The 72,089-nt window shown below is 33.5% G+C and overlaps 1 pseudogene; it reads right to left on the bottom strand.

The window, feature by feature from the left end:
• Window positions 1-22,946: 22,946 nt before the first annotated feature.
• On the bottom strand, window positions 22,947-23,898 carry LOC141507791 (large ribosomal subunit protein uL10 pseudogene; annotated as a pseudogene).
• Between the last annotated feature and the right edge of the window lie 48,191 nt (window positions 23,899-72,089).

Consider the following 72,089-nt stretch of genomic DNA (forward strand, 5'->3'; position numbering starts at 1 on the left):
TCTCTCTCCCTCATTTGATTTTCAAAATCTTTTTTGAGCTCTGCCATACCCTGAACCCAATTTCTGTTTTTCTTGCAGTCTTTAGATGTAGGAGTTTGGACTTCCTCATCTTCAGACTCAAGATTTTGAGCCTTTATGCTATCATAGTCAAAGTATTTCTCAATTGTTTTCCTCTTTTTTCCTCTGTTTACTCATTTCCCCAACGTATGCTTGGTTTTGGGGTGCTTCCTGAGATTTTGAGTATTATTGGGACACCCCCCACAAGGGTCTCAATGTGTGAAACTGTGTCTTCCCCCTGACTGTGAATGACCACAAGTGTACCCCTTTGTCACAGGACTGAAGTTGGGTGGCCCTGATGTTCTATGAGGGACCTAGACTGTGATCAAGATCTGAATGTGGTCAGAGCCCCAGATTCCTGTTCCAAGTACAGAGGACAGTCCTCAGAAGTCTGTCTCCACTCTTCTACCTGGGCTGAGTACTCCATGCTCAGTTGCCTGTGGTTCCTGCTTAAGGGCTCAGCCTGCTTCCATTTCCTGGATCTGGGCTGTCATGGCCATGCTGCTGGCTGAGTGCCCTGAGGGCTGAGATTTATGTACTTGCTCTGCCTGACAGAGCCCCCCCCCCTTCCCCCAGATGATCTTCCAAGTTGTGCCCAGTGCTCCCTGGGGTATAGGAAACTGCCCCCGCTGCTGTGAGCCATGGCTCCCAGGTACCCTAGGGCTGTCTTCAGGAAACTGAAGTTCCTTCACTCTGGCAGGCTACCCCTCCAACCCCATGGAGCAGAGCCTTTCCACTATTTTCCAGTTTATCTTGGGCTGGAGAATAGCCTCACTGGATCCCTCTGTGGGTTCTATCTCTCAAAAATTTAGTTAGAATCCTTATTTTATGAGTTTTGAGAGAGAGCTCCTAAGAGGGGCTCTCTTCTGTTGCCATCTTGGCTCTGTCCCTCAATCCTTTGATATTTGTTTAAACTTTTTCTTTAAATACAGATGGTATTCTCCCATCTCATATAACCTAAACTTGTCCCTAAATGTTGCAATGATGAAATGAGCAAGTTCATTAAATTTGATCATCACCCCATGTTGCTGTTAGAGTATACAAGTTCTTTTGGTTCTCCTTATCTTGCTCAGCATCAGTTCATGTAAGGCCTTCCACGCTTCTCTGAATTCTCATCCCTCCTGGCTTCTAATAGAACAGTAGTGTTCCATAACATACATATGCCACAATTTGTTCAGCCATTCACCAATTGATGGACATTTACTCAGTTTTCAATTATTTGCCACCACAAACAGGACTGCTATGAGTAATTTTGTACAAGTGATGTCTTTACCCTTTTTCATGCCCTCTTCAGAGTATAGATCCAGTTTCATTATGCTATTTTAGAGATGTTTTTAAATCTCCTATGTTGGAGTTGGGTTATTTAGTCAATCTTGTTTGGTTCTCTCATTGGAATGAGAGAATTATATCTCCCACATATATACATGGGTGGAGGTCAGGGGCTTATTATTATTGTTATCATATATAATTTTATTGTATATATATTTATATATACACTATATATATTGTATATGATGGCAGATTATTTCAATATGTTATTGATTTTACTGATTTTTCATATTTTTCCCTGAAAAGAAACAATCTTTGATAAATGGAATAGCCCTCCAGGAGGACAAGAGAAGTGAAGCAGGGAAAAATATACGCAATGTAAACAGAATATATCAATAAAAATTCAAAGAAATGATTTGTTGCCATACTAATATAAAAATACATTAATGTATTAATTGCTAACACATTTTCTGAGTACTTACTGAGTTAGTATAATTCTGAATAAACTTGAGGAAAAAATAGAAAAGTTTCTTAGACAGCTTTTATTTTCTTGTGGAGCTTATAGTCTAGTAGGGAGAAAGGATAACAATATAGGTTAAATGGAATGCAGACTCTACTGTATTAGGATTATATATTTTTATAGTCCAAAGTGAATATAAACAACAACAAAATATATTACTATTAATACTCATCGTCATTTGAGGCTCTAAAAAAAGAATAAATGCCTAATTTCCACCAAGCTAGCCTGGAGTTGAAAATTGTGTTCAAGAATGGGCACATTCCACATTAAACAAATTGAAAACTTAACTATGAACAGATCACAACTCTCCATGAGACAAGCAACTCGGACTAAGTTACAAGTGAAACTCTGATCAATTGAGGGGATTTTCACAAAGAAACCACAAATCTGCATCAAAAAATACCCACATTTGTCATAGATATTTAATAAAAGCTTGCTATGCTCTTTCTCTCTCTCTCTCTCTCTCTCTCTCTCTCTCTCTCTCTCTTCAGTTTTAGTGTTTAATTCATATTTCAAAGAATGTCTTTAATACTTTTTAAAAAAACGTGTGATACTTTTTTTAGATACACTCATACAATATAATATTATAAGCCCTTAAAAACACAAAGTAATCCCAAAACCCATTGTCTTTTTTTTATAAAGCTTAATAATTATGCTTGTGACTCATACAAATCAACCTTTCAAATATCTTGTCATAAAATAAAGGTCAAGTCACAGGATGCCTTAACACAAAGTTAGTAATGTGGATAATGTTGTACCTTTCATTCGGATTAACTTGAAGATATTCCAAACTTATCATTAAAGCTAATTTCTGCTACCATTTTTCCAGCTACAGCTACAAATGGATTTTTAGCTCAGAGTTCGTGTTAAGTACCGAACATCCTTTATAGCACGTATAAACCGTTTATGGTGCAGTAGTAATTTTAGGCTCAATGTTCACTCAACAATCAGAAAGGTACTCACTGGTGGTTTTATACAAGGCTATTTAATTACCTTGGCATATAGTTTCAGGCAAGACATATCCCTGTGCTAGGAAAAATGACATGATCCTGAAAGGAATGAAACACAATGTAACTTTAATAATCTGTTCATCACCAATTAGCTTTGTGAATAAATTACCCTATTAACTGAGAAATTATAGACAGTCATATATAGCTGCACTAAACTTGACACTAGAAATCTTTTACAATTAACTGACAAAAATCTATTTAATTTTAGGAACTACTGAAAAATTATATATATAATATATTCATATACACATATACTGTAAAGTGTATAATGTAACATGTACATAAATGCACGTGTAGAATAATTTAAAGAATTATAAAGTCAAAAGATAATGAAAATGCTTCGTACAAAACTTTGCATTTTTATCACTAAAAACAACAGAGGCACCTTCAAATTTCATATGAATTGTAAATTCATATGCTCTCTAGTACATTGTGCATTAAGAAAAATTAATAAACATTTGTAATGAATCTATATGTAATAGTCACTGTGATAGGTTCTTGGATTTAAAATACAAATCTGGAAGGTTTCCTGCCTTCAAGGAAATTGAAATGTAGCCAAGAAAAACAAAATGTATCTCCTTATGCATATTATGATCTAAATACATCGTAATTTGAATGCTTGATTTTCCCAGCTGCTGTAAAATCAAAAATGACTTCAAATTAAGGTAAAGCTTGTAAGGAAACTTGGTAGAAAGCAGATATTCTAAGAATGGGGAAGAATGCATTTAAATTATAGTGATATGTTTCCCAAGAAAACAGAGACAGAAGATGCAATTCCTTGGAAGAGGAACTGTAAGGTCAATTGAGTGATCTATAGTTTTTTTTTTAATCTCTGAAAAAGACTTTAAAAAATCTATACATATAACATTTAGACTTACTTTTGCTTATTTTTTCCAAGTTTTCAGACAAGCACTTCCTTACAAATTCCTTAAGTACAAGTTTCACATATTTTCTATATATCTATATAAATTAAAGCATTTTATCCTGTTACAGATATCCAATATCATTTTTTTGTGGTCATGGCTATGGAATTAGCTTACTTGACCAACACCTATTATTTTAGCATACTTAGGTATGGTGTGGTATCATATGTCAGATGAACAATGTAGTGTAGTACAACATAAATAGTGTCAATTTCTACTATTTTCAATAATAAGATTCCCTTAGTGTAACAAAGTTTGAATCTCTAAGAATCTCTCTTTTCCATCATAACTAATGTCACTCAATCACTTAATTGCTCTGGCCACTAGTTACCCAAAGATACTGCTAAGGCAAAGAGGATTGACTCAATGCACAACAGTGAACAAACCTTGACAGCATACTCTCTGATGGAAGCTTGAAACTCTTACCTGTACACTTAAATGATAAAATCCAATGTTATTTAATAACCTGACTCAACTTTAATCCTTAAGCTATCCATGTATAGGATAGTCTCACTCTCATAAAATGATCTATTAAAATGCAACAAATTTCTTTTTCTTTTTTTTTCTGGGTTTTTATTTTCAATCTGACCCAGACAGGCCTTGTCTTTGTGACTGACGTTTATTTTTTAATTGATATTTTATTTTGCCAAATACATCTTATGAAAAATTTTCAACATTTTTCCATTTGTTTATGTATATTATTAAATTACAAAATTTATTTCCACCCTCCCTTCCCACCCCCATCTCTTCAATGGCAAACAGTCAGGTTATTATTGCACATACACACTTATGTTAAAAATGTCTACAGATTAGTCATTTTCAGTATAAGGGAAAAAAAAACACATAAGAGATATAATTTTAAAAGTGAATGCAGGGGCAGCTAGATGCTGTGTAGTGGATAGCACTGACCTTGGAGTTGGGAGTACCTAGATTCAAATCCGGTCTCAGGCACTTAATAATTACCTAGCTGTGTGGCCTTGGGCAAGCCACTTAACACCATTTGCCTTGGAAAAACCTAAAAAGAAAAGTGAATGCAGTGTTCAGCAGATTCTGAAGGATTTTGTTTTGTTTTGTTTTTCTTCGGGATAGCATTGTCCATAGTGAGTCTAAGAGGATTGTTTTAGCAGTCTGAACTGCTGAGAGAAGCTTCATCCATCAGGGTTGATTATCTGAAAACGTGTTGACGTGTACAATGTTCTCTTGGTTCTTGTCCCTTCACTCAGCATCAGATCCTGTAAGTCATCCCATGCTTCTATAGATACTGACCTTTTATGGTCTCTTATAGAACAATAGTATTACATAATATTCATGTACATAACTTGTTCAATTGATGAGTATCAATTGCCCAAATGATGAGTATCCCCTCAATTTTCAATTCTTAGCCAGCACAAAAAAGTTATTATTAATATATTAGAACATTTAGGATTTTTCATATTTTTTTATGATTTCTTTTGAATATAGACCTAGAATTGGAATTTCTGGATGAAAGGGCATGAAGAGTTTTATTGATATTTGGGGGCAGTTCCATATTGCTCTCCAGAATGGTTGGATCAGTTCACAACTCCACTGGCAATTCATTAATCCCCAGTACTCCTACAGCTCACCAGTAATTATAATTTTCCCTTTTTGTCATCTTTGTCAGTTTGATAGGTATGATGAGATACCTCACAATTGTTTTAATTTCTCTAATCAGTAATGATTTAGAGTATTTTTTCATATGATTCCATATAACTTTAATTTCTTCATTTGAAAACTGTCTGTTTATATCCCTTGGCCATTTATCAATTGGGGAATGACTTGTAACCTTATAAATTTGATGCTATTCTCAAATTATTTTAGAAATGAGACCTTTATCAGGACTCCTGGTTGTGAAGATTGTTTCTCACCTCTCTGTTTTCCTTCTAATAGCATTGATTTAATATGGTGAAAAACCTTTTTAATTTAATATGGTCAAAATCATTCATTTGGCAGTTTATAATGTTCTCCAAGTATAGGATTAAGACATAAAGGGTGCCACCATAGATTAATTAATAGACTAAGTTATACTCTACCAGATCTGTGGAAAGGAGACAAAATTGTGTATAAAATTGCAACAAATTTCTTTTAGCCAGTAATTCTCTTTATACAAAACTATCCTTACAGTTCCCAGACTGTAGGGCAAAACTTGACTTCATATAAGCAAAAACTTATACTTGCAATGAACAATTTTCCAAATACATAAAAATGTTGTTCATCATTGAACACAGTAAGAACAACATGTTGTGATGATCTGCTATGACAGACTTAGATGCTCTCAGCATTTAAGTGAACAACAAAAATCTAAAAAACTTTTGAATGGAAAATTATACCCCCATCCAAAGAAAGAATTCTTAATTCATATGAAAGTATACAATTTTGACTTTTTTAAATTTGTTGTGTTTTTTATTTTTATTATTTCTTGTGATTTTCGCCCTTTTTCAGATTTTTCTTTCACAGCACAATTAATATGGAAATATGTTTAACAGAACTGTTCATGTATAACCTCTAACAGATTGTTATCTGTATGGAGGGATGGAGAGAAATTTGAAACTCAAATTTTACATAAATGAATGTTGAAAACTATCTTTACACATAATTGAACAATATATTAAGTGAAAAAACAAATAAAGTCTAAATTTTTAAATGAATTTTTTCTCAATTCTGAAAAATTTCTGTAAACAAAAAGATTCTACATATCTAATTGGCAGTATTAATAAGATCAGACTGATTTTTCACTAATCTTTCATTTTTATTCCCAATGGCATATATCTAAGTAATATCAATTGAGCATCTATAGATTATTCACAAAATTTCCATAAGCACCCAAACTGAGGTGAAAAAAAAAAACTTTTGTCTATTTTCTCCAGATGAATTTTCTTTCTTCATTGACATGGTGACCCATATACTTTATTGTACCTTTTCAGAACAGGTAGTTGTCTACTGAAAACTTCAGGCCAGATGAAATTAAACATTTTCCTACAATTTATAAGGATTTTGTCTCCCAAAGGAAATTATGCTATTCAGTAACATCAATGATTCCAGATGCCTCGTCATTTTGTGATAAATCAGCATCCATATTATTAAATAAAAGACAGAGAATTTGCCAAAATTCAAGTTCACATCACTTCTTACCTGCTTTTGCATGAACTAAAAGGAAAAAGGTTCTTTTTTTTCAATAATTCTAGGATATACTGATCATCTTCCTTGTCTAAAAATTATCTTTCTCTTTATCTACAACTCCTGGACCTCTGGTTTCATTCAAGTTCCAGGTAAAAACATACAACCTATAAGAAGCTCTTCTCAGTTTTTAATATTAACACTATCTTGGGGCAGCTAGGTAGTGAAGTGGATAGAGAACCAACCCTAGAGTCATGAGGTACTGAGTTCAAATTTGGCCTCAGACACTTAACAGTTACCTAGTTGTGTGATCTTGGGCAAGTCACTTAACCCCATTGCCTTGCACAAAGTAAAAAATAAAAAATAAAAGCCAACCCAATATCTTTCAGTGTATTGTTTCAATTTATTCTGTACTTATTAAATGTTTGTTGAGTAACTTATGATGCCAATCATATAATTACATATCCAAGTTACACCTGAATAACACTGCCATCAATAAGATCAGATTTTGAGTGCCAGTTTAATTTCAACTCTCATTATATAAAGGATTAAATTCTTTCTCCCAATTATATCTGTTTCCTCATCCAAGAAAGGAAGGGTTTATCTAATTTACCATATTTTCCCATGTACAAGATGATCCCATGTATAAGATGCACCTCAATTTGGGATCCAAAATTTGAAAAAAATTATATTACATAAAGTTATTGAATTCAATTTTATTCATCATGAAATTCAAGGAACCTTTGCTCATAGCTCTCAGGTATCCTTTGGGCAACTCAGGTACATGTTTGCATGCTTAGTACATTCTGTTTCATGAATCTGAAGGAACAATTGTGTCCTCCTTTGAAATTAATTACTTCTTTTTCATCAGCAATTCTTGCCTTGTGCTGACTTATCTTTGTGGACACAGGAATACCACTTCCCATTGCTCTTCAATCCATCTCTTCAATTCTCTCTCTAAATCAGGCCATTTGGCTGACTTTTATCTCCTGATCTTCTGCTGTGTTGTTTTCAACAGGGTTTCTTCTTCCTATAGTCATTTGGAGGAGGACCAAACTTACATTCAGCAGCATGATTTCAATTTACTTTCACAAACTGGATCACTTTGAACTTGAATTTATAATTGAAGAAAAAGCTTTTCTGAGCCATTTCTGGGCAGAAAGTGGAAAAATGTAAGCCTAATATACAGGTAACAAATGCAAAACAGTGAATGCAAAGACAACAAGCATGTAAAAGTGAGAGATGCATGTAAAAATCTTCAACCACTAAATAAGATGATCCCAGTTTTTAGGCCCTAAAATTTTTCATAAAAGGCACCACCTTATAAGTGGGGAAATATGGTATTTTTAAGTTTTCTCTTAACATATTTAAAATATGCAATCAGTGTTGTTGCAGCTGTGAACTCATCCAGCCTTTCAGGAGAGCAATTTGGAATTATGCCCAAAGGGTGAAAAAATGTACATACCTTTTGATCCAACAATACCACTACTATGTCTATACCTGGAAGAGATCATGAAAAAGGGCAAAAACATCACTTGTAGAAAACCATTCAGAGCTCTGTTTGTGATGGCTAAGAATTGGAAATGGAGTGAATGTTCATTAATTGGGGAATGGGTGAACAAATTGTGGTATATGTATGCTATGGAACACTACTGTTCTATTAGAAACCAGGAGGGATGGGAATTCAGAGAGGCTTGGAAGGATTTGCATGAATTGAAACTGAGCAAGATGAGCAAAACCAAAAAAACATTGTGCACGCTAACAGTAACATGGGATTGATGATCAACCTTAATGGACTTGCTCATTCCATCATTGCAACAATCTGGGACAGTTTTAGGATATCTGCAATGGAGAACACCATCTATATCCAAAGAAAGAATTTCAGAGTTTAAGCAAAGACCAAAGACTATTAACTTTAATTTAAAAAAAGATATATTATGCAATTTTGCTATCTCTTATATTTTATTTTTTAATGATATGATTTCTTTCTCAGCACGTTCAATTTTGATCACTGTATAGCATGGAAACAACATAAAAACTATCAGACTGCCTACTGTGGGGGGTGGAGGATGAAAAATGAGATGGGGAAATGGTAAAATTCAAAAAGCAATTAAAAATAGAAAAATCTTTTAAAAATATGTGATCAGATACAGTTAAGGAACAATCATGGGCTTCTAGTCAGAAACACTGGGCTCAAATTTTACTTCTAACAGCTTTTGATAAGGCACTATGCTTTATATCAACTTCAAAGAACTTATTTGCTATATTACATTGTAGACATTCCTTCTTCCTGAAAATAATCGCAATCAAATCCATCAACTTTGCCCTACTGAGAAAACACCAGTGACTCTGCCATCACTCAGAGTTCCAATCCATTAAATAAGTTATGACAAAGGTTTCCCTACAACTGGTATAAATTTCCATTTCAAAATTATTTCCATTTATTTCCCCATTAAGGACTCCCCTGAAATCCAACTTATCTAAGATGTCCTTCCCTATTTCTAATTGATATGTGGTCACTGGAGGAGATGAGTCTGGAGATTGATGACCAAACAGCAAACTCTCACTGGAATTCGATTTATTTACTTGTCAAGACATCACCTCCCTGATGTAATTTTTTTATTTTTTCAAGAATGAAGGATAAGCATCATCATCCCTCAATATATTTTGCATGTCTTTTTTCATTATTTCTCACAATACAATGTTCTTTCATCTTTTGATGCACTTCTCTACTCAAGTTCTCTCCACTCTCACCCACATGGAGCACTGTATCAAAGAAATGACACCAAACTCACAAAGATCATGTCAATAGTGTTATACATGGTCAGGAAAGACTTCTAATAAGATTTGATGGCAGACTATGAATGTGTGCAACACTTATTTGACTACAAGCAGAGAAAGCTGTCACTAGAGTTCTGACTATTAGGCAATGAATTCCCTGTTTTGTTTGACTACAGCATATGATAAAGGATTACTAGAACAAAATTCAATTTATTGCACAAGTTTTCTTCCAGCAAAACACTTTCCTATGACTCTTCCTGATTATTGGTTGACATGGCCATAATTTCTAGACATTTGAACTATGTCAACATTAAAATATGTCTTCATCCTTATTTAACTTCTGCCAAATATTGGTAAGGTTTTGTCTCCAAAACTAGTGAGGAGTCCATAGATTTTTGTAACAGAAAAGGACCTGTGCATATGAAAAAATTGAACCTCAATTTACAGAAAAGATAGAATGAAAAAAATGGGATATCTAATTTCTTTTTCAAAGGAGTTTTGGTGGAATATGTGGTCACATACATATAACTTGGCTTAAGAGAGCTATTTATATTATAATTGCTAAGTCTTGGGGAAATTTCTTTTGTGTTGATCTTTAGGAATATATTTAGAAATTATCATGTGCCTTTGCTTATTCTTTTGTAGTTGTCTTGTAGGATTATAGTTAAGAATCATTTCCTCAATTTAGAGGTTCAATGTTTAATAGATTTGTACATTTTAACTCAGCTAAAAATTTCTCTAGATATCCATGTGCTTTTAAAAAATTCATTACATTCCTCTTCTCTCTAGATAAAATTTGTTTGTTTATTATGTAGTATTTTAGCTTAATATTGCATCTTGTTGACATCTAAAAGTTATCCAGATTTTGTAACAGGGAAAGAGAAGCCAGTTATACGCTCAAATCACTTCCTAAATCAGTAAGAGATCTGGTGAGAAATACAAGCCAATAGCTAGAAGAGCTTATTGGTAAATGATTACTATTTTTTCTGAGAACATTCATGAATACTATGGTTAATTATCTTGGATGATATGATATAATAAAAAGAATACAGGCAATGGAAATGAAGACATGAGTTTGAATTCCAATTGAGAAACTTAATCCTGCTGTGTTTTAGTGAAATCATGACTCTAAGTCTCATTTTCTTCACCTGCAGAAGGGAAATTGGCTAAACTATTTCATAGATCTGCTTTTATGAATCATAATTTTAATTCCATAAGAACTCTATAAATATGAACTACTTTTTATGATCTTTGAGTTGGATAATTTTCATATGTTACAAATTTCTCTTCCTACAATATGTAATCTATTCAAACTCTTTATTAGTTTTTGCTTAGTCTATAGCAATAGGTTCCTAACAGTTGAAGCTTGCCTTCCTTCTTTCCTGCCATGGTTAAATCCTACACAATCTTTCAAAATCCCTCTGCTTGAAAATTTTGGAAGGCTTTCCATTGAATCCCAAATGTAACGTAGACTTCTTAACCTGACTTTTGAAGCTCTCTTAAAGTATGCAGCACCCTAACTTTCCACTCTTATTCAGTACACCTTTTCCCCCTTCCAATATATGCTGAATGGTCTAAACAAATGTGAATTCCTTGCAGACTTCCCATATATACATTATGTGTTTTCACATTTTCATTGTTTTGTACATGTTCCCCTATACATGAAACACATTTTTATCCATTAACAACTATATTATAATTGGAATGAAAAAACATCAAATTAGCAATTTCTATGAACCTGGAACTGAAAAAGTTAACAAAACCAAAAGACCTTTGCCTAGTTCTCCTGGTTCATACTTTCTTAAATTAGAAAGTATCTCTCTCTCTCTCTCTCTCTCTCTCTCTCTCTCTCTCTCTCTCTCTGTCTGTCTCTCTGTGGAAAAACAGGGAAAAGGAAATTAGCTATAAAGAAATTTAAAGCTGTGTCCTGGAAGCAATGTTAGGTTTTGGCAGGTTTTTGTTGTTATTTTACCTTTTTTTCCAATTACATGCAAAGATAATTTTCCACATTCTTCTTTTTGAGAGCTTCTGAGTTCCACATTCCACTTCCCTCTCTTTCCTCCCCAAGACAACAAATAATCTTAAAAAGTTATGCACGCAACTGTTTAACAATTATGTTCAACAATTTCCATATTAGTCAAAAAATAAGAATCAGAACAAGAGGGAAAATCAGAAAGAATAATATAAAACATGTTTTAAAAATGGAAAATGTTTGAGTATCATAAATAGCTGAGGAAATGGTGTGTTCCATTCAATCCTCACTCGATTTGCTCCTGAAGTCTATCATATCTAACTATTCACAAATTCTATTTAGCCCCTTACCTTCCTTCTTGGTATTTTTTTTTTGGTTAAATTTATCTAATTCTGAGAGAGGGAGGTTGAAGACCTCCACAAGTCTAGTTTTTCCTCTGTGTCTTTGTGTAACTCCTTTATCTTCTCCTCTAAGAATATGAATTATATATCAGTTGATATATGATATATATATATATATATATATATATATATTTAGGATTGATTTAGTTCATTTTCTATGATAACTGGTAGGTAGCTATACTTTCCTTCTTTATCCCTTTTAATAAGATCTATTTTGCTTTTGCTTTGTCTGAGATCAGGATAGATACACCTATTTTTATATTTTTGATTGTTTTAGTTTTTTGTTTTTTGTTTTTTGTTCTCAATTCAGCTGAAGTATAATATATTCTCTTTTTTTCCCATTATATAAATATTTCATTTGTTTTCCCATTATATGCAATGGTAATATATACCAATCATTTTTTGCAAAGTTTTTAGTTTTACAATTTTTTCTCCCTTCCCCCCCTCCCCAACAGAATACAATCTAATATAGGCTTTACATTTGCATCTAAGGTATACATAGATCAAAATTGAGTCTGTTGTGAGAGAAGAAACAGCTCCACAAGGAAAAAAAAGAGATGACACAATTATAAAATACACAAGACAACTTTAAAAATTGAAGATAATAAGTTTTAGTTTTCATTTAAATTCCATAGTTCCTTTTCTGGATACAAATGGTATTCTCCAACCCAGATCCCTAAAATTGTCCTTGATTCCTGCACTCACTGATGGAATGAGCAGGTCTATCCAAGTTGATCATCACCACATCTTGTTTATATATACAGTGTTTTGGTTCTGCTCATCTCAATCAGGATCAATTCATGCAAGTCTTTCCAGGTTTTTTCTGAAATCCCACCAAACATGATTTTTTTTTCATTTTTAATATTTATTTATTTTTTTCTTCCAAATGTATATTTGTAAGTTACAACATTTCCTTCCACCCTCCCTTACCATCGCCCTCCCCTCAGCAGGAAATAGTCAGGTTAGCATTGTATAAACATATTTTTGATAAATGTGTTTACAGCTTGGTCATTTTTGATTTGAGGAATTTGGATTAAGGAAAAGAGATACATAAGAAATAATTTTATAACATGTTCATCAGATTCTGAAGTGTTGCTTTTTATGTTTTGTTTTTCTTCATATATATAATCTATATCTATCTATCTATCTATCTATCTATCTATCTATCTATCTATCTATAGATATATGTATGTATTTACATATGCTATACCTTGATCACCCTTGTCCTTCCAACTGATGAGCATCCCTTCAATTTCTAATCGTTTTCCACTATGAATAGATATTTTTGTATATGTGGGATTTTTATCCTTTTTCATGATCTCTTTAGGCTACAGACCAGAACATAGAGTATGCTTATTTTGTTGCCCTTTGGGCATAATTCCTAATGGCTCTCTTAAAAGGTTGGATTAGTTCACAACTCCATTAACAATCCATTAGTGTCCGAGATTTCTCACATCCCCTCCAACATTGATCATTTTCCTTTCTGGTTATATTGGACAATCTGAGAGGTGTGGAGTAGTACCTCAGAGAAGACAATATATTCTACACCAGTCTATGATTTTTACTCTGTATATTTCTGTCTGCTACACATACATTGCTTGTGAACAACATATTGTAGATTTCTGGTTTTTAAGCCACTCTGCTGTCCAATTTTATGGGACAATTTATCCCTTTCACATTTATAGTTAAGATTAATATCTCTGTGTTAATTTCCTGCTATTTGTACTTTTTGCTCTTCTTTCACCCTGTCCATCCTTACCAGTGTTTTGTTTTTAACCATCACCTCCCTCAATCTGCTCTCCTTTCAATTAGCTCTCCAATTATTTTTTCCTTTGTTTTCCCAATTCTACCCTCCCCTCTGCCCTTCTGTCAGCCCCTCCTTCCCTTTTTACCCATCCTTTCCTCATTTCCTATTGAGATAAATTTCTAAACTCAACTAAGTGTGTGTTATCCCTTCTTTGCATCAAATTCAGTGAGACTGAGGCAAAAAGTTTCATCTTTCCCTTCTTTCCCTCTACTGTAAAAGCTCATTTGTGCCTCTTCATGTGATGTAATTTGTTTATTCCACCTCTTCCTTTCCTCTTTGCCCAGTACAATCCTTTCTTTTTAAAACTTTATTGAATTTTTTTTAGCATGACATCAAAATCAACACATTCCCCTCTGTCTGAGTATAATGCTTCTGATAAAGATATGGTTCTCAAGAGTTACAAGTATCAGTTTCCCATCTAGGAATGCAAACATTTAATCTTATCGAATATCATTTTTTTCACCTTCTGTTTACCATTTTATGAGCAACTAGGTGTTACAGAGTATGGGCCTTGTAATAAGGAATATAGGAGTTTGAATCCAGTCTCAGAAACATGACACTTACTTTCTGTGTGACCTTGGGTAAGTCACTTAACCCTGATTGCCTCATATCCAGGATCATCTACAGTCATCCCAATTCATATCTGACCATTGGACCCAGATGGTTCTGGAGGAGAAAGAGAAGCAGGTGACTTAGAACACCCACCCCCTTACTCAAATTCAATTTACATCCATGTCACAACATCACTTCCCTGATGTCATACTTTTCTTCCAGAATGAAGGCAAAACATCATCAAAAATATCCTGTTTCTTTCTATATAATACATTTCACATTACAGCTTCTAATATAAGTTATTTTTTTTTTACTGAGAATATTCTGTTCTTCATTTCTTATAGCAGAGTAGCATTTCATCATAATCACATCCTACAATTTCTTCAAACATTATCCATTTGATGGGCATCCCCTCAATCTCCAGTTCCTTGTCAACGAAGAGCTGCCATAAATATCCTTTGGTTAGTATGACAATGACTCAGTAATTTAATTTAGACAGAGTAAGCATTTTTATTATATTAACTTAGCAACCAATGAGTAATTGACAGTTTTTCCAATTCTTTATATCTGACTTTCAAAACTGTTTTGTAATTGTGTTCATATAGTTTCTGAGTTTGCTTTAGCAGTTAGACTGCAAAGTATTTTATGCTGATTACAGAACCTTTAAAAATAATTTCTTTTGTTTTTCTCCTGATGCTGGACTTTGTAGGTAATATATAGAGATGCTAATTGTTTATGTTGGTTTATTTAAATTCTGCAACTTTGCTAAAGTTGTAAATTGCTTCAAATTTTATTTTGTTTGATTTTCTAGACTTTTATAAATATAATATTGTATGATCTGCAAAGAGTGAGAATTTTGTTTCTTCTTTGTCTATTCTAATTTCTTCAATTTCTTTGTCTTCTCTTGTTTGTAAAACTTGCATTTCTGAAGGAATGTGAAGAGAGCCCCGCCAGATCCCTGGTTACTGTCTGCCTTCTTGGCTCTTGCCACTTACCCCACATTCCATTCTATCCCAAGACCATTTTTTGAAGTTTTCCATAAAACACACTATTGGAAAGACCTAGTCTGCCAATGTCATTAATTCTGAAATATAATGAAATTTTCTGGTACTTTCTGCTAGGTCTTTCTATTCCTCATACTTCTATGCTTTGCTTATGTTATTCCTTATAACCTTCTTGAATTCCTCTAAATTGTAGAGTTCATCTCCACATAAGGGTTTGAATTCTTTCTATTATGAAATTCAAAGGTGCTTTTAAGCTGTTTTGTGAGTCAGACACACAAATGTTGAAACAATCTATCTGGCCAGTCAGTGGAAAAAAAAATAGGTATTATAATATAAAGCTGTTTCTGAACTTCCACTCAAAGAAATGAGACTAATATTTGAATTTGGTTGAGTGCATTCCTTTCTATATTCATTTTTCTCATTGTTATTGAACCCAGAATTAAGAAAATCAATTCAAGACCTTCTCTTAGTAACCAAGATAGTGAAATTGATAACATTTCTAGCACTTCTTACCTGCATCCACTTCCTGTTGCAAGTTTCCTAAAATGAAAATTTAAGGGAAAAAAAGTAATATCATTTTCTGGGAGAGAGAAAATTAGAATACATTATTTAGTTCATCCCAACTTGTGTGACATTGAGAAAGTTATTTCTGCTTTAGTTTTTAATCATTTCTTAACATCTAATTTATAAATTAGAGGTTACATGTATATTTTAAGGTCCATTTCAGGTCTAAAATTTTATTATCTAAAGCTCTTTGTTATCTTCAAGAATTATACCTCTAATAATAATAAATCATATTTTATCAGGAGTTTAAGTTTCTGACAGATTTCACCTGAATCATTCCTTTACTTATAATCACCCCCATATAACAGATGAGGAAATGGAGTCTTAATGACTTTCTTGTTGGCAAATTGTTAGATTTTGGCTAATTGTTTGGTGAGAAAAGTTAGAATTTCTCCTTTTGAGTATGTCCCCTGAGGCAAGGTCACAAAGGACAGTTAACTTCAATTTGTTTCAGCAAAACTTTCTCATTCTTTGGTGGCTGCTTGATCTCTAACAAAGAGAAGAGGAACAAGATCTTACTCCACCACTGGTATTTCATTTCCTTCTACATTTTTCTTCAGAGGGAAGTTGCAAGAGACCTGACTTGTACTGAATTGTTACCTGCAAGAGAGAAAGATAACTACTTCCTGTTGTGTCAGCCTGCCTAATTTCCCTACCTGGCTCAATTTTTTTTTTCTCTCACCTCTTCAGTTTCTTCCTTCATAGCAGGGAATTTCAGGATATCTATACCTATATATAGATATAGATATACCACTGCACTAGACACAATCTCTTCTTTTTCTGATTTTGATTCCTTAGTTAACCAATTTAACTCTATATTTTCTTCCCTTTATTCCTAAACATCTTTATTATTTCACCAGTTATATTTTCTCAGGCTTATCTTTCAATCACTTCCAGCATTCCTTGCCTTTCCTACCATGCAAATGCTGATGAGTAAAGATGGAAAATATCATTGAAGTGCTCTAACTGGATCCACTACAAATTTATCACACAATATTAACTACACCCTTATTGCTGCTAAGAAATAATTCTATAGCATCTTTATTAATTTTCTATTCTACTTTCCATAGTGATTCTTCCAAACCATTCCAACCCTAATCAAGGCTCTCATGACTTTCTCTCCCAATCCTCTCATTTGAGAACTTTGCCTTATATTTTACAGAAAAAAAAATGCCATTCTTCCTTCTTCAGCATCTCACATCACTAACATGTCTTCTGTCACTATCTTCTCCATCTTTTCTGTTTCACATGAAGAAGTAGCATTACTCCTTACCAAGACAAACACTTTGCCAGCATAAGTAATTCTATTCCATCCAGTTTCCTCCAGGAGTTTATCCATTTCCCATTCTAAGTCATTAATTATCTTTAATTTTCCCTGTATATTGGTTCTTTCCTCTTTGCCTACACAAAAGATCCTGTTTCTCCTCCCCCCCAATCTCACAACCTCATTTTTTTAAATCATTCTATCCAAGGTACCTAGCATTCAATATGTCTTCTGTACTTTGGGGACAAACTTTCTGAGAAAGTGATCTAAAAAAGTTACCATGCTCCTATCAAGCTCTTTGTAACCATTTTTATTACAAATCCTGACCTCATCATTACAATGAAATTTTTCTCTCCAAAATTACCAATGATCTTTTTTCATCAATATTTCATTTACCCCAATTCCAGGTAAAATAATTTTAAACATTCATCACTTTTAAATTTTGAGGTACAAATTCTGTTTCTTCCTCTCCTTTCCCTTCCCTGAGATAGTAGACAATCTGATATATATTTTACTTACGTAATTATGTAAAATATATTTTAAAGTTTCCATATTAGTCATCTCGTAGAAGAAAATACATAAAAGAAAGATGGAAGGACAGAATGGAATGAAAAAAAGGAAGGAAGGAAGGAAGGAAGGAAGGAAGGAAGGAAGGAAGGAAGGAAGGAAGGAAGGAAGGATGGATGGAAGGAAGGAAGGAAGAAAGGAAGGAAGGAAGGAAGGAAGATAATATTGTGGTCAAAGAGATCTTTTGGGAGACAGATAATTTCCCAAGTACTTTGGGATTATTTGAGAACATTTTATTGTTGAGAATAATTAAATCTTTCTCAGCTATTCATCACTATTACTGTGTACAACATTCTCTGTTCTATTCACTTTAGTTAAATGATAAAACTAAGAGTTTCTAGAGCCACCTGTAGTCATTCTGACCCAGATAATTATGGAGAAGAGAATGAGGCTGGTGACTTTGCCCAGACCCTCAATTAAATTCAATTTAGTTACCTGTCACAGTACTACCTCTTTGATGTTAGGGCCTTCTTCAAAAATGAAGGGCAAAGAACATTAACAGCTAGTCATCAAGTTTTGAAAACAGAGAAGAAAGCTTTTTTTTGTTTTTTTTTTCTTGAAAAGTTGGAGTGACAAAATAAAGGTCTGAGAAGTCATGGATAAGCCATTTGTTTGGTGCAGAATCACTGATGCAAAGCACAAGAAATAAGGAAAAAAATCAATGGGCTACTTTCTTAAAGTATCAGTAAGTTAATAAAATGCCTCAGTTTTTTTTTTTTTTTTATTCAATGTTTTGAATTGCACAGATGCTGCATTCCAGACCCAAACTTTGCATGTCAAATTGAGTACAAAGTGAAATGCTTGGGCAGAATGGACTATTTTCAAATGGAAATTTGACAGAGGCTGATTTTTAGTTCTCATAATGTAATTTTCAGAAACTGAAGGTCAACAAATAAAGGAGTAGGGCTCTGTCCTGTCCAACATGGGGGTGCAGTCTTGTCAAAGTAGGTCAAGAGCTTCTGAGACTTAATCTGAGTGTCAGTTAAAAAGCAAAGAGTAACTGATTTGAAATGAGATTGAATCTAACCATTATTTGGCAGCAAGAAACAGTGACCCAGGTGGACCAAAGTATTCCCCTTTTGATGGGGGGCAAGGGAAGTAGAAGTTAAGGGAAAGTACTGGTCTTCACTGAGTATCTAAAAAAAGCAAAAAGTGAATTGTCTTTAAAACGTGAAGTAGGTCAAGTGTATTGAAACTTGCAGGAATATCAGTTTGCTTCCTAATGCAGCTCTCAATAATTTTTTCCCATTGCCTGCTGTATGGGCTCTAGGTTTCTCAGGCTGATTTTCCAGGTCTACACTAACTATTTAGTAGTTGTGTCTTTAAATACGTCACTTTAATCATCTTAATCACTATTTCGAAGAATGAACAAACACTGAATTTCTGACTTGGAAATGGGTATACTGGAGTCAGTTCACACAAATTTAAGAGAGCAGATTATTAAATATTTGGCTTTAATATTTATATCATGGATTTTGTCAAATCATTCAAAGCAGTTACTGATTTATTGCTTTATTGATTGTCTAGACTTAATAAAAACTGTTGGAGAAAATGTTAATAATATATATTAAATTGAAATATGAACAGCATTATTTTTTAAAGCTGGTAATTAAGGACAGCTAGTTGGCACTGTGGTTAGAGAACCAGCCCCGGAGTCAGGAGTTACTGAGTTCAAATTTGGCTTCAGTCTCTTAATTATGTGGCCTTGGGCAAGCCACTTAAACCCATAGCCTTGCAAAAAAAAAGCTAGTAGTTAAACATTTACTAGCACACCCCTGCATGGGAAAGACTCCCATCCATTAAATGTTTAACCTATAGTTAAGAAAGAATCTCTACTTCAATATAACCAATAGGAGCAATTTCTGCTCAACTCCCTCCAAATACAGGAAATCCTGAACTTCAAGAAATATTCCATCCCATTTTGGAATGTCTTTTGATTGTTAGGAAATTGACAAAAAAATCTAAATTTGTCTATTTTAGCCTTGTGTTCAATGCTCTAGATCTGCCCTCTGGGACCAAAGCAAACCAGTATAAATTCTCTTTTACATGACAGCCCTTCAAACATTCGAAGGCAATAATTTTGCCTCCCATGAGTTTTACATTTCCTACAGAGAATACACTAGGGGTTATTAAAAGTCTAACTATTCTGTCTTTCTCCTATTTTACAAATGATAGCATATGTCACTGTGCATTTGAAGGACTAGTCAAGATATTTAGAGCATTAATCGAGGAATTCAGCATCCTGTAACAAGAGGAAATAGTTTTCCATTGTATAAAATTTGGCATCAATCTACAATAGATTATTGTATATTAAATAGAAATACATAGATATAGATATATATGTATATATATATATATGGATAAAATATATTTATATAGATCTATAAATGGATCAATAGAGATGTATAGATAGAAAGACAGACAGATAGATAGATACTATGTTAATTAAGAAAAATACAAATTGCAATCCTATCCTTGTCCAAAAGACAATATGTTCTCTAGTTATAGCACCTCCTGCTGCCTTGATATCCTTACTCTTCATTTGCTTTTTTCTTGAAACAGCATCCACCCCACCCCACTCACCCTTGTAAGGAGACCTTGTGCCTGCTTTGTGTAAACCTCTATGTGTTTTTAGGACAATTAGATGGCACAGTGGATAGAGAACCAGATCTAGCTAGAGTCAGAAAGGCACAACTTCATGAATTAAAATATGACATCAGACATGTTTAGCTGGATGACCCCGGGCAAGTCACTTAATCTTATTTTCTTTAGTTTACTCATCTGTTAAATGAGTTGGAGATGGAAATGGCAAACCAATTCAATATCTTTGTAAAGTAAACTCTAAATGGGGTCATAAAGAGTTAGATATGACTAAAAGAACAGAAAAAATATAAATTAGTTATCTCCCATTTCAGAAGTGAAATTCTTTGAAAGCAGGGGCTGTTTGAATTCTACTTTTGTAAAATTATTATTCAGTGCTTAGTACATTACCTGGAGCATAATAAGAAATGACTGATTGTATGATTGATGTCTGACAGCTTCTAGGCTAACAACTTACAATTTCTGAGATGATTGAAACCCTTTCATTATAAAAGAAACCAAGTACCCACTCACCTGAACAGAATCCACCCACTCCTTGTGGAACATGTCCTTTGTTATCTGTCCAGTCATGACTTTTGATCTGAGTAAGACACTATGAAATGAATTTAGGAGTCTTGGTCGATTATCATGAACTCCATCCTTATATGGACTAAAATTCATAATCCCATGATATTGTCCAAGGAAATAATTGTTCCTGTATATAACAAACATCAATTCAGAATTCAAGGTTTTAAAAGTGAATGATGACAATAATTGTTTTTGCATGTAACCAGGGAAAAATAAGGTGAAATAAAACTGAAGGAAAAATAAAAGAAATCTCCAAGACCCCTGGTTTTAACTTTTTTTAGCCTTTTCAATCTTCCACTGAAGTCTTTAGTCCTGACTAAGGTGAGAACATTTTTACGGTCTACTATAGTTTTCAGGTATGGACCCCCCAATCCAAGCCAAAGAAAATAATTATATTATCCTTTATTATTCTTGCTTCCTGATCCCTCAATGTTATTACCAAGTGATAATAAAAACATTCAGTAATATAATTCTTACTATGTAACAGGCACTGTGGTATGAGGTTGATACTTATTATTTCAGTTAAACTTCACAACAATTCTGGGAAGATGATGTTATATTATCTCCATTTTACAGATAAGGAAATTGAGGCAAACGGTTTTCCAGGGTCACTCAACTAAAATCTGTTTGAGCACATATTTTAACTGTTTTCCTGATTCCAAGTACAGTGTTTTTTAACTGTATCACCTTCCCCTATATGGGTTTTCCAGTAACAGAATAAGTAACAGACCAAATTTAAAAAAGGTCCATTACTTTAAGCATTGAACAGTATATGTCATTTTTTTTAGATATGGAGATCAGTATATGAGCAGATGCAAAACCCATTTTCTTCTTTTTCAAAACAACCTTAGTAGATATCTACAGTAACCAAACCTCCTACCTCCTCCCATACATACCACCATTATCTCACATTTGTTTTTCATTCTCCTGCTTCCTACGATCCCCTCCCCTAACATAAAGTGGGTGAAAGTGGTTGTCTTTATTGAATAGGGGTCTCTTACAATAGAATTAGTTAACTCCAAGAGATTAATTATCCTTTAAACTCATGAAGTTGATCATGGTAATAATCTGTTAAATTGTTCTTGAGTCATTTCAGTTGTGCTGCCTCTTTATAACTGCATTTGGGGTTTTCTTGGCAAAGATACAATTGTGTTGCCATTTCCTTTTCCTGTTCATTTTACAGATGAGGGTCACATAATTAATACATATCAGAGAATAGATTTGAACACAGCAAGATGAGTTTTCCTAGTTCCAAGCCCAGTGCTCTATCAACTATGCCAATTCTGTGAACACCCGCAAACTGACACACCTCAATAAATTATAAGATAAATACCCTACAACATATGAACTCAATTTTCTATCAGTGATTACAAGTATTACACATATTCATACACAAATTCATTAAACACATGTAATTCTTTTATGGCTAAAGTTCTATGTGTGTGTGTATGTGTGTATGTGTCTATGTGTCTGCAGGTATGTGTTTGTGTGTATGTGTGCATGTTTGTGCATCTGAAAGGGAAATGAGAGGAAAAAAGAGGGGGGATAGGCAAGACAGGGAATGTGTGAGAAAGAAAGAAAGCAACAGAGAGAGAGAGAGGAGATAGAGACAGAGAGAGAGACAGAGAGACAAATACAGAGACTAAGGCTCAGTGGGGCAGAGAAAGAGAGAGAGAGAGAGAGAGAGAGAGAGAGAGAGAGAGAGAGAGAGAGAGAGAGAGAGAGAGAGAGAGAGAGAAAGAGAGAGATACAGCAACAGAGAGACAGACAGAGAGAGAGAGAGACAGAGAGAGAGACAGAGAGAGAGAGAGAGACAGAGAGAAAGGGAAAGAGATTGGCAGCTTTGCTTTCCTGATGATGTCCATGAACACGTTATTTTTTTCAGGGATAATGAGTATTTTTATTTCTTTGTTTCACAAATACACTGGCAAAAAATAGTTGTTTTCTTTGGGTTAATAAACCAGACCAAATCCTATATCTTCATCAAATTCTTCTGACTCTTCCTTGGGTCCACCTCGGCTAGTGTGGCAGCAGAAGCTGGAGCTGTGGCTGCAGGAGTACCCACTGAAAAGGCTGAAGGTTTGACCATGAAGGCCTTCACCTTTTCTGCCAGTGGGAAACTGTACTCAGTCTCCACATGTACAGCCAAGATCCCCTTGTACACACTGATGATCCAAGGGCAATGATGAAACAGTTGTGTAAGCAATCTGCAGACAAACACTAGCAATATAAGCGACACCCTCTAAAAAGTGAAGTTGCAAGGTCTCCTCCATGAGGTCCACCATTTCAGGGTTGTAGATGCTGCCATTGTCAAACACCTGCTGAGTGATCAGCCAGAAGGAGAATGGGGAGATATTTACCATATTCAATAAGGTGATCTTGCTGGCACCCACTTAGTCTCCAGTATTAACTAGCTGCAAATCACTCAAAATGTCAATGGTGTCCATAGAAATGGTGGTTATACCCAGAGCCTGAGGGAAGTCTTCTCAGGACCCTGATCAGTGTTATGGGCTGGCATGGTGATATCACATGGGGCTACAACACCAGCATGGGCAGTAGTTGGCACCTTATTTGCTAGAAGTAAATCCCTAATCAAAGTTAAATCTTCCTTACTGAACACAACACTCACATTCCTTTGGATGTGAAGCAGCAGTTTCTCCAGGTCAGGGTTATTCTCCAGATACCCATGAATGAGTTTGTGCATCACAATGTTTTGTTTTGGTTCCCCCCCCCCCCCCCAACAGTTCTACAGCCTTCCCACGGAGGGACATCTGGTTCTGCTGCATCTGCTTGGAGCCCGCATTGTCTGCTTCCAACAATGAAATATTTTGGATACTTATCCGAAAGTTGGATGATCTTGAGGAAATAATTGGATTTTCAGGTAGCCTTGTCTTCCCTGGGCATCTCAAAGGTGCTTCTGGGATTGCCACTCAGGGTTTAAAGACAATGTCACTCACACAAGGATGCCTGGAGAGAGGCCATGAACACTTCAAAAAGATATAAGTAAGTTAGAAATTTCCCCATACCCTTAAATCCCTTGCTGTTATACATACCTGAGGCTTAGAATTCCTGCTCTGTACCATAAGGAAGGATATGAACTATGACAGGCATCTAGAATTGCCTCTATAGGTATAGATTTAACATTCTTTTCAAGGTACAGTCTTAGGGAATTGCCTGGGGCACTATGAGGTTAAGAGACTCAGTCCCATGTATTTCCCAGTTGATATGTCAAAGCTGGAATTTGAATGGGGATCTTGCTGACTTTCCAAAATGTTTCTAGTTATACTGCTTGTGAGACATAGAATTTATATAATTTATTTTGATCTGATGTCTTAGGAAGTACTATTTGTGTAGTTTGGAGAATTGTCCATTTCTTCAAACAGATCCCCATGAATAGGCACCACTTTCATTTCAAAGTAAAACAATTCCTGGGTCTTGTAAGATGGAAGGCAAGTCTCATATACACATGCAATCAAGCGATCCAATCAAGAACCAAATGAGTTCCACCATATATACATATTTGCTTCCCACTGGAGCCAGTGGGAGCTGTAAATGAGCCTGCAGCGTCTAGCACAGGAGAGAGGAACATATTTATTCAGTGGTAAACAATAACAGAGGGGAAAAAACACAACTCAGGAGGTAGAATGTAATAATTGACTAACTGAATTGACTTACTCATTGAACTGTGCCAAAGTGCCAATTTTCACTTCATGGGTACTTGTGTGAGGAACCTGAGACATTCTATTTGTGGCATTAGAGAGGTTTTACCTCTGTTTATATAGGAACAAAAGTAATCAGGATACAAGCACTGTAGCATTTCAAATCATGCTTTAAAAAAAAAAAAAAAAACATCTTGCCTAGTTGGAAGGAAGCTGATTTACCTCCACCCAACTTCTTTATAGTATCAATGCCCTCTTCCCCAAATGGACCTTCAAACCCCCTATAAACTCATATCCACTCTAAGAATCCTTCATCTAATAAACTTTTCATTTGTTTTTATTTAAGAGGAAAACATTAAAAACAATTTCCCCTCTAATAGAGTATCTATAATGGGAATATTAATAAGGTTTATGTGTCCTTATCCTGGCCTCACTCAAAGTTTAGAGGGAAAAATTTTTTTTTGTCAGAAAGTAAATCATGAAAATAGAGCAACCTGGGTTTCCATCAAATTCAATATAGTATGCACATCATCTAGAATGATAATTAGATAAATCCTATATTAAATTATTAGCACATACCAAGAACTATGCTAAGCCCTGAAGTTTAAAATACCTGGAAGAAAATTCCTGACCACTAAAAGATTACTTACAAACGGGGGGAAAAGCATCACATAAAAATGGATGGCAAGGGGAGGGATAAATATTCCTATGAGAATTCAGGTTGGTTTCATAGATAGATTCAATGTGTCATTAGGACAGAGCTGGATTTGAAGCTTTTAGAGGAAATGATAAGACAAGATGGTCTGGATGACATATAAGTTTCTGGATTTGGGGAAAAATAAAGTCAAAAGGAGGTCTATAAAAGACTAAGATGCTATCATGGGTAAAGTCTATCATCACAAACTTGTATAGATCCATGATCTTGAATTCTGAAAGTTTTCTCTCACTGCAATTGATTACACCTCTCCCTCTATCTTCTTTCATATAAAATTTTGTTTAATCTTCACTGCCATCTCTAGTCCCCTTAGAGTCCTTTCAGACTATCATTTACCTGGTCCAACATTAGTTTCTGTCACTGTCTTGATCCTCTTCTAAGCTAAAAGATGTTGTGACCCAGTTGACCCATTACAAAATGATGTCATATAAATTCAAGTGAGCCATCAATATTCCATAACAATTTATTTCAAATCAACATTTTATTGCCCAGGAAAATGCTTCATATTTTCCCCCTCTGTATCCCAGGTGATTTTCCCCCTAAAATACAAAAAGAGACAGAGAGAGACAGACAGAGAGAGAGACATACAGAGAGAGAGGGAGAGAGAGAGAGAGAGAGCACATTGATAAGGGTTTTCTTTATTTCTCCTCAATTCAGGAAATTTTTATTGCCCCTGTCCCACTTCTTTAGCATAAGAAGATGTTATCTCTTCTGACCAAGAATATCCTGTCTATTTTTATCAGTGATGCTTCTCCAGTGACTCCATTTTTTTTTGAATTTTATAAGCTTTCAAATAATTTTCATGTTAAAAATATGTTTTCTTAAACCTTGGCAACTCCCAAATTCTTATCCTTTATCTTTCTCATTTTTTATTGCTTCATTCTTTATTTTATTTTATTTTTTTGCAAAGCAATGGGATTAAGTGACTTGCTCAAGGCCTCAAAGCTAGGTAATTATTAAGTGTCTAAGGCAGCATTTGAACTCAGGTATTCCTCACTCCAGGGCCGCTGCTCTATCCACTGCACCACCTAGCTGCTGCTTGCTTCATTCTTTATTAAGAAGAGTCTATATTAGCTATCTATATTTTCACAACTAGCAGTCCTCTGCAGTTTGACTTTATTACTTTAGAGAATATTTTCTCTCATAGTAACCACTGAGCTTTTATTTGTTAAATCAGTTGTGTCTTTCTCAAAATCCTTGATCTCTCTGTTTTTATTACTGTTGATCAACCTTTTCCCCTTGCTCTTGGCTTCCATTAATATAGTCTTTTCTTGTTTTTTTTTCTCATTTTTCTGACTTTTCTTCATTCTTTGCATTTTTAAGCATCCTCTTCCCTCTTTTCCTTGCATTTTCTCTTTATTCTTAATCTTCTTGATCTCATTGACCTGCAATTCATTTCATTATCATTTCTTGCAAAAATAATCCAAATCTCTGTTTGTCTTTCCTTAACATCAGTTTTACATCTCCAATTATGTGCTAGATATATTTAACTGAATCTACAGTAACAAATCTAGTGTAACATTTTCATCTTTGTATCCCCAACATCTAACAAAATGTTTTACACAAAGAATATAGGCAATGCATCTTTAGTGAACTGAACCGAATTGAAGAAGAGGAAGCTTGCATTAGAGGAAGGACCATTCTTTGTTAAAAAAAAAGAAACAGATGGGGGCAGCTAGGTGCTGCAATGGATAGAGCACTGGCCCTGAAGTCAGGAGGACCTGAATTCAAATCTAGCCCCAGACACTTAATAATTACCTAGCTGTGTGATCTTGGGCAAACCATTTAACCCCATGGCATTGCAAAAACTTTTAAAAAATGACAAAAGAGGTATCTCATAAATAATAATGATTATGATAAGTAGCTGAGGACAATAAAATGATGATGTTGATATCAAAGGCAGATAGTACAATGGGACAAAAGTATTATGTTTGGAGACAAATTCCAGTCTTGGCTTTGTCTTTCATTTATTCTCATGATTATCTACAAGGATCTTTCCCTCCTTGAGTCATTTTCTAGCTCAATAAAGTGAGAGAAATATTACTTCTCTCAGAGCTCTTGTAAGAAGAGCATTAATTTTAAAATACTTTGGAAAGGAAGTTTTGTTACCCATGTTAATTAAAATATAATAAACATATGCAAATTAAAAACTGAACTTATTTGGAAAGTTGACACTGAATAGATCTGTGATTTCATTGATATAAAATTTATAATCCTAGGTATTAAGAGAACCAAGACTTTAAATGACCTATCCAGGACCAGATAGGAACTATTGGAGAAAGAGCTTTAACCCAGGTCATTGATATTTCTAGGCAAAAGTGTTCAGAAGCCAGTTTATATTGGTTCTAGAGAGCTGATTGTTAAATTTTCAGGGAGAATATTCCTTGGAAATGAGCATGCTACATATCTGGGCTTAATTTATTGTTTTGTGACTGTCTACATTCTAGAACTTAAAAGTAATGGAGGCAATGAAGATTTAATTCAAAGTCTGTTTTGCTTTAGATGGTGATTAGACATTTATCACCTCATCAATGCATCAAGGACAGCTATCTATATAATAAAATAATACTGTTTTTTCTTACTGTGATTCCAAAAAAAAGAGGACAGATATAAAACCAGTATCCAACACTAAATCCAACATTTCTATGGGTTTCTTTTTTGTCTCCAATAAGGTGCAATGTAGCACTTCTCAGCCATCTATGGGTAGTTCATTTTCTTTATTTGAAATGCTAACTTCTTTGGCTCACTGCCTGAATCTCGGCAGGAGATTCCTCTTCATTTACAATTGCACTTTGTTATAAACTTCCCTTGGAAGGATCTAAACAAACTCAAATCAGACATTGCCTAGAGTCAAGGATATTAGTCTGTCCCTTCATTTATAAGCATCTAATCAGTGAACAAGTTATTAGATGAAACTGGATGATTCATGTTCACAGTCAATCACTTGTGTAGTTTACACCCATATTATGCCTTAATTAGGAAAAAAATGCTGTAGCCCTTAAAGTGGAAAGGGAAAATGTATCTTTAAAACAAATCCAGGAGAAAAACATTTTATATAAATAATGATACAGGACAGGCCATTTCTAGTTTTTAAGTTTGGGGATAATATGTGACTTTTTCAGGTCACACAGATGGTGAATGACAGAAACTGTATTTGAACCCATGTATTTTCTTTCCAAATATTGTGCTTTTTCTACTTTAACATTTAGTATCTAAAGAAGGAATAAAAATTTGATAGTAACAAAAATATTTCCAGAAATGTATGCTATTTTCTAGTTGTCTTTAGTCACTTTTCAGAAAATAAAATGAAAAACAATTAACATGCGTAAATATATATGTGTATATATATATATAATTCAAACATAATAAAAATGGTGATTTTGAAAGATTATCTTCCAAATATTTAGTGAAATTTTTTTTAAAATGCAGTTTAAAATAGACAAAATCTTTGATAGTGTTGTCTCCTCCAAATCGGACATAGATATTTCTTCTAGATGAAACAATTAGAGTTTGAATTCAAACTTGAAAAATAGTAATTTCTCAAAAATCCTGCTTCTGTATCTCAGAATTCAAGGTGATGGTAGGAGTTTGAGTTGCCAAATACAAATGTTTGTAACTATTCAGTTCATATGTTTGTGTGTGTGTGTGTGTGTGTGTGTGTGTGTGTGTGGTTGTTGTTTAATTGTGGCTCACTCTGCGATCCCATTTGCAGTTTCCTTGTCAAAGATACTAAAAGTGATTTGTCATTTCAATTTCCACCTACTTGAATAGATGAAGAAACTGAGGCAAACAGAATTAAATGATTTGCTCAGGGTCACAAAACTAGTAAGTGTCTGAAGCCAGATTTGAAGTCAAATGAATATATGAATATGAAAAAAATTATCTATAGTGATCAATAAAATTCGTAGTCCCCTACAAGGTACAGGAAAAAATGAGTCCTTAGAAAACATCACGGTGTAGTTCTCCATTTTGTCCATGAAGAAACTGAAACTTGGAGGCAAATGCTGATTATGTATTGCAATGGAAACAAAACTAGATTTGTCTTCAGAGATCATAGGGTCAAATTCTGATTCTCTGACTCTTATTACCAATATATGCTATAATACAAATTATTTTGCCTCATTTTTCTTGATTAAAAGAGGAAGAGTCATAATATTTTTATGTATGTCATGGTGTCACAATATTCTTTATCAAAATTTGCAAAATGAATTTACCTTGAATCCAGATTTCAGAGATAAATTTAGAAGAGTTCCTTTTTTGACTCTGAGAACTTGATTAGAGAAATTACTCAAAGGTGCAATTTCTTTTATTTACTGCTACCTTAACTTGTTCTATCATGGTACAGTGGATAGCACTTCATTTAAGCTTAATTCCATATTTTCTATTTTCTAGTCATAATGATCTATAGAAAGTCGTTTTGACTTGGACTTTAGTTTCCTCACATAATATACATTGGACGGCTCAGTTTATTCTATAAAGATTTTATTGAAAAAAATTAGAAACTTAACTCTAAATAACCAAATTAAGGACCAATAATTAACTGGAGTCTGCCTAGAGCCAGCTTATAGAGGCCTGAGTTCAAATCCAAAATGATTTTCTAATTGTATTATTATGAATGAGTCCTCTCTGCTCTTGGGGCCTCAGATTCTATTTATAAAATGAGTAAATTGTTCTAATTGATGTCAAAAGTCCTTTTGAGTTTTTCGGTCTCTAAAATCTCATTCTGCTTGTACATTGTCTCTTTATAATAATATATTTTTAAATTGATTTCAGACTTCCAAACTCTATGGTATATATAATCTTGGATCTTAATATGCTGGGCTGTGAATGCCAGAGGCACATTCTCAGAGAAAGAAACTATAATTATTTGATATCATATCCAGGAATCTTGCTATACTTTTTGCATTGTACATGGTCAAAAGCTGAGGTTATATCAGTATATTCAGGTTGTATGAGGATAATGGATGGCTATAAAAGTTTTTCCCTGAAAAAATTTTCATTGAGAAGAAATTTCAGTTGCCCCCAACTCGCTCAGCATTTGGTTGTTATAGGTTGTAGGTGTTGAGTAGATATTAATTAATTTAAGGGAGAAAGGGTTTGCTGAGTTTAAGGCAAATAATAGATATAATCAGTGAGCCAAGATGTAGCCAGAACCAAAATAAGGAATTTCAAAATCTCTCAGTTTTATCTATGAGATGCCAACATAATCATTGTATATAAAATGACTGACTATATATGTGTGAGCTTACTTCTTCGTCTTTTAAACTTAATTGTCTATCTTTTTTTCTTTTAAGCTCTAATTGGTTTTGGTTTGCTTTTGTTTTTTTTTAGATTTTTCAAGGCAATGGGGTTAAGTGGCTTGCCCAAGGCCACACAGCTAGGTAATTATTAAGTGTATGAGGTCAGATTTGAACCCAGGTACACCCGACTCCAGGGCCGGTGCTTTATCCACTTCACCACCTAGCTGCCCAGTTGTCTATCTTTTGGAATGAATTCACTGGTTATTTTGACATCATATGCTAAAAACAAAATGATTTACTGGATTTTTCACCTTTAAGTTCATTGTTTTCATATACTCAAAGTCATTGAATGTCAAAATTGAAATAGATCTTGGGTCAAAGAATGTTAGGACATAGAATTGGAATGATCTTGATGGATAAAATGTTAAAGGAAAACCAGGGGGAGATTTCATAACATAGTATCGACTATCATTTAAGAAAGGAAAATGAGAATTCAGTCAAAAATGGCATATTAGATTGGAAAAATATACTTGATTTCATTTCTCTAAGAAAAATATTTACTTTCTAATAATTTCAACATTTTACCTATTAAATAAGAATGATAGTCTATATTAGCTCTGAGGAACTGATCAAATATTCTGCAATTTGATTGCAACTTAATTGCAGGGACTGTTGAAATTTTATTATTCTATCCACAGCACTTAGTTGAATAATCTTGGAGAAAAATATCTTATTTAATATTTTTATCTTAAACAACTTTATTCCCCATAACTATACTTTTAAGCTGCTAAAATGATACTAGAAATGATTATGTCATATAGTTTCATCATTATTATTAATAATTTTCTTCCTAGATAGGATATTTAATATCCAATCAGAATTGGTCTTTTTCAGCATGTTGTTCAGTGTTTCTTTTACATTTTGGACAACTAAATTCTGTGAAATAATGACAATGCTGTGCTTTTAAGATTAAACCAAGGTATTATACAATAGTATGCACAATCATTGTCTCTCTTCCTTTAGATTTGATAACATAAACATATTCCTAAATAATAATTGCTAAAAATAGACATAAATTTAATGTTTGTAATATTTTTTACATATATTAGCTGACTGAAATCTAATAAGAACACTATAAGTTAGGTGGCTTTTTAATACTTATTTATTTAAAAGAGGAAAATAAATTTATTTGATTTGATCTATTTTTAAGAAAATTTTATTTAATTTTGAGTTTTACATGCTTTCCCCTATTCTTGCTTCCCTCCCCCCATGCCTCACAGAAGACCATATGTTAGTCTTTACATTGTTTCCATGATATACATTCATCTAAGTTGGATGTGATGAGAGAGAAATCGTATCCTTAAGGAAGGAAAAATAAATTATGAGAGATAGGAAAATTATATAATAAGACAATGGCTTTTTCCCCATAAATTGAAGGTAATAATCTTTGGTATTTATTCAAATGCCACAATTCTTTCTCTGGATATGGATGGTACTCTCCACTGCAGGTAGCCCAAAATTGACCCTGAAAGTTGTACTGATGTAATGAGCAAGTCCATCAAAGTAGGTCATCACCCTCATGTTGCTGTTAGGGTGTACAATGTTTTTCTGGTTCTTCTGATCTTGTTCAGCATCAGTTCATGCAAATCCTTCCATGCTTCCTTGAATTTCCATCCCTCCTGGTTTCTAATAGTACACTAGTGTTCCATGACATACATATACTACAGTTAGTTAAGTAATTCCCCAACTGAAGGACATTCACTTAATAGGAAAGTTAATCTAAAAATATTTAAATGACTGCCTGAGATTTATGCAACTAATAAGTTTCTGAAACTAAATTAAATCTCAATTTTTTGGGGTGGCTAGGTGTCACAGTGGATAGAGCACCAGTCCTGGAGTCAGGAGTACCTGAGTTCAAATCCGGCCTCAGACACTTAATAATTACCTAGCTGTGTGGCCTTGGGCAAGTCATTTAACCCCATTCTTTTACAAAAAGTAACCAAAAACTATCAATTTTTCAAGATGTCTTTCACTATGCCACCAATGTACCAGAATTAGAAGTAATTGGAGATGAACAGCAAGAGACTAGTAATAACAATAATATTTCAAAACTTAAGAGAAGTGTCATAGCATAATTATATTCTCTTTATTGTTGCAAAATTCTTCAGTGTCTTAAGTTATCTTGGTAAGAATGGACAAGAAAACTTATCTTCTGTTGACTAATCCTGTGATGATGTACTTCACAGTTAGTTAGATTGATTCTCAGCAGACTCTGTAATTAATCACAAGATAAAGGTATGAAATTTTTCTTATTAATAGAACCTACTATATCTTGTATTCTGTAGATACAAATTTCAAGAATAAAGGATCATTCTGGATTTTAATGCAAGAATTCAATGGCAACAGATTTGTTTTTATTTCAACCATGTGTTATCTCATGCAATGGTGTCTAGGTGCATATCACCTATAAATTCCATCTCTTCATAAATTTTGAGCAGATTTCCTTATGGTTCTTCAACATAGTCAGGCTGATGTGGTATCATCTTCTTGGTCTGTTAATATACCATGGTTATCTATACTGTTACTATATGACTCAACATAGTCAGGCTGATGTGGTATCATCTTCTTGGTCTGTTAATATACCATGGTTATCTATACTGTTACTATATGACGCCATTTTGCTGTTTTTCCAACTATGTTTCTTAGTGCTATCTTTTCTTATACTTTTTTTGGTACATACCTGTTATTAGTAGTATTTATCTTCCTAATTATCCATACAGAATTTCTCCAATAGCCTTCTAAATTCCTTGTCAGAAATTTTGATGAATAATGAAATCCAGTCATAGAATAATATAGAAATAAAAATATTTATGTACTTTGGGGGGTGAAATTAAAATTAATGGTACAATTTCAAAAATGTGATTTCCCTCATTCTTTAGTCTTGTTATTAAATTCTAAAACAGTTTGATTCAAATACTAATTCAATAGGTTATCATCAAAATGCACACATGTGCAATAAGCATACCTTATATATTTGATCTATCAAGTGTGGATTACTATATTTTCCTTTTGCATGGCCATATACTGTGTTAAAGAGGTTAGATAGTACTTTGAGACTTAATGTAATAAAGTTATTATTATTATTACCAAATGGATCATCTAGAGGCTTTCACTCTCATTAATAAATTAATTTTAATTTTACCTTTGGGCAGAAACTTTTTTTTATGCTGATTATACAAATCCATCGTTTATCCATGATTTTGAAAGTAAGACAATGGTTAAAGTGTCATCACTACAGTTATAGAAATATTGTGCATTTTACTGATATATTCAAAAATAGAGAAGCAAGAGCGTTTTAAAGTTGTGAAATCCACATTGTTGTAATTGCTGTATATGTGTACATGCTTATGATTAATAACACAGTGAGATTACATTCTGTTAATATTTCAAACAATTGCATTATTAGGAAGTATAATCTATTGAAAGACAAAACATATTTTAAGGTGTTCTGTCTTGTACACACAGAAACATGCTTAGCTGTCTATGATTATATGAACATACTCATGGTGTTATGAATGTGTTTAAGAGACAATTCTATTAAGATATCTAAGTGATCATACCTAAGTCCAAATTTCTTGGTTCAACTGAATACACCCACAGATATTCCAATGCACATAAGAGAACAAAATCAAGAAGAGACAAAACGAGTGGGAGTATACCACAAAATATTCAAAAGTAGAAAAAAGTCAATATATAGCATAATTTTAAAGAATAAAATGAAAAAGATAAATTTTTTAAAAAAAGATCATCCTCATTCTATGAAAATGATTCAAGCATGGTGGCTTAAGCATATATAATAGGAGGGTGAATAAAAGAGAATGAATGAATACACTTCTCTGTGTTTGTCCGTGTGTGTGTGTGTGTGTGTGTGTGTGTAACTTCAAGAAAATATAGATTTATACAAACCAACTAAAGTGAAATTAGTAGTAAGAATTTTATAGTCATTCAATAGCATGACATAAATGGAAAGACACTAAAAATTGTTTTTCTATGTTATACAGAAATTTACTGTGTGTGTTTGTGTTTGAGTGTGTGTCTGTGTGTGTAACGAGAGGGAGACTGAGATAGAAAAAGAGAAATGGAGAATATTGTGGTTTACTGGGACATTGTGATTAAAAGAATGAATAAAAGTATTTTTGTCTTATTTTTTTTAATGAGAGATATAGAGAAAACTCTAAGAGTAAAATCTTTTGAGGAAATCAAACAAAGAAAACAAGCAAAACAAATAAATAAATAAATAAAGTTGTATTTCATTTTTCCCTGAGATATAAGAATTGGTTTAATTTATGAAATGTCATCTAGATTTCATCTAAACTCTCAATTATTTATTTTTTTTTATCTGGCAAAAAAATGAGAACGCCTTACAGTGATAAACTGTAACAAAATTCATTACATATCTAGGGAATAACCTACTAAGATTCACAAAAGAATGACATGAATACTCTCACAAAATATTTGCTTTTCAAAGTGATAAAGAAGACTCAAACTCAATATTCAATTTTATGATTGTACTAAGATAACAATACTAAAATTAAAATACTACTCAAAATAATTTACATAATTTAGCAATATAGAATTGAAATAACTATATATTTGCACCCACACATTATATATGTATGTATGATATATTCATACATATAAATATAAATATATATATCTTCATGCAAAATACATGCACAGAATATGTAAATGATTATGTATATATGTGTAATTAAATGTGGAAACAAGAGGTCAATAGTATAAATTAAAGTTTTAAAATCATTTACTGCATACTTTCTATTTTCTTTTTTCTTTTTTTGTAAGGTAAATGGGGTTACATGGGTTGCCCAAGGCCACACAGCTAGGTAATTATTAAGTGTCTGAGGCCAGATTTGAACTCAGGTACTCCTGAATTCGGGGCCAGTGCTCTAATCACTGTGCCAACTAGCTGCCCCCATACTTTCTATTTTCAAAGTCCTTTACAATCAACTAGAATTTCTTTTTTTTTTAAATTATGATTTCATCAAGTTTTTCTCTACTATGTAAACATAGAGAAAACATACAAAACATACAACTGAGTTAATACAGTCATAGCTGAATAAATCTAAATAAAGATAAACTAGTTGAGGGAAATATGGGTTAATAGAAAAAAATGAAAGGAAATAATAATTATCTATTACTATATGTCAAATATGTTGCAGCAACCTTTACATATGTTACCTAATGGACTTTTAAAAATTTATTTACTGGGGCGACTAGGTGGCGCAGTGGATAAAGCACCGACCCCGGAGTCAGGAGTACCTGGGATCAAATCCGGTCTTAGACACTTAATAATTACCTAGCTGTGTGGCCTTGGGCAAGCCACTTAACCCCATTTACCTTGCAAAAACCTAAAAAAATTTGTTTACTTATTCTTATTTTATACAAATGCTGTTTTTTTATGTATTACTAAAATATTCTTGTTTAAGAGTAAACATAACAGCCCCACCCCCCAAAATAGAGACCCACATGAACAATAAAGGAAAAATAAAAAAATTAAAATTAAAAATGGTGGTAATAATAATAATAATAATAGGTACACCCAGGTGGTACAGTTGATGGATCACTGGCCCTGGAGCCAGGAGCAACCCAACACAAATCCGGCCCTAGTCACCCAATAATCACCCATGTGTGACCCCAAGCAAGCCATCCCAACCCCACTGCTCTGCAAAAATTAAAAAAAGTCCCAAAATAAAATAAAGTAATCATAATCATAATCATAATCATAATAGGGGTGACCAGGTGTTGCAGTGAACATAGCATGGAGCCCTGGAGCCAGGGGCACCCAGGTCCAAAATCCAGCCTCAGACACCCAACAATCACCCAGCTGTGCAGCCCCAGGCAAGCCACCCAGCACCATTTGCCCTACAACCCCCCCAAATAATAATAATAGTGATGTTGATAATAATAGTAATGATAATTATAATTATTATTGTTGTCATTATTACTATTATAATTATAACAAATATGCTTCAGTCTGTGTTCCAACACCTCCAGCTCTGTCACAGGTGGATCACATTCTTTATGATAAGTCCATCACAAAAGCTACTTCCATATTTTTACACCATTGCCATTGCTGACTGCAAGTCCCTCCATTCAGACTTCCCCACTACCATATAATATAGTTTTTCTCTCCTTTCTCTCTGTCCCTTTTCTTAATTGTGTGGTAGGATAGCTTAGTGGTGCAGCAGGCAGATCCCTGGCTCTGGGGTTGAGTGGCCCCGAGCCCACACACCACCCCTTAGGCCTAGCATCCACCCAGGCCTGTGGTCCAGGACAAGCCATCCAATTCCAGTCCCTTGTAAGAAGTAAAAAAGAAAATGTGTTATATCTGACCACTCTCCCCCCATGGTCCATCCCCTCCTCCATCATTTACTTCCCCCCCTTACCCCTGTCTCCCTTCTCTCTTTCTTACTCTAGATGTCTATACTTCATTGAGTATATATGTATATGTATATGTATATGTATATGTATATATATATATATATATATATATATATATATGTATATATATATATATGCTGTTACTTCTCCTAGCCACCTCTGATAAGAGTGAATTTTGCCTCATTCCCCCTTGCCTTCCCTCCTTCCATGTCAGTGTATTAACTCATTGAAATAAAAAATCTTGTTATATGAAATATCGTAGCCTATTCCACCTCTCCTTTTTCTTTCTCCCATTATACTTCCCTTTTAGCCATTGACTTGATTTTTACACTATAATATATTATATCTCCAAATTCAGCTCCCTCCTGTGCTTCATCTAGAAAAGTTCCTTCTACCAGCTCTATTAAATGAAAAGGCTCATATGAGTATCCTCAGTATCATTTTTCTATGAAGGAATACATGTAGTTCATCATCATTAAGTCCCTCTCATTTTCCTCTTCTCCTCTACTCTATGCTTCGCCTGAGTACTGTATTTGAAGATCAAACTTTCTGTTCAGCTCTGGCCATTCCAACAGGAACATTTGAAATCCCCCTGGTTCATTGAAAATCCATCTTTTTTTCCCTGGAAGAGGACATTCAGTTTTGTTAGGTAGTTGATTCTTGGTTGCATTCCAACCTCTTTTGCCTTCTGGAATATTATATTCCAAGCCCTATGAGCTTCTAAGTCCAATGTGATCCTGACTGCAGCTCCACGATATTTGAATTGTGTCCTTCTGGCTGCTTGCAATATTTTCTCTTTGACTTTGGAGTTCTGGAATTTGGCTATAATAGCCTTGGCATTTGTTTTTTTCAGATCTCTTTCTCAGAGAGATCAGTGGATTCTCTCAATTGCTATTTTGCCCTCTGCTTCTAGGATATCAGGGTAATTTTCCTGTAGTAATTCTTTGAAAATGATGTCTAGGTTCTTTTCCTGATCATGACTTTCAAGTATTCCAATAATTTTAAAATTATCTTTCCTGAATCTGTTTTCCAGATCAGCTGTATTTTTTCAATGAGATGTTTCACATTTTCTTTTAATTTTTCATTCTTTTGGTGCTGAAGTATTGTATCTTGATTTCTCCTAAAATCAGTAGCCTCCCTCAGTTCCATTCTACATCTTAAGGATTTGTTTTCCTCAGAGAGCTTTCTTATTTCTTTTTCCATCTGGCCAATCATGCTTTTTAAAGAATTCTTCTCAATAACTTTTTGAACTGTTTTATCCATTTGACTTATGCTGGGTTTTAACATGTTATTTTCTGCAGCATTTTGGGGGTTCTCCTTGACTAAGCTGCTGACTTCTTTTTCAGGTTTTTTCCTGCATCTCCTTTCTTTTCCCAATTTTCCTTCTATCTCCCTCACTTGATTTTCAGTCTTTTTTGATCTCTGCCATAGCCTGAGCCCAATTTCTGTTTTTTTGCAGTCTTTATATGCATGATCTTGTACTTCCTCATCTTCAGATTGAGTATTTTGATCCTTCTTGGGATCATAGGCAATGTATTTCTCTATGGTGTTCCTCTTTTTTCTCTGCTTACTTATTTCTCCAGTCTGTGTCTGGTTTTGGGGTACTTCCTGAGCTTGGAACACCCCTTCACACAATGTTCTCCATGTGTGAGGCTCTGTCTTCCCTCCTGATCTGTGAATGACCACAAGTGCACCCCTCTGCCATGGGGCTGAAATGGGGGGGGGGGCTGTTGTTCAATGAGGGGACCTAGACTGAGATCAGGTCTGAATGTGGTCAGAGCCCCAGAGTCCTTTTCCTGGAACAGAGAACAGATTTAGGCAATCCCTCATAACTCCACTACCTAGTATCAGCACTCACACCTGGGTACTCCTGCTTACCAGCTCTGCCTGCTTCTGGCTCCTGGATCTGGGCTGCCGAGCCAAGCTGTTTTCTGAGTGCCCTGAGGGCTGGGGTCATGATCCCGCTCTGGCAGAGGTCCCCCTGCTGATCCCCCAAGTTGCACCCTGTGCTTCCCCGGGGTGTAGGTTAGGAAACTGCCCCCACTGCTGTGAGCCAAGGCTCCTGGCTCCCTGAGGCTGCCTCCAGGAGGCTGAAGTTCCTTCAGTCTAGAGGCCATCCATCCAACCCCATGGAGCAGAGCCTTTCTGCTATTTTCCAGGTTACCTTGGGCTGGAGAATTGCCTCACTGGATCCTTCTGTGGATTCTGACTCTCAAAATTTCAGTTAGAGTCCTTAGTTTATAAGTTTGGAAATATTGGAGAGAGCACCTAAGAGAGGATCCTTTCCTGTTGCCATCTTGGCTCCCTAACTATTGGATTTTTACAATTCTGGGAATTATAAACTATATTTTCGCCACTTCCTTTTTTATAATGGGGGAAATGGATAGAAAGGGGTTTAATGAGTTACTGAAAGGCATAAACCAATAACTATGTGAGGAAAGACTTGAAATCATTTCTTTCTTTATCAAGGCCAAATACTATGTTAATTTTGTATCCAGCTATGGTTATACAGGTTTCTATTCAATCACAAGAAAAACTGTAAAGTAAAAAGGGGAAAAGCATATGAATTTTTTCACAAATAATAAGGCAGTAAGAAAAAGAAGAAAAATATAGAATGAAATGCTTTGAATATCTTTGATAAAACTTCAAAATCCTAAATTTAAAATTCAATTGATACCAATATTTAAGAATGAGAGACATTGCACATTAGACAAGTGCCATTAAATGGATACACATTTAGAGACCAGAGTAAAGAACTTCCTGCTAATTTGTTGGGAATTCTTGACTAAATTGTGAAATGAATAAGATATAGAACATTGTTACATAAGGAATACTAAAGAGTCACAAATTAACTACAAAGAAGTAATGCACTGGAGAACAATATGGAACTATGCCCAAAGAGCAATAAAAATGCTCATTCCCTTTGACCCAGCAATTCCAATTCTATGTCTATATCCAGAATAAATCATAAAAAATGGGAAAAGTCCCACATACTCCAAAAATTCATAGAAGTTCTTTTTGTAGTGGCAAAGAATTGTGGAATGACTAAACAAGATATGATACATGAAAACTATGGAATTTCATTGTTTGATAATAAACCATAAATGATTGGATTCTAAAGAAGCATGGAATGACTTATGCTGGATGGAGAGATCAAAGCCAAGAGAAAATTAACATATCCATCAATAACAACATTGTGAGATGGTCATAATTGATAGAGGTAGTTCCTCTCAGCAGTTCATAGTGCTAGGACTAATATATTAGACCGATTATGGACTATGTTATCCCAATCCAGAGGAACAAAAAACAAAACAAAACAACACCAAAAAATAACCCTTCAGAATCTGATGAATACTTTATAAAAATTATTTTTCCTGAATCTCTTTCCCTTAATCATAATTCCTCTCACTAACATAACTAATCTGTAAACATGGTTATCAAAAATATGTATGTACAGTGCTAACCTGACTGTTCATAACTGAGAGGAGGAGAGTGGTAAGGGAGGGTAGAAGAAACTTTTGTAACTTGAAAATATACATGTACATATGGTTGAAAAAATAAATAAATAAGTAAATAAGTTTTAAAGAAAGAAAGAAGGAATGTACTATCTGCAGCAAGAAAAAGGGACTGAAAAATAGAAATACATCTGGAATTATTTTATGCATGTTATATATGTGTGAGTCTAACAGTAAGCATCTCTAGGCTGAGATGAGGGCAAAAAGCAGAAAAAAGGAATAACAAATAAATTCATATGATAACCATTGAATAAAGAATAGCAAATTTTACAAGAGTAATAGCAAGGAGTGTAGAATAGATTTTCATGTGAAGCCATGTTTCATTATAATATTTATGGTTATTTTATTCCAAAAATTAAAAATAAATCAAATATAAATATTAAAAAAAGAAATTACATAGTCACGAGGGATCATCCGGTGAAAATATTTGGAATTGGGGCTTAGAGTGTCTTCTATGAGGAAGAGAAAGTATAGAGCAAGTGGATTGTAGAATGAAATAGAAAGGATGAAGTTATGAAGTCTCTTAAAAGCCAAAAAGGGAAAATCATATTTGTTATGGGAGGTAATAAAGAATCATTGATGTTTGTGAATTAGATGATTCCATGGCTACATTGCTACTCTAGGCAAACTACTTTTATAGCTGAGCTGAGGTTGGAATGGCCTGAGAAATGTTTAGTATTGCACGAAGTGTTTGTCTGAGCTTGAGTTGAGAAAGGGTTGAACAAAATTCACTTGTCCTAAGCCACATGATACTAGGGACAAGGGATCTTCCACTGAGGAAGACACATTTTGAAATATAGGACTATTTGAGGCCAAGACTTCATGATTTGATACGAGGTTATATAGTTGCTCTGTTTATAAAGGACTAATACAATTGACCCAAGATGAAAAGTAGGAAAAATGGAAAAAGTAGATCACAGAGCAACAAAAGGTATGAAGAGGTTACAGCTTCTGAGTCATTGCACAAAAGTTAGGTTCTTGAGTTACACTGAGATAAGAATGAGAGTTTTCAAGAATCATTTAAGGAACTCCAGGCAAGAACTGAATTCTGGAGATGCCCATCCGTTGGGGAATAGCTATACAAATTATGGTCCTTGAATATTAGGCAATACTATTGCTCTATAAGAAAGCATAAATGATTGAAATCTAGAGAAGCATGGAATGACTTACAGGACAGATGTTGAGTGAAGGGAGTAGAGCCAAGAGAACAATGTTCACATCAACAATATAATGCGATGAACAACCTTGATGGAAGCAATGCCTCTCGGCAGTCCAGTGATCTAGTATAACTGTATCTAACTGATTTTGGAGTATGTTATCCCCAACCAGAGAAAGAAAAACAACAAAACACACAGAAAAATATGTTTCTGTATCTGATGATCACTTTATAAAAATGATCTCTTATGTATCTCTTGCCCTTAATTCTAATTCCTCATGCCAAAATTAATAATTTGTAAATGTATTTAATGATATATATGTAAAATGTTAACCTATTACCTGCTGAGGATAAGTGGGTTGGGAAGTGAGGGTGGAAGGAAACTTTGTAACTTGGAAATATGCATATATAATTGGATGAAAAAAATAAATTTTTAAAAAGAACTGAATTCTGTTCATTTTGGGGAGGACAGGATCATGGAAATTCAAAGAAGAAAAATTTTCCTAATCAGAAGTCAGAATAAATAGCATTGAAATACTACCCCCCCCACACTCATACCACTATAGGGTACGAGTTTTGTTGAGATTTTTTTCTCTTCAATATTTGATTCCCCCAATCATTTAATTACTAATTTTATGGGGAAACTGGTACATGTACACACCTCATCATTTTGCTAAGATGGTGGGATACATATGGAAGATGTTAAGTGTCCAGTTTCCATAAGAAATGAGTACTAGTGTGCATTTTTGAACATGCTACAATTGTTATGTCTGTTCTACAACATTTGGAAGGAATATTTTGTTCTTGGCTATATAGCAAGGACTTCTGATATCTTTGACAAGTATTGATCCATATTTGGCTAGAACATTCAGGTCTGAAGGATAAATAAGAAAACTATGTTATAGACATAATTGATCCTCAGCCCAGTACATTTTTTCAGTTATATGTACAGAGAATGGAGTCACTTATCTTGGCCAGAAGCAGGAGCATTAGGCATCTAGGAGTCTAGGATTTCAGGTCAAGCCAGAATTGAGCCTGTTGAACCAAGCATCTGAGACATTAATCCAGCAATGAAACTCTCTCACTAAGTAAACTTGTTGGCACCAGTACTATGTAGAAACTAAGTTAAGTTATGAATTCAATCTATTATTCTTTCTCCTATTAATTGAAAGCAAAATTCTATAGGGTTCATTATGTCCTTGCAATGTAGAATAAAATATTTTCTTTACTGTTGCTATATTGTAGAGAGAAAAACAGTCCTTTATAAAACTATATGTTATAAAAGGGTTTAAGGGAACTTGAATATGAGTCACAGAATCACTAAATGAAATGGGATGACCTATGGGGGCTCAAGTCAATCACAGAGAAAATAGAGATCCACAGTTCTTTCAGAATATTCCATCACCCAAGGGAGAAGAAATAATATATCTGTCTCTGAGTTAGTCACACCAGTGTCAACCACATTAGGTTTTATTTTCCCTGTTTTTAAAATAATATTTTTAGAAATATTTTACTATTTCATATATGGATTCTGACAGAGATAATATTGGATAATGCTGGAGGGTAAATGTTATCCACATAGGAACATAAGCAGGGTTGAGATTATAGAACTGAACAGCACACACATTACATATTTGTCTCATTTGACCTTCATAATTCCTCTCAAAGGTTTGTAGCTCCATATGATCTCCAGTTTAGAGTGAGTATCCTTAGATTTACTCACATTTACACAAATATTATCAGAATGAATATTGAATTCTTGTCCATTGTGCTTTACCTTATACAAATATAACCAAAACAAATTCATTTATTCATAAATCAATGAACTTAATAAAACAATGGGTTCATAAACAAAGAAACAAACAATGATATTAAGTGACAGAATGATTAACATATACTCCTCCCCAGAATAATAAAAGGAGTATAACATCTTTGGGGGGGCTTTTCACATCCTGAGAGTCTATAATTTTTGACGTATTTTATCAAATACAGACCTGTATCTAAATTAAAATCTTTGAACAATAAATTCTGTGCACTTCACACTCTAAAAGTTCTATCTTTCTAACCAAGAGGGAAACAACAGCCACAACTACTACAACAGCAAAAACAAATACTTCTGACTTCTGGAATATATCTCCAAGGAGCCTCTGATAAGAGTTTCGAGGAATTATTTTGTTGTAGAAGAATTGAGAATGAAGAATTCCTAGAGTAGAGAAGAGAACTCTGGTTCCTTCCTTGATTTTGTGACTGATCAAGTCATCTAAATTCTTAACCTTCCAAATTCAAATAATGTTCGAATGACTTATTTCTTAATGTTGCTGTTAGGAGAATGTTTAGGAAATCATAAATCTCCATAGAAATGTTAGTTTTTAAGATATATTTACTCCTAACAGATATTCCTTAAAGAAACCATTATCAGTCCACTAATTTTGTTAACTATTGATTAAAAGCTGGAAGGGAATATAGAAATCATCCTGTCCAATCCTATACACCCACCTTTTTTTTGCTTTTGCAAGTCAATGAAGTTAAGTGACTTGCCAAAGGTCACACAATTATTATTTAAGTGTCTGACGAAGAATTTGAACTCAGGGCCTCAACTCCAGTGTCAGCGCTCTATCCACTATGCCACCTAGATGCCCCCCCCAAATACTTATTTTTAGATGGACAAAGGACCAAAATGTTTGTATAATTATCCCACATTCACATTTATAATAATTGAAGAACTTTATTATTTCCCATATTTGACTTAATATCCAAAACTTTGTTTTACTATGCCACATGCTCAAGGGGAAAAACCAAGCAAACAAACAGAAAAAGACCTAGAAATCAAGAACTTAAAATCAAAGAAATACATCTAGACAAAAAAAAGAAACTTGCCAGAAAAGACACTAATTAGGAGAAACAAAAGCATTTTGAGAAAATGTTTCCATCATCCAATAGATACAAATAGTAAATACTGGTTAAGAAGCAAACCTAAAGATCTTATCCTTGCTCAGCAGGCAGGAATGTCACTGGCTCCCTCAGCTTTAATTTTAAATTCTTGTTCACAAATTAACACCTGTTTTCAATGTGTTAAGAAGGAAACACAGGTTCCTATTAAAACTCTTTTTTTTTCCTTTTCTCTCTCTTTTTTTTACACGTGACAATTCTCACAGATGGAATCTGCACTGATGTATCATGCACTGAGAAAGGAGAAAGTGACCTTGGGAATGTCTTGTATTGAACTAAAACTATTATATTACTCATGTCTTTTCATCTGCAGTGCCTGATTACTGCAGATAATTTGAAGAAATTTATTTGTGTAGGAAAGGTTGATTGATGACAAGGGTCCCAAATGAATGGTTTGTGCCAGTGTTAAATAGAAACCATGGAGTTGCATTAAAATGGGGGATCTGGTGATCTTGCACTAGATTCATTGTACTATATGTAGGAGATAAATTATCCTGGGAAAATCATGGAGAAAGAGATCTCTTTCTTAGTTACTATTGGACAGATTCTTCCCAGATTTCTCCTTAACAGGCTAACCCTTCACCTACCTGAAAGACTTCCTAAAGGACCAAATAATGGTCAATATAGCATTTATTACCTGAAAATTACAAGAGAATTGCCAGGACAGAACAGAGAGCAGTACACAACAATTGTAGATCTCATAAAGGTCTTGAGTGCCTTTAGTAATGAGGACATAGGGAAAATTAAGTCAAAATTTGGTTGTCTGGAGTTCATCAGTTTTGAACATAATCAGGTTCTTACAGTGGATTATATTCTTGAGTTTTCCCAATAAGAATGTATTCATGCCACCATACTTTTGGGTATGATATTTTCAGTCGTGTTGTTAAATGCCTTCACTGAGGACATGGCATCAATGTCAGTGACTGCACTGGTGATAAATTATTCATCTTGAAAAGCCTACAAACCAAGATGAAAATGGATGGAGTTTTATTGAATGGCATTTTTTTTTGTTTGTAGATAGTTGTACACTCAATGAAGGCTCTGAAGCTGAGAAATAAAAAATATGATTTGATTCTCTTCTGCTTGTGATATTTTTTTCTGACAATCAATACCAAGAAAAGACAGGTGCTCCATCAGTCAAACATTCATCTGAAGAAACATTAGTTACAACAAATAGAGAAATTTTGAAAACAGTGGATAAGTTGACTTACCTTGGCAGTGTACTTTCCAGGGATGTACACGTTATTAATAAGTTTGACACACACATTGGCAGAGTTAGCATTTGGGAGGTTTTGAAATAAAGTGTGGAAGAGAAGAGTTCTTAGACTGACTACCAGACTGGAGGTCTCAATAGTTTTTGTATTGACCTCATTGATGTATGCCTGTTAAACTTGAACAATATACTAGAACTATGCCAGGAAACTGAATTGTTTTGGGAATATCCTGAAAATCATCTGACAGGATATGAAACTGAAATCCTTTCATGAACTAAACTTCTGAATATTCAAACTCTGCTATAAAGAGTAGAAATCTGATAGTCAAATGCCAAATGTAAAATTGATCAAAAATTTTATGGATAAGTTACACAGTCCAAACCCTTTCATGGTGATCAAAAAATTCAATACAAGGGCACTCTAAATGTCTCACTTGAGAATCTTGCAATTGGTTGTGTGACATGGGAGACATTAATATAGAGTCACCTAACATGACATACCCACATAGAACTTGTTGCACTGTATGAGTTAAGCATAATGTAAGTAGCAGTAAAGCATCACAGGATGTACAAATTTAGAGAATGCACGGTAAATGTTCATATGGACTATTTGTGACCATTCTGACCAATTAAAGAACTTTATTAGTCAAACATACTGTAACTTGAGTCTAACATAGAGATGTCATTTTGGTCCTTTTCAAGAATGAAGGGCAACAACCATCCATATATGTCAATGATCACATCTAATTTCAGAACTTTCTAATATATTATTCCTGGTCATTGCCCTTTAGCACATATAACTCATATATGTGTGTGTATGTGTGTATGTGTATGTGTGTGCATGTGTATTCACTATGAAAATATAAGATTCAATTATGTAGAAACTGGTAAGTTGTTTAAAGTGCTACTCATCTAATTAATTACTTCAAATATATTTATTTTCCTTAACATAATTTGAGCATATTATCATTTAATGAAAAGATGGGCTCTTGTGAGCTCAACAAAAATTTTTAAATTAGATGTATTTATAGATAATTCCTTAGGATCTAAATGTACTTTTAATAGGCATATTACTGTGTACAGTTTAACCAACATTCCTAAGTTCCTACTTTGTGCCTGAATTCAAATCCAGCCTCAGACACTTAATAGCTATCTTGCTGTGTGACCTTGGATAAGTCACTTAACCCCATTCCCTTAAAGAAATACAACTGTTTTTAAAAAAGCTCTTATTGTGTACAAGTGAGGATGATAGGCTAAAGTCAATATTTTCAAGATATTACAAATAGAAAAAAACTTCAAATTTTTAGTTGAATATTAGAATTAGAAATGAATTTGGTGTGTAGAAAAACAACATTATTTAGTTGGTGATAAAAATATATATTTACACAATTCCACAATTTTTTGCAGAGAGAAATCTCTTAAAATAAAGACTAAAAAATGTGAGAAAAAGTTCAGTAAAACTAAACATTTCAAATACAATGATATTATATACAGAGTAGCATATCCATCATCTCTTGAATTTGTAGGGAAGGAGGAAGAGGTGCCTTCCGAAAACTCTTTCTTTTAGACCTTTCTCGACCTTTTTGAAACATCCATTTTGATTACTTTCTGTATTCTCAGCTGCACTGTTATAGCCATGTTGTACAATGTTTATGTGGTTCTGATTTAGGAATTCATTAACTAATGAAAGTTTACTTCGATTTCAATTTTTTGCTCCTTTAAAAATGGTTTACATATTAACCACTATTCCTCATTCTTCCTGCCTCCTTTTATCTTTACCATATGATTTGTTTCTCCTTTTTATCTCATTGTCATATATCCCTAATAGAGAAGTATCTGACTCAAAGGGCATGGACATTATATTCTTACTCATTTCAAACTGCAAATCTTATATTTAGAATGGTTAGACCAATTTAAAATTTCATCAATAATGCACTAGTGTGTCCATTGTTTTATAGCCTATTCTTATCATTTGTTATCTTTCCAAAAGTAGGCATGATATAAAGCATCAATATTATTTTGAATTTCATTTCCCCTTTTAGTAAATTTTAAAGCATTCGTGTAGTTATTACAATTTTGCATTCCTTTGGGAACTCTAGAATAGAAGATTATTGTGGAACTTTAGAGGATTTAAAAATTGAATAGCAGGATTATAAAATGGGAAGTGACCATTGAAAAGAGAAATAATAATATTCCCTCTGATGATATATGAGAGATCTGGAATCTTATCCTCCTTGTAAGACATAGAGACATTTTAAAAATACATTTACATGTACAATTTTCAGAGTCAGTTAGCTTCATTTTTGTACCCTATTAGGTCATAGCCATCCAATTAACATTAGCTGTGGTGGGCTATATCCACAAAGAGTGAAAAACTACTTATCCTTCAGTGGCTCTTCTAGTACTACTGCCAATGAACTCCTACCAATGTTTTCTCATTCTACCTTTAATTGAGAATACAAGGAATGTAGAATTTCTAATATATATATATATATATATATATATATATATATATATATATATATATATATATATGTAATCAAAACAAATTTCTAGATAAGTCACATCCAAATATAACTACATGAATGTATGTGGTTATAAAACAAATTCTGTATAGTCAAAGATATGCTTTCTGAGAATTTTACCTCTATATCAATAGGAAAATTCCATCCTCTGGAGTCATGACTGGTCATGTAAAATAACTATTTCATAAATAAATTGTATATATAATATATATGTTTATAAATACGATATAATATATACTATATATAACTATAATATTATATATAAACTATATAAATGTTTTCTTTTTTAACAAACACTTTGGATAATACTGGAATTATTTTTAAGTATTTCATAAAATGTGCTTGTAATAATATCTAATATTTGAGGGGGTGATTGTTTTATCATTGGTAATTTATATATCTGCTTTCTAATTCATTTTACTTTTCTTTCTCATTTTATAATAGGAGTTTTTTCCATTAATATTCATGGCTATGAATGTAGTTTTCTTTTTATCATATCCTTTTGCATCAGTTCATCTCCTTATCTCCTTCTCCCTTCCCTATTAACAAACAAATAAATAAATAAACAGTTGCAATGAAGCCTATTATTGCCAAAGGTGATCTATAAATGGAGTTATTTGCTTACATTTTATTATTCTAATTCTTTTCTTCTTGTTTAGTGCCTAACCTCTGCTTATGCTTCCTTTCCCCATCTTTTAATTCTTCTATTGCAATGTACTTTCTAGGGACAATAGAAGTTATACCTGTGTGACAATTTCTTCCCATTTTAAACTACCTTCTTTCTTTTTCTTATCCCCTCATAGTGTTGATTTGAATGTATATCTCCTTCTAATTTTCAGAATATGCAAATAGTTTTTTGCATTTTCTCTATATTTGTTTTAAGTAACTTCTTTGCCCTTTTCTTAAGAAATATCCAAGAAGTGCTATCCTATTGTAACATTTTCTTTATCTGCCTATCTAACTGTCTATCTGTCTATCTATCTATCTATCTATCTCTATTTATCTAATCTATCTACCAGTATACATATAACTATATATAGATGAAATATAGATGATTTAGGGATAGGTATACATTTAATATATATTTTGTCATTTTCAAGTAATGAGAAATAGTACATTCTCAAACTTTTCCTTTTCTTCCATAGTATAATCCATTTTTTTTTATTAAAAAACATCAAAAGCAAAATGAAATATTTTAAGGTGATATGTACTACCTCCATCATCATTCAAGGCATCAAAGTTCTGATTTGTTCAAATATATTTTGATTTGTAAGTTTTTTCCTTGACTATTACGGGTTTCAAAGATTTTACTGAATTCTCATCTATTTTTTTTTGTCAGGAATAACAATCTCTATCCTTTTAGAAACCTGATATTTTCCCTGTAGGATTAAACCCCATTATTGTAAGATAACTTATGCTTGGTTATTCAGATTTATCTTTTTTGACTTTGGGTATACTGAAATTCAATTTTTTTTATTGTGTTTTTGTCCAGCACATGTGAAACTGACAGAAGTCCTTCAATATTTTCCTTTCTTCCTAAGTCATTTAAGTAGCGTTTCTTTGTCCTGAAATCTCTTACTTTTTACTTCAGTGCTCCTGGAATTGATTTTAATGTTTTCGAGAGGGAATTTGTATATTCTTTCTCTTTTCAGTTTGACATCATGTTCTAATGGAACTAAGCACATTTCATCTTCAAATTCTTGTAATAGGTCATTTAATTCTTTTGTTTGTTAAGTTTGTTTTGTTTTGGCTATGAATCTCAGATCCAACAATTCTTAAATTATCTCTCTGTGTTTTCTTTTTTCAGGATATTTGTTCCAGATTGGAGATTTTATCTTTTCTTCTTTTTAAAAATATAGTTTGACTATGATGCACTATTAGTTGTTCTCTCATTGGAGTCATGTTTTTCTGTTTACTTGTCTAATTTTTAGGGCTTCAGTTTTTGGATAAAATTAGTCATTTTCTTTATGTACTGTTAAGTGTGCTTCCAGGTCTTTCCTTTATGCTTTCTATTTCATAAATAATCTCTAGTTTCATTGCTTTCTTATATTTTTGTTGTCTATGTGATCAAGACATTTTTTTCCTCTGAGGGTTTGCTTAAGTTTGCTGAGGACTTATTCTCTTCTGAATTTTTCTTTTTGAATATGTTTTACTTACTCTGCTTCTTTAAGGGGGGGATATTTTATTTTTATTTATCTCTCTAGTCTCACTTCTTCATCTAAGTCTTAGTATCAGAGTCACACTATCCTGTCTGCCAAACTTTTGGATGATGTTATCACACCAGTTTTCCTAGATTCTACTTTTGACTTCTTTTTTTTTTCTCATTCATATCTGTGTTCAGATCACTTGCAGTTTTCAATGTCCCTTTTTTCAGTAACTAAGATTTTCCATCTCTGATTAGGGAACTTGGTAATTTTCTTTCCCTCCTTCAGAGTTCTGAGTAGTCTTCTAATATTCCCACCCAACAGGGCATTCATGTTTGGATATTGTCTCTTCCCTAATAATTTAATAGAAGTAAGTCCCCTGGCAAAATACAGATGATCTATTACCCTACCCCCTTGGGACTTTCATAGACAGTATCCTTTTGGGGTCAACTAGGTGGCACAGTAGATAGAACATGGAATTAGCAGCATCTGAATTCAAATCCAGCCTCAGACACTTATTAGTTATGCAAATCTGGGCATGTCACTTAAACCCAATTACCTGAAAAATAAAAATAAAAAATAAATATATTTGACATTTGGGAATATGCCCTATGATATCATTGGGAAGTATGTGTATTGGCTGCTCTTAACTTTATCAGATAAGGACCAGCAGACTATGTACTTTGTAAGATTTCCCCACTTAATGACCTACTTTGGGATGTTATCAAGTTTTTCTTTCCTTTTGTTTATTTTTCAGTCTGTTTAGCCGTTCTTGTTCTGGCTTCTCTGGCAAAGTTCATCATCCAGTGTTCACAGTTCCTGTTCTTTTTGTTTATTCTTAAACTAGAAAAAGGAACTGATTTAAATTTTACTTGAAATTAATGACAATTTCATGTTCTTGTTAAATAATTTGTGGACCAGAAGGGGAAAGAGTTGGACTCTCATTTTTGATAGATGAAAGAAAAAAAAAAAGAAAGAGAGATTTGATCTTTCTGGTGACACAGAACTAGATTGAAGCAATTCAAAAACATTTTCTCACTATTCCTATAATTGAGCAAATTTTTCTCACAAGACATAAATTGGTTTAGACCCATAATTGAATAGAAAGGGAAATGAGCTATATCCAAAATTAAGTCACAAAATGAGTTGATGTGGTTCAGTTAATTCTCCCATTTCCCTTCCATTTTTGATTCCTAGTGGAGAAGGCACCATTTCCTCCATAAATCACTCATCTGCATGTCTATTGTAAATTGTTTTTGGTTTTTTTGGCTTGTTTGGGAGGTTTCTTTTGGAATATACATAATCAGAATCATAGAAGTCAAGCTATAGATCAAACTACTTAGAAGGTCCACAGTAGACCAATTTTGAGAGGAGAGATTTACCTATTTTTCTAGTAAGCTAATTCCAATGATTCTTTAATCATCACATTTTCCCCAAATTCCACATGCCCCATGTAGTTATCTAGTTTTTAGAAATATCTTCTTTTGAAAATTTTGTAGTAAGTATAATCCTCAAGATTGCTCAGAAGCAGACTCTGAATATCTCATTCTAAATCACTTGAAGGGATCTCTAGGTATTTCTGATAAAATTTTCCTGGTATAAAACTTAAGTTAGAACAATCTCTTGTTTGTTTTTTCAATATTTAGTTCATGTGGTAAGAATCAGTTCAAGTTTTAGGCAGCTCATATATTAAAAACAAAACTGTAAGAAAAACATTAAGTGTGGAGCTGAAAATGAGAAAATTTCAGTTTCCTGTACAACTTGCTATCTTTTATCTTTCCCCAAACCCTCTAGAATTTAATTTATTTGTTTACAAGGCAATGGAGTTAAGTGATTTGCCCAAGGTCACACAACTAGGTAAGTGTAAATTTCTGAGGCTAGATTGGAACTCAGGCTCTCCTGACTCTAAAGCTGGTTCTCTATCCACTGTGCTATGTGTGTGGCCCAATGACTTAAGAATTTGAAAACAGTTATGAGTCTAACTTGTAAAATGAACTCATTTTAAAAATTATCAGACAGATGTATTAAAATCAGAAAAAAATTTTATATTCTTTGAAATTTTTGATGCAACTTTATATAAAATACTTAATCCAATTTTGAGAACTTAGAAAAACATGACTAAATCTTAAATTTCCCATTAGAACCATTAATGTATCTTTTTCTTAAATGTATATTTTTCTTGAGAAAAGAGTTTGATTCTTTTTATTTCTTAAAATATACTATTCCATTTAATTATAAACTGTACATTATATCTTTGTCTTATTACTTTATATAATGCTCCCCATCAGGAGATATGATCCTTATATTATCATTTTTTTAACAAATACAGAGTTAAGCTTTAAGTTTTTTCCCCTACTTGTACCCTATTACAGTATCTCAGACATGTTTTATCAATCAATCTATTAACTAATAGATTTAGAATTGTACTTATAAAATTTCCACTCCACACCTGCCCTGATAATAGAAATGTGATAGGAAAAGAAAAGGAAGCTCATTTTATAACAATATCACCTTGGCCCCTAAAGGCACAGTCTATGATGCATACCATAACACATTAAAAACTCTCTCATTTCTGTTTTATTCTAAGCACAAAAAAAATCTGACTGACAGTCATGTAATGCTTTTATCAAAAGTGAGGCTCAATATTGCCCAGATGATAAAATTTCTAATTCATAAAGGAAAAAATATAATGGGGAAATTGATTCAACAAGAACCTGCCTTAGCCTATACCAAGATTAAATTCACCTCAAGCAAGTCTTAAACAGAAGCTCATGCCATTTTCTCTTATTAGCATCATGGTCATTCAGGAACCCTCCTGTACTCAAAACCCAAAATAAAATTATTGTTCAGTGATTTTTTTTAAAAAATTGCAATATTTTACTAATGATAACTTAGGACTTAAATATTAATCTTCTCAATTATTCCTAACAGCTAAATTTCAATTGTCCTATGCTTATAAAAGTAAGTATATTCTGGGGTTACAGACATCCAGTGAATATGTGATAATGGATGCATATTAATGTATCAAAGAGATGCAATAAAACTACCCTGTTCATTTCCCTAATTCCTTAAAAGTAATAGACCAAAATTTTCAATTTAAAACTTTCTATTTTATTAAAACTATTATTATTATATCAAAACAATATATACCACATTAAATATTTTAGTTTGAAATAATTGTTATCATGTTCTTTCAGATCCTCAATTTAGAATTAAACAACATGCACACAAAAAACTATATTTTTAACATTTCAAACTATTTTTCACATAATAAAATATTATAATGAAATAAATAGTATTATGTATTTAAAGCATGAAACAAAATTTATGTCTGGTCAGATAATGCCAATTCAGCCTAATGTATTTTCCTGTTTTTTATGTAGAAAATCCTTCATTTTTAGAATCTTTGTCAAGACTAAATCACATCTAAATTCCAACATGCAATTAAATTCAAGAAAAAAATTTGATGAAGAAAATGAGTATGATTGATGATGATGATGATATCAACTTTTAAAGAATATTTACAATATATAAGCCAGTGGAGTCATTATATAATTTTGATCCTCACTAAAACCCTAGCAGGTGGGAAACCTTATTACTTTCCTCTTTATAGATGATGAAACTAAAATGAATAAATATAAGATAACTTGTTTAAGATCACATATCTAATAAATTTCTGAGATCAGAGTGTAACTTTAGTTTCCCTACTTTTTTGCAAATTTTGCTGTAGTATTGTTTTATTTGAAGCAACAGTTAATAGGAAAACATATTTCATCACATCATGATTTAGAAACATGACAAATCTTAACCAAATCTAAACTCTATTTAAAAGATCAAAATCAAAATTCCAATTTTAACAGGATCATTAGCCACTTTTGTTTTAAAATTGAAAATCTAAAGTTAATAATTAGCCAATTTTCAAAGACTCAAGATATCACTTTCCTCTTTCCATTAACTTCTTATTCATGATATTTTATTTGGTTTATTAAATTATATACAGAGACAGTTTTCATGCTTTTTCTAAACTTTTGAATTCACTAATTTTTCTACTATTCACTTTTCACCCTCCTTTGGCAGATAGTAATTTGAAAAAAGAATGTGAATGTACAATCATGTTTACCATATTTCCATAGTTATTATGTTGAAAAATAAGAATATAAAGGAAAAAACCGTAAGAAAAAATCATAAATAAGTTTTAAAAAGTGAACACAGTATGCTTTGTTCTGCATTCAGACTCCATATTTGCTTTTTCTCCCCTCTATGTGGTCTGCAGTTTCCATTGCAAGTCTTTTGGAATTGTCCTTGATCACTGAACTACTAAGAGAAGTTTGCTCTATCATATTTGATCATCTCATATTGCTGTTCTCCTGGCTATGCTCACTTCACTCATCAAAAGTCCATGCAAGTCTTTCCAGACTTTTCTGTATTCAAACTACTCATGATTTTTTACAAAAAATAACATTCCATTACATTTACCTACTATCATAATTTGTTCACTCAATCTCCAATTGATGGGTATTCCTCTTATTTCAAATTCTTGTCATTATAAAAGTGCACCTGCTATTTATTTTTTGGAAATGTGAATCTTTTCCCCTTTTTATGCGATACAGAGGTAGGAGTAGAATTGCTGGTTCAAAAGATAAGTATAGTTTTTTGTTTTTTTTTGTCATTTGGTCCTAGTTATAAATTGCTTTCTGGCATGGTTAGATAAGTTCACAACTCCACTAGCATTGCATTAGTGTTCCTCTTTTCCCAAATCCTCTTCAACAGTGATCATTTTCTATTTTTGTCATTTAAGTCAATCTGAGAGGTGCAAGATGGTTCTGCAGAATTGTTTTAATTTGTATTTCTCTAATCAATAAAGATTAAGGACATTTTTCATATCACTGTGGATATCTTTAACTTCTTCATCTGAAAACTACCTGCTCATAGTCCTTTAACTATTTATCATTTGAGAAATAACTTGTATCCTTATAAATTTGTCTCTATTCTCTATAAGCTTTAGAAAAGAAACCTTTTTTGAAAAATTTGTTATGAAAATTTTCTGCATCTTTCTGGATTCCTTCTAAACTTGGTTGCTTTGGTTTTATTTCTGGGAAAAACTCTGACATTAAATGAAAACAAAATTATCAATTCTGTACTTTATAATGTTCTCTATCTCATTTGATCATAACCTCACCTCTCTATAGATTTGACAGATAAACTATTCCATATTATCATAATTGACTTATGGCATAAAATTTTGTATCTAAGACATATACCAATTTAGACCTTATATTTTTTATAATATTTGAGATGTTTCTAGTTTCTACCATAGTATTTTTCAGTTTTTCCATTAGTTTTGATCAAATAGTGAGTTCTTATTGCAGAAGTTGGAATCTTTGGCTTAGTCATTTACCACTGTAACTTTTTAAACTTATCTATTCTATTGATGCACCACTCTATTTCCTAGCCAGTACCAGACAGTTTAAATGACTGTTGCCTTACAGAATAATTTTAGCTTTGGTACAGCTAGGTTACCTTCCTTTGAAATTATTTCATTAATTGCTTTCTTTTCTATTTTTTCTCCAGATGAATTTAGTTACTATTTATTCTAGTTCTTTAAAATTTCTTTGGCAGTTAGACTGGTATGGTAGTGCATAAAAATTCAATTTAGGTAGTATTGTCATTTTTATTATATTAGCTCATATCTATGAGAAATTGACATTTTCTCCCTTGTTTAGATCTTACTTTACTTCTGTGAAAAGTAGTGTGTTGTGCTTATATCATTTCTGTGTCTGTATTTTATTTTGTTTGCCTTTACTTTAAAAAAAAATTATTTTTTCAATTACAAGCAAAGATAGTTTTCAACATTCATCTATTGCAAGTTTTTGAGTTTCACATTTTTCTTACACATTCTCATCACTACCCCTTCCCTATGGCAGTAAACAACCTGGTAAAAGTTGTTCATGTACAATCTAGTTTAACATAGTGCCATATTAAGGGCAACTAGGCAGAGCAGTGGATAGAGCACTAACCCTTAAGTCATGAGGACGGGAGTTCAAATCCAGTCTCGGACATTTGAAACTAACTACCTGTTTAACTCTGATTGCTTTCATCAAGAATCATCTCTAGTCCTTCTGAATCATATCTAGCCACTGGAACCAAATGGCTCTGGAGGACTTGTCACAGCACCCCCACATTAAAATTCAATTCGTGTGCTTGTCATGGCATCACCTCTCTGATGTCATGGTCTTCTTTGAGAATGTAGGACAAAGGTCATTTATATATTAACTATCTTGTGAAACAGGAATTAGAACCAAGTGGATGGGGAGGGGGCAGGGGGTGGGTGGGGGAACATGAATGAGCAATAAAATACATAAAAGAAATTTTTTTTAAAAAGTACAGAGTATCCTTTACTCTAATTTCAGGCTCCATATTTTGTTTCTCTGGATGTGAATGGCATTTGCAACAACAAAACTCTCAGAATTGTCCTTAATCTCTAAAGAGAACATCTGTCATAGCTGATCATCACACAAAGTTGTAAATATTCTACTCACTTCACTGTGTCAGTCATTCCAGGTTTCTCTAAAGTTCAGCTGTTCATGAATTCTTTTTTGTTTAACACTTTTTAAACTTTAGTTTATGGTATTACAATAATCTTGTTGTGAGAGTAATCATAAATGCCCCTCCACCCCCCCAAAGAATGAGAAACCTCAAGAATAGAGAGAGGAAAGAAAAAGTGTACTTCAGTCTGTGTTCAGATTCCAATGGCTCTGCCTCTGGGATGAGTTGCCTTCCCCATTATAGCCACCAGAAAAATTGTTTCAAAATTTTTCCCACAGTTGCTATCACTAGCTGTATTTCCTTCCATTCTATTTCTCCCTACTGTCATCTATTCCATTACCTCTCTCCTTTCACCCTGTCCCTGCTTTGAAGTGTGTTGTATCTGAATACCCTCTCTGACCGTCTTCCCTCTCTTATCACCTACTACCCCCTTCCCCTATTCCCTGTTATCCCATCCCTTTCATTTTTTTCTAGGGTGAGATAGATTTCTTTACCCTATTAAGTGTGTATATTTCCTCTTTGAGCCATTTCTGATGAGAATGAAGGCTCACTCATTCCCCCTTGCCTTCCATTGTTCCACTCCATTGAAAAAGGTTTTTCTTGACTCTTATGTGAAATAACGTAGCCCCTTCTTCTCTTTTCCCTTCCTCCTGTACTTTCCTTTGTCATCCATTGACTCCATCTTTTTGCTATATTATGCCATCATATTCATCTCCTTCCTGTTCCTTGTCTATATATGCTCCTCCTAACTGCTCATATGAGTTATCAGTATCTTCTTCCCATGCAGAAATGCAAACAGTTCAACATCATTAAGTTCCTCATAATTAGTCCTTTTTGTTCACCCCCTCTATGGTTCCCCTGAATCCTCTTCTTGGAGATCAGACTTTCTGTTCAGCTCTCATTTAGCTCCTTTTCCAGCTGTCCAATTCTGCTTTTTAAGGCAATATTCCCCTCATTTGCCTTTTGTGTTGCTTTTTTTTTCCATTTAGTCTAAACTGGTTTTTAGCATGTTATTTTCTTCAGTATTTTTTGGTAATTTCTTTCATCAAGCTGCTGACTTTGTTTTCATGATTTATCTGCATCACTCTCATTTCTCCCAATTTTTCCTCTCCCTCCCTTAATTATTTTTTCAAAGTCTTTTTTGAGCTCATCCATAACCTAAGCCTATTTTCTATTTCTCTTGGAGATTTTGAATACAGAAGCTTTGATTTTGTCATCATCTGAGTCTGTATTTTAGATTTCTAAGGAACCAAAGTAATTTCCTATGGTCAGATTCTTCTTTTTCTGTTATGTGCTTATTTGCTCAGCCTATGACTGAATTAACACACACACTTCCAAGACTTTGAGGGGGTTTGGGGGATAGTCCACAGGGACCTTAATTCCTCCAAGGTCTTAAGAGAGACTATGACTCCTCTCTTGCCTTTGTTCAGGCCTCCCCTTTTCCCTGGAGCTGTGAGGAGGGTCCCTGGTCATCTATAGTAGATTTGTGGGGGGCCCAGACTTCAACTTGGATCTGAGTGTGGGCAGACATCTAAGTATTGCCCCAGGAAGGGCAGAAAGTTCTCTGTACTCTTCTCTGACTCTCTTAACATCTATTGACATGCTGGGTGGCTCTGCCAACTCTTGTTGCAGTTTCTCACTGCAGGGCTGATCTGAGGCCAGAGCTCCACTTTTCCCTCTCTCTGGTGCAACGGAGTTCTCTCATCACCCCTTCCAGTTGGTCGTGATGATTAATTCTACCCCTCTGCCACAGACCCAGGCACCCAGCCTGACTGCGCTGTACTGCAGCTGCCCTGAGGCTTTTTCCAAACCCTGGTCTGGATGAAACAGACCTGTCTCAGGGATCTTCTAAGTTGTCTTGGACTGGGAATTTGTATCATTCAGTCTTTCTGTGGGTTCATCCCATATAGATTTTGCCTAGATTCATAATTTGATGCCTTTTGGAGTTTGGGGACAAGTTTCTAGGAATTCCTGCCTTCATGCCTCCATCTTGGCTCTGTCCTTCCTTTTTGGTACACAGTTGGGCAAAATTGCTCCAAATTTTATGTTAATTTCCTCCTCACCGGTAGTGATTTACAATGTTCAACTTTTATATTGGTAATTTAGTAATCTTTCTTTTGTTTAGTTAGATTACCAAAGATTTATCTATATTTTTTATAAAACCAACTATTAACTTATTAGTTAATTCTATAGGTTTCTTCCTTTCAGTTTCATGAATCTTTCTCTTTTGAGTTTTCATAATTTCAAATTGGATATTTAATTAAGAATTTTTATTTTGTTTTTCCTAGCTTTTAAGTTCAATGCTCCTTTTATTGATCTTTTTCTCTATTTTACTCAAAAAATAATTTTGAGATGCAATTTCCTTTAAAAGCACTTTGCATCCCACAAATTTTGGTATGATGTCCCATCTTTGTCATTATCTTGGATGAAATTGTAGATTATTTCTGATTTGTTGTTTGATAAAGTTATTTTTTTAAATCAGTTTACTGAGGAGCAATGTGGAACTATGCCCAAAGATCAATAAAAATCTTCGTTCCCTTTTACCCAGGTATTCCAGTTTTAGGGTTTCATCTAGTAGAAATCATAAAAATTGGGAAAAGTTCCACATGTTCCAAAATTTTCACAGCTGCTTTTTGTACAGTGGCAAAGAATTGAAAATTGAGGGGATCCTCCCCATTTGAAGAATTACTAAACAAGTTATGGTGCATGAATACTGTGGAATATTACTGTACAATAAGAAACCATAAATGTTCAGACTCTAGAGAAGCATGAAATGACTTATGGGATCTGATGCTGAGCAAAGGGAGTAGAGTCAAGAGAACAACGTACACATCAACAACATTATTAGATGAGCAACCTTGACAGAAGTAACTCATCTCAGCAATTCATAGAGCTAGGATAAATATATTAGAATGACTGCGGACAGTGCTATCCCCATCCAGGAGAAGAAAAACATACACGGGGCAGCTAGGTGTCGTAGTGGACAAAGCACCGGCCTTGGAGTCAGGAGTACCTGGGTTCAAATCCGGTCTCAGACATTTAATAATTACCTAGTTGTATGGCTTTGGGCAAACCACTTAACCCCATTTGCCTTACAAAAACCTGCAAAAAAAAAAAAAAAAGAAAAACATACAAAAAATAAAAAAAAACAAACAAACAAACAACCCTTCAGAATCTGAAGAATACTTTATAAAAATTTTCTCCTTTGTATCCATTTCCCTTAATATTAGGGCAGTTTTCCTTGATAATTTCTCGAAATATATTGTTTATGGTCTTTTTTTCATTATGGCTTTCTGGAAAAACAATAAATCACAAATTATCTCTTATTTTTTTCAGGTTGATAATTTTCACAAAAAGGAATTTTTTTTTCTTTTTTCCAGTCTTTTTATTTTGATGAATTCTTGATGTCTCCTAAACTCAGTAGTTTCTGCTTGCAGAATTCTAATTTTTAAACATTTATTTTCTTCAGTTAGCTCATATTCCTCATATCAAAAATGACTAACTTTTAAACATGTTTATCAAAATATGTATATTCAATGTTAAACTGACTATTTACTGCTGAGGGGACGCGTTAGAGGGGAGGGTGGAAGGACATTTTGTAACTTAAAATATGCGTGTGCATGTGAATAAAAAGTAAATAAATAAAAATAAATTTTATTTCATTTTTCCAATTACATGCAAAGAAAGCTTTCAAAATTCATTCATGTGAAATTTTGTGAATTCTACATTTTTCTACCAAACTCCTTTAAATACCTCCTCCTCATGACAACAAGCAATTTGGTATATATATAATGCACAATCATGATTTATATATTTCCAAAATAATCATACTGTTAACAAGGAATTATAACTAAGGAGACAAGAAAAAAACACATACACACATTCAGCATTGAAACTCCATAGTTCATTATCTGGATATATGTTGGCATTATTCATTACAGGTCTCTCAGAATTGTTCTTGATCTCTAATCTACTGGACAGAGTTGCATCCATCTTAGTTGATCATTTTACATAGTTGTGGTTAATGTGCAAATGTTCTCTTTGTATTGGTCACTTCCCTCAGCATCAGCTCATGCAAGTCTTTCCAAGCTTCTGTAAAGTTTGACAACCATTGATTTCTTATAGCACAATAAGTATTGATGGAAGCATTTAGAAATATAAAATTTTCCCTAAAAACTCCTTTGACTATTACCCAAATTTAATTATTATTTCTCTGCTATAAATATTTTTTTCACAAGAAAAATATTCTAGAATTCTCATTTTTGCAACAATCTGCTATCCACTTTATTTTGAGGATTGTTCATCCCATTCACATTCACACTTATAATAACTTCCTTTGCTTTCCCTCCTTACCAACTTTCCTGTTTGTACTTTTCTCTCTCCTTACATTCCTATCCCTCTTCACTATTTTTTTTGCTTTTGATCACTGCCTCCTTCAATCTGCCCTTCATTTTACCAGAAACTCTGTCTTCTCTTCCCCTTTCCCCTCTATTCTTTTCATCCCATATCATGATTTTCTTCCCCCCCCCTTTACCTTTTTTCATCCTTCTTCCTTATGCGATAAGATAAATAGCCAAACTCAATTATGGATGTATATTATTCCATATATGAGTCAGTTCTGTTAAGAGTATGATTCACTCAATGCTCACACCCTCGTTCCCCCCCCTTCTATAACAGGTTCTTGGGCCTCTTCATTTTGTGTTATTTAATATCTTCAACTTCTGCCATCTGGTCCTAAGGATAATCCTTAATTGTTTTATACCTATCTTATATCAACACCCTCTAAGTATACTTATTTCAACTATACTAATAGGAATACAGTTGTCAAGAGTTACAAGCCTTATGTTACCTTGTAGAGACGTAAAAAGTTTAGTCTAATAGACTTTTTTCTTTCCATTCATCTTTTTATGCAGCTATTTACTCTTCTATTTGAAGATCAAATTTCCTGTTTTGCTTTAGTCCTTTTATCAGTTATGTTTGAAAATCTCCTATTACACTGAATGTTCATCTTTTCCACTGAAAGGATATGATGAATTTTACAGGGTAATAAATTCTTTATTGTAATTCAAACTCCTTTGTCCTCCAGAATATCTTAGTCATAATGATAAAGTTGATAAATCCTGAGGAATACTGTCTGCAGCAAATTGGTATTTGAACTTTTTCCTTTTGGTTACTTACAATATTTTCTCTTTTAGCTGAGAATTCTGCAACTTGGCTACACTTTTCCTTAGAGTTTTGTTATTGATGGAGGTGAAATATGGATTTTTTTGTTTGTTTGTTTGAGTTTTTTTGAAAGGCAGTGGGGTTAAGTGATTTGCCCAAGGTTGCAGAGCTAGGTAATTACTAAGTGTTTGGGGTTGGATTTGAACTCACGTACTCCTGGCTCCAGGGCCAGTGCTCTATCCACTGAACCAACTAGATGCCCCAAAATGTGAATTCTTTCAAGGATCATTTTATCTTCTTTTCTAGGATATTAGAGCAGTTTTCCTTGATAATTTCTTGAAATATATTGTTTATGGTCTTTTTTCATTATGGCTTTCAGGAAAAACAATAACTTGTAAATTATCTCTCATTATTTTCAGGTTGATAATTTTCACAAAGAGGAAATTCTCTTCTTTTTTCCAGTCTTTTTGGTTTAATGAAATCTTGATGTCTCTTGAACTCAGTAGTTTCTGCTTAAAGAATTCTAATTTTTAAACATTTATTTTCTTCAGTTAGCTTCTGTGTTTCCTTTTCCAGTTAGTCAATTTTAATATTTAAGTTGTTGATTTCTTTTTTAATTGGTTAATTATACTTTAAAAGGTCTTGTTTTCTTTAGTCTAATTTTTTCTTTCCTTTCTAATTTTTCATAATTTTCCTTCATGACCCTTATTTCTTGACTCAGTTCTTCTTCTTTCTTCTTTGGTTTTGTAAATCCTTTTTGAGCTCTTCAAAGAGGCAATTTTGAATTTAAGACCAATTCTTAATGAACTTTGAAGCTCTTTATATATAGACATTTTGTCATTACTTTTCTTTTCTGAGATGGTATTTTTATTGTTCCTATCATAATAGTAGCTTTTTATCGTTAGTACTTTTTTGTGATCATTCTGATAATGGAGCTCTGATGCTGCGGCAAAAGGGAAATATTTCCAAGCTTTTTAAGCAGGGGGTCAAATATCTGGACCATGACTTTCCACGTTGGGATCTCAGTGCTTGAAGTTTACTTCCTGCTGTTAGATAGCCTGACTCAGTTCTATATGTTGCACCAAAATTTTGGGCTCAATGTATGCCTTTAGTGCTGGCTGGGGTCTTCACTGCTGGCCTGGTTTACAAGAGGCCTGTTGAATAAAGACTCAGGTCTTCTGCTTATTAAGCTTTCGCTGAGATGCATTTCCCTTTTAGCCATATGAGACAAGAATTTCCTGAAGTTCCTTCATATATCTTGAGCTAAAAAAGGTTGATTCCCTCTGTCTTTTTCTTGGGTTCTGTTGCTACAGGATCTATTCAGAGATTCCATTTAAAAATTGTTTGAGAGGAAAACTGGGAAAATCTCCTTTCCATATTTTTAAAAATTTTCTTTCGGGAATTATCTACCAGCCCAATTCAGTTCCTTTCATGGTCATGATCTAATCCCACCTTTTCTTTCCCTTGAGGAGTTTCTATTTTAGCCCCAGATGAAAGTTACGGAGAGACTCCAGTTGCCAGGCTTGCATCCCCATTACCTTGCTTTGGAAGTCCCAAAACTGAAGACTGTGGAGAATTCTCATAATACTCTTTCAGGGACAGAGTAATACATTTCCATATCTCATCCCAAACTACATAACCAATCATTTCTCATTGTATTTTTTCCTCTGAAATTTGTGCAAAAATATCACAAAAGTCCTATTAATTGCAATACTGTTACATTTTGAGGTTTTAAGAGCTTACAAATGCATTTTTTCTAATGTTTTGATTATGTCGCTTCTAATATACCTAAAATTATACAAATTATATAAAGCTGTGAAAGCTCAATTCAAGACTACCCAAAAGATGTTTCTTGTTCCTGTTGATATCCCTCCTCTACTTCATTGTGAATATCTTGCCATATTTTTCACCACAGGTTTTGGCACCTGGCAATAGTGAGAACATCTAGGTCATACTGTATCAGTGGCCTCCTTTTAGTTTGAATTACTCTTTCCTTTCCCTAATTAAATTTTACTCATTTTGTAAGTTGCTCCCTGATTCAAATAAACTTTACTCTTTCCAAGACCAAGGAAAGTTTAACAAGATTCAAAAGGCAAATGGAATGTTTAATTTTCTTCTCTGAGAATACTTTCAAACTATTTTCCTTCTTTAACTACATAAAAAATAAATACCAACATTCAGGGGAAAAAGTAACCGTTTTAACTTAATGGTCTCTAAAGAACAGGTAAAGATGCCCAAACATCCCAGCCAATGCAGGGCTAGATTCCCAACAATGCAATAATATGTTTTCCTCACAGTTCCAATTATTGAATAAAGTGTGCTTACAATAGAACAATTGGACTAGACTCAAAAATGTATACTTGCCTCAAGAATTGAATCCCATGAAGAAATTAGTGTGCTTCACTGAAGTCCCACAATTTCCTCATATGTTGCTTAACGTGGTTTTTTTTTTACCCTAAAGTCCTGTAACTTCTTCTGTTCTAAATTCAAATTACTTCATGTGTATTCATTAGATGTTGATACATTGGAACTCAACCCAAGGAGCATGCTTGTAATTGTTCCTGCAAGGGATAGTCAATGAAGGATGTGTAGTGATATGCAGTATCCTGGTTATTGGGAGTGAGACATAGCTTTCTGGTTGATTGGCAAGTGCCAATTTATTTTCTTTATAGAATAAATGGTACAGAAGAACTACTGTAATTCACATTCTCTCTCTCTCTCTCTCTCTCTCTCTCTCTCTCTCTCTCTCTCCATCTATCATCTATTTATCTATCTATTTTTCTATATGTCTATCTGTTCACTTCATTTGCATTCACTTATTTACTCAGTTTCCCCTCGAAGATGAAGCAAAGTCAACTGACGATAATCATGGAAGTAGTCAATTTGGAAATAAAGCTTTTTGAAAACATTAGATGAACAAAGAACCAACATTTACTTGGAGTCACTAGTATTGAATCAAAAGTGCTGAATTTGATGTCCATGATAGGAAGACATCCCCAAAATCTATGATTTATTGGATATAATTGCTATATTGTCTGAAGCCAGGGTGAAGAAAATATGATTCATTTTAATAGTCTTCACCTTTAAAGATATCTGATAAGAATAGGAGGAAATGCAATACTTACCCCAAGATAGTATTTAATAGTTATATTACCCAAGACAGATGAATTTGGAGTCTCCTTCGAAATTTTTCCATTGCTTTTGGCTGCTAATTTTTGCTGTTTGTTGTTGTTTGTGTTGGATAGTTTCATTAGTGTCTGACCGTTAATGACCCCATTTGAGGTTTCCTTGAAAACACACTAAAGTGGTTCATTATTTCCTACTCCAATTTATTTTACTAATCAGGAAACTGAGGCAAAAAGAAGTAAGTGACTTGTCCTGAGTCACATCACTAATGAACATCTAAGGCTGGATTTGATCTTTAAATTGTGTCTCCATGATTCTAAGACTTTAGTCACTGTGCCACCTAGATGACCCAATGATATTTCTTACCCATTTTTAAAGTCCAGTTCAGAAACCAATTCATTTAGAAACCCTCCCTTAATGTGTGTTGTCAGTAAAGGGCTTTTTCCTTCCAAGATGTGACAAAATACTTTGTTTCATTATTTCAATGTACTTGTACTCTTGGGGGATATGACTGAAATGATTGAACAACATTTTCAAGAAGAGTTTTACTCTATGTCTTCAGCAAAAGTGTGGGACACTCTTTGTCTTTATAAAAATGAACTTAATGATACATAATAAAGAAAATCTGGTTGTCAATAGTTTTGTCATGAAAGGATGATTGTTTTTCTTTCGTCTCTTTAATCTATTATCACCTTAATGCATTTTTTGGCAAGGTAGTGGGGGTAATGATTTGCCACAGTCACATAGTTAATAAATGTCAAATGTCTGAGGCTAGATTTGAACTTAATTCTTCCATACGCCAGGGTCAGTGCTTTATCCATTGCACCACCTAGCTGCCCACCCAAGTGTATTCTTTAAAGTTACACTCCTTTTTGCATAGACACACAGATCTTTTGAAATATTGAAATTAAAACTGAAACAGTCTAATACATGATGCCCAGTCAGTCAGCATCTTCTCATTATTTTTGCAGATTCTTTTTATTTCCTCCTTTAAATTTAAGAAAAATAATCTAGTTAAGATTTTAAATAAAATGCAGAACAAGAAACCATCCATTAGCAACCTCCATTTGGGCTGACTAATTGCCTTTGGAAGACTACTGTGATTTGGAGTAAAGCATATGTCTATCTTATGAAATATTAGGACAGCAAGACCTCTTGTTAAAAAGCTAATTAGTTGAAATGATGTTGTCCCCAAACTTGGCTCCTACAAAAAGGTTGAGTTGTTCTTTACAGAAAATGCATTTATAAATCAATGGAACAAAATAGCCCACTGACAGTCCTATTTGACTCAAGCTCACCATCACCAGCTGTATCCAAGCAACAATAAGTTCTGAGTGAAGAAGGCTGGGCAAGCATTTGTTTATCTCTATGAGCAGCACAGACTAATGTACTTACCCTTCTCCAAATAGCAGGCAGACTCACACAAAATAGCATAGCATTTTTCTGAGTTAGTAACACAGTAAAGATCTATTTTTTGTGAGAAGAAAAGAAAATAATTTATACACATTCACACTGTTTCCACCAGAAAGAAGTATCATAAGAACAAGAATTTACAGGTAGAAGGGACATTAGAGGCCACTAAAAACAAACCTCTCATTTTAGAGATGATGAAGCTGAAGCTGAGAGGTTAAGTTACTTACCAAGATTATCCAGCTAGGATAAGTAACAGTTTAGTTCAGGTCTTCCTGTCTCCAAATCAAATTATCTACCCAGTGCGTCACTGGATTAATGTTGCATGTGATTAATGAAAATAAACAATGATGATAAACAAACCAAAAATAATGTATAATTATTATGCTCTTGGTTGGAAAATGCAACTTGTGATTCTATGCAAACACATTAAATGACTTAAAATGAAGCAAGTCAATAGGTTGCATCTGATAACCTATAAATTATTGTCCCACAGAGACATGAGGCAAGCAGGTAGGTGACAAAGTGAATAGACCACTGGAGTTTTTTTAACTGAGTTCAAAACCAACCTCACATATTACTTATATTATTGAAACATCCCTATTTGCTCAGTTTCATCATCTGCAAAATAATCTAGGGAAGGAAATGCCAAACCTCTTCAGTATATATGCTAAGAACACCCTAATAGGGTCAGGAAGAATAGCTATGACTAAAATGACTGATCCACACATCTACACTAATATTGGAGGCAGAGTTGTCAGTCAGTAGGCTGATAAATTTTTACTAAGGACCCACCAGGTGCTAGACTCTTTGCTAAGTATTTGCTAAATATTGTTAAGTACAATGAAAAGTTAAAAAAATAATCCCTCTCCTCAAAGAGCAGAAAATCTAATTGGAGAAGGGAAACCATAAAAAATTAGCTAAGAGGCAGGTGGAGCATAATGATGTCCAGAGGAGTGTAATCAGGTAAATGATGAGTTGGTTATATTTGAGCACTTTTTAAATGAAGTTTCTGAGAGAAGATTGGTCTAAAGAGGGAAATTTTAAGGGATGTAAATGCAGCATCACTCACCAATCTGGGTTCTTGAATTCAGGGTCTAATTTTAGTGATAAATAGTCTAGTAAGAGTGATGCATGGGGCAGTTAGGTATTGCAGTGGATAGAGCACTGATCCTGGAATCAGGAAGACCTGAGTTCAAATCTAGCCCTAGACACTTAACGACTTCCTGGCTGTATGACCCTGGGCAAGTCACTTCACCCCATTGTCTTGCAAAACTCAAAAAAGAGTGAAGCAAGACATTTATTCATGATAGTCAGAAAAGATTGCATATATATATATATATATATATATATATATATATATATATATATATATGTATGTATGTATGTATATGGCAATCTATCCAAAGTATGACAAGAGTCTCCTTATATAGAGATTTTTAGGACAAAAATAATATCATGTGAAACAGAGAAAAGAGAAAAGAAATATGTTCATTTGTAAAATAAAGATGATATGTAAAATATTAATATAATTGTTAGAAAAAATGTGTATTCTTAGCTATAAGAGAGAGAGAAAAATAGTAATTTATTATCTGAATCTCATTGCTCTCACAAATCAAATAAATTCTCTAATTAGACAAGAAGTAAAAAGACCTTTCCTAGGAATCAGAAATCCTCCTTCCATAGTTAAATCTTTTGTTTGTTCATCACTAACCTTGGAACCAGGAAGATAGGAGTTAAACTCAGATCTCATACAGTTGGCTCTTACTACCTGTGTGACCTTATGCAGATCACTTAATCCTGATTGTCTTATTTCCATGGCCATCTGCAGTCATCTTGATTCATATTGGGCCACTGGACACAGATATCTCTGGAGAAGAAAATGAGGCTAGTGATTTAGCACCATATCCGCTCACTCAAAAGCAATTTACATGCTAGTCATGACATCATTTTTATGATGTCATGGTCTTCTTCAAAAATAGAAGACAAACAAGCAAAACAAACTAAAAGAAAAATATTGTTTCCTCAAAAGATATGAAAATGAAAGTGAAGTGTATAGCTTCAAAAACTTCATCCTGTTGGGGAAAAAAAATCTGTTAAAATTATACCCTTCATGTCCCTACAATATAGCTGAGCTTCATTTGGAAGGTGGAATGGTCTTTGACTACTTCTACTTTTTTTTGCTTGGTTTTCGCAATGCAATGGGGTTAAGTGACTTGCCCAAGATCACAGATCTAGGTAATTATTAAGCGTCTGAGACCAGATTTGAACTAAGGTCCTCCTGACTCTAGGGCCCATGTTTTATTCACTCAGCCATATAGCTGCCACCGTCTACTTCTTCAACAATTCAAATCCTTGATCCTCTATTGCCATGCTCACTTGATGACATAGACCAAATCACTTCATCTTAGTATGAGTGTCCTCATAAGTAAAATAAAGATATTATGTCCTTAGTTGTTGGAATATTAACTTCTCCATTAGAATTGAGGGCAGAAACAATTTCCCTCTCCCCTCTCTTTTCTTTGCATTTTCAGTGTGTGCAACATGGTGGCTGAGAACATTGTAGGTACTAAATAAATGCTGATGAATTTACTAACTTCATTGGAGCACTCTATTGCCAGACTCCCCTTGTCTCAAATAATAAGGAGTCAGTCATCACAATATACCTATATTCTCTTTAAGAATTATTTTTGTAGTATACGAAAGAACATGCATCATTGCAATTGAGTCATAAGATGTGTTATCAAAATTCTATCCCTGAAAGTAAACTAGTTTTTATTCAGATCAACCTCACTCATTCCAGCCTAACATTCCAGCCTTTTAACCACAGAGCTATAACAAATAGTACAAAAAATATGAAAATCAAATGGTATTTAGCAGAAAAAGAACTAATCTGGGAATCAGGAATTTGAAGTTCAACTTTTGCCCCTGCCATTTGCTATTTTTTGTGATGCTGGCAAAAACAAATCACTTCTCTTGCAAATAAATATTACAATCTAAGTGAAATGGATAAATATTTACAAAACTATAAACCACCCAGGTTAGAACAAGAAGAAAGGAAATACTTAATCCCATCTTAGAAAAAGAAATTGAACAAGTCTTCAATGAACTTCCTAAGGAAAAAAATTCTCTAGGGTCAAATGGATTGACAAGTGAACCAAATATCCAAGGATCAATTAGTTCTAAATCTATATAGACTATTTAAAAAATAGGTGAAGAAGGAGTTTTGTCAAATTCATTCTATGACACCAATATGGTGCTTATACCTAAACCAGGAAGTGTCAAAACGGAATAAGAAATTATAGACCAATTACCCAAATGAATATGGATGCAAAAACTTTAATAAAATATTAACAATGTGATTACAGCAATTAATACTAGGATAAAACACTTTAATCAAGTAGAATTTATACCAGGAAGGCAGAGTTAGATCAATATTAGGAAAACTATTGGCATAATTGACCATATCCAAAACACACCTAACAGAAATCATATAATGATTTCAATAGATGCTGGAAAAACTTTTGATGAAATACAATACTCATTCCTGTTAAAAACACTAGAGGTTGGGGTAGCTAGGTTGCATAGTGGATAGAGCACCAGCCCTGGAGTCAGGAGGACTAGAATTCAAATCTGGCCTCAGACACTTAAAAATTGCCTGTGTGACCTTTGGCAAGTCACTTAACTCCATTGCCTTAAATAAAATTGTTTTCAAAAATTTAGAAAACACTAGAGATCATAGGAATGAATGGAGTGCTCCATAAAACAATAAATTGCATATATCTAAAGTCATCAACAGCGATTTGTAAAATAAGATAGAAGCATTCCCAATAAGATCAGGCGTGAAACAAGGATGCCTGTTATTATCACTATTGTTCAATATTGTATTAGAAATCTTAGCATTACCAATAAGAGAAGAAAAATAAATTGAAGGAATTAGAATAGGTAATGAAGAAACAAAACTCTCACTCTTTGTAAATAATATGATGGCATACTTAGAGAACCCTAGTAAATCATCTAAAAATACTTTAAAACAGCAACTTTAGTAGTGTTGTGGGATATAATTCCACATAAATCATCAATATTTCTATTTATTGCTACTAAGGTACAGAAACAAGACATAGAAAGTGAAATTACATAAAAAGTAACTGTATACAACATAAAATACTTGGAAGTCTACCTTCCAAGGTCCACCAAGAAGTTAAATGAAAGCAAATATATAACGCTTTTCACACAACAGAAATGAAATCAGATCTAAAAATTGGGAAATATCAACTGCTTATGGGTAGGCTGTTCTGATATAACAAAAATGACAATTCTACCTAAATTGTATTACTCATTCAGTGATATAGGAATCAAACTTCAAACAAATTATTTTATTAAGGAAGAAAAAGTAGCAATTCAATTCATATGGAGAAACTAATAGTCAAGAATTTCAAGGAAATTTTAAAAATTGAAAAGGAAGATGGTCTATCCACACCAGATCTAAAATTATATTATAAATCACCAGTCATCAAAACTGTTCAATAATGACTAAGAAATAGAGTTGTGGATTAGTGGAAGAGATTAATTGCAAAAGAAAAAGCAAAAAATGACCATAGTTATCTGCACTTTGATAAATCCAAAGATTCCAGCTTCTGGGATAAGAACTCACTCTTTCATATGTTGGAAAAACTGAAAGATAATATGGCAGAAACTAGGGGAAGACCAAAATCTCAAACCCTCTACCAGGATAAGGTTAAACTGGGTACAGGATTTAGACATGAACAATCAATCAAAATACTAATAGAAGAATAAGGAAGAATTTATCTGTCAGTTCTATGAAAAGGAGAGAGGTTTAATGACAAGAGATAAAATACATTATGAAATAAAAAATAATTTTTATTATATTAAATTGAAAAGATTTTGTCAATGCAACCAAGATTAAAAGGAAGACAGTAAGTTGGGAAGCAATATTTATAAACTAGTGTTTCTGACAGGGAACTTATTCTAAAATATATAGAGAACTTAGTCAAATTCATAAGAATATAAGTGATTCTCCAATGATAAATTTTTGAAGGATATGAAAGATACTTTTCAAATGAAAAAATTGAAGCTATCTATAGTCATATGAAAAAATTCTTTAACTCATTATTGATTGGGGAAATGCAAATTAAAGAAACTCTGAGGTACCTTACCTATCAGAATGGTCAATATAAGTAAAATTAATCAATATCAGAGGGAATGTGGGAAAACTGGGAAGCTAATACATTGTTGGTGAAGTGTGAAATCA

Source organism: Macrotis lagotis, chromosome 1, assembly GCF_037893015.1.
Source record: "Macrotis lagotis isolate mMagLag1 chromosome 1, bilby.v1.9.chrom.fasta, whole genome shotgun sequence".
Taxonomy (NCBI): Eukaryota; Metazoa; Chordata; class Mammalia; order Peramelemorphia; family Peramelidae; genus Macrotis; species Macrotis lagotis.